Below are 72,089 nucleotides of genomic sequence, written 5' to 3' on the forward strand. Positions count from 1 at the left end.
GGTCTCCATTCCCATTGACGCAATGATTTCTTCAACTAATCAGCAGCCTATAGAAGCAGTTCCTCTGCAGGTCATTCCACAAGAAGCTTCAATTAGTACCACAAAGGAATCAGTTAGGATCAAAGCTCCTCTGATTCAGATATCTCGTCCTCCTGTTGTGGCACCTGCTAGACCTAAAGGCATCAAATTTGTAGAGCAGGTGGAATCTACTCGAACAGGACTGGAAATTCCTCATCTTTTGAGTACTGATAAAGGGAAAGGAAAGTTGATTGCAGAGTCCAGACCCTCCAATCCAATTCAGACTCATATTGATCTTGTATGGGCGAAAGTTAACAATTTTGCTGCCTCAAAAATTAAGTCCTATGATGCTTGGACAGCTTACCGCACTGAAGTTTTCGCCAAGCAATTGAGAAAGAAGTCCGAACTAAGCAAATTCATCAAGCTGGAGGCCTTTGTGCTCAGGACAGTCAAAGCTGCCTCGATTGCTCAAGCTATGGAGAGGAAAAGTTATCTGTTTGATCAGACAAGAGCGAAGAAGTTGGCTCAAATTGTTGCCAATCTAAAAGCCAACTACTTACCTACCAGTCCTACTGCCTACGCTGATCAAGCTATAATCACTCAGCTCGACACTGATCTTATAGGACTGCTATCCCAAATCAAGTTCTGGGAAATGGATCAAGAACTGGTTCTCTATCAAGAAGATTCTGATGATGATGACGAGGAAATATTGGAGGAAGCACCCTCTGAAAGAACAGAACCATCATCAGCCTTAGCTCTTGTTCCAACTGAAGAGCCAGCTCATGATAAGTCTCTTTCACCTACTGTTGAACAACAAATGTATACTGATGCTGAGCTTTCCCTCGCACACATCGATGAAGTTATTCAGGCCGTTGTGGAAGAATCACAGATCAGTGCCCCCATTTCTGACAAAGTTGATCCATCTGCTGATCAAATCCATCCAGAAGCACTTATTTCTACTGAAGAACATGTTCAGTCAGATCCATCTACTGATCAAGTTATCTCAACTGATGTGCCAGTTGATTCTTCAATTCCGTCAACTGATGTGCCAGTCAATTCCATTGATCACCCTTTAGAGGCACCAGTTTTTGCTGTGTCACCATCTGCTGAACCAAATCCTCCTTCACCACCTCGGGATCAAGGAGAAATTATTACTGCTGATACTTAAGTTCGAGACGCTGCTGAACTAATCTCAACTGATCAAGCCTTGATAATTTCTGAACACACTACAAGTGAACCCAGCACTTCTCGACAATCTCATCCTCCATCTTCCGCAGATTTTGATCTTATTTTTGAAGAGGTTCAAAATATGCAAGACAGTATGAGTCAAATGATTTCTGCCATCTCGAAGATTCAAAATACTCAATTATCGCATAATCTGAAGTTGGACGATAATCAGGAATCGTTAAAAAGTCTGAAGGATATTAAATCTGCTGTTTCCGCTCTTTCTTTCGCCGTCAACGACATTCAGAAAAATAGAGGAATTATTTCAAGTTTGATTGCCACTCAAAACTCTATTAACCGACGGGTCGACAGCATGGAGTCAATTATGTCAAGAAAAGTCGAACTGCTACAACTCTCTATGACTACTGCTATCGATAACATCTTAACTTCTGTCAAGCTCCTTTCTACTGATGTTGGGAAGATATCTCTCAAGATGGAACATTTTGACAAAAAAGGGGAAGAAATAAAGGAGACCTTAGAGCAGCAGAAGAAACAATATTAGGCGCATTATCTATTGTATTTATTTTGAAGAAATAAGAATTCAGTTGATTCAGTTAACCACCATATTATTTTATCTACTTTGCATTCAGTCAAGTATCTTTCTCTATAGTTTTGTCAAACACCATAAAGGGGGAAATTGTTGGAAACGAAATTCCGACGTTTGACAAAAGATTGACCAACTGATTCTAGCAGCTGAATTGGACCAACTGATCGATGTAACTGAACACGTCATCAGTCAACTGATCGCTTCAACTAAAGTATATTTCTTCGTCAACTGATCTTTACTAGCTGATCTCTCATCTGTACACGTCATCAGCTGACAGCGACAACCGACATATAGTACAGCCTTCTGCAACTGGTAGTGGCTCGCCGCATTTCAGAAATGAACAGTGTACTATTGTCAGGATATATCGACGTGGCAATCAACGGTTAGAATATTCAAATATTTTTGATGTTACCGTTGAAAGGGAAGCCTATAAATAGTCGAAGACAGCAGCTGAAGCACTATCGCATTCTTAGTTATCTTACTTGCTGTTACGCTGCAAAAATATCCGCTCACACTCAGAAATCAAGCTCACGCTTATCAGTTTTATCAGTAGTATTCTAGACTACCTTCTTGAGCTTTCATAGCACATTGTAATAGATTGATAGAATTTCTAAATTGTGCTAAGATCAGTTACGATCTGTAAAAGTGTTGTATGCTAAGAGTTTCAGTATTGGCAAAGTGATAAGTCCAAACTGAAGTGGGTCAGTACACTGATTTGTATTTGATCAAAGTCTTTTAGTGAAAATCCTATCTGCGTGATAGAAGGGGTGACATAGGAGTTGTTCAAGCCTCCGAACATCCAGAAACAAATTGTGTTGTTATTACCTTCAGTTATTTTCAGTTAGATACTCTATCCTTCAGTCAGTTAGTTTTTCCGCAACTGTTTATTCAGTTTAACTGATTGTTGTTGACCGAAAGAATATTTTTAGATTCAGTTTGTAATACAACTGAAATCAGTTTGTCGAAGAATTATTTTAATTGAGCAGCGTTTATTCAACCCTCCCTTCTAAACACTCTTCACCCGATTCACCGATCCTTTCAAAAAGCGAGGGTTGTTTCATACATTATGATTGTTGCCCAAGATTTGACTTTTCTTGGTATGCTTCTGTAGTGGCAAAAAATTAGTACACATAAAATTCGTGCATGATTGAAATAATTTAAGTATTTTATTAATATTGAGGTGATGCATGTTATGTTAAATTATTTTAAATGTATATATATATTTATTTTATTATGCAATATTATTATATTTAAGGAATTTCATGAGTTTTATCTTTCAGAGGAGTATGTAATGTCGAACAAAAAAAAAGGACCGGAGACGATAAAATGTTAAAAATATAAGTTATATTTTATTTTAAACCGAGAAATTAATTATTTTAAAAGATTTTTAAATTTTAGTATTTTAGGGCTAAATTTAATTTATCAAGTGAAATAAAAGCATGTTAAGCATTTTAATTAGAAAAATTCTGAAATAACGAATTTAAATATGTCCACTTGAAATAAAATATTTTAATAATTATTCTTATGACTTAATTAATTAAACTAGGTAGTATTTAATTAAGAGAAGAATTTAAAATTTGTAAGACCCTTAATTTCAAAAGTTGAAGGGCTTAATTAATTATTTAAATTTGGAGGGCTTAATTAGTAATTTTAATGGTTTTTTAATTAAACTAAAGACCTAATAAACATTCTAAGCAATCTATAAAAGAGTCCTAACTCTATCTTTATTCAAAATACATCAAACAAGACACACATAACAAACACCAAAAACACACACTAACACACACAAAAAACACACACTTGGCCGTGACTATCAATGCCTAGGGTTTGGAATTTTTTTCAATTTCCTACCATCAGCAAGCTTAGCCCATCATCACACTACAATCCTAAATAAATTTAGTCACTTTTTGAACTATTAAACGCAGTAATCTGTCTCCGTTTGGCTTCCGTTTTCCCACACGTTCGTTTTTGATATATCGTGCGTTTTAACGCAAAGACATATTTAAACCTTTCTTTTATGCGTCGATCATATTATATATTGTATTTCGATATAAAATATGCATGAAAACTCATTAGTGTAATTATCTATGCTAGAACTTGATTAAAACTCGTTTCGATACATATTACGCATGAACTTCTTCGTTTTATCGAGTTTTTAATAGTTGTCTCCGCTGGACCGATCCTATGAGATGTGTTTAGGCGTCATTAAGGGGTCCGGGAAGGGCCGATAGGCCGTTCGAACAGTAGGAGCCGAAGGAAGCTCACCACGTACATAAGGGGATATTGCGGGTTCAGGCGTGAGTTTGCTTGCAAGACGGCACCATGGCTCATGTGACACCCTGACCCGTTACAATTAAAAATACAGCGGAATTTAAAATTTTCTTTAAAATATGGAAGGAGTTTCAAAATACATTTCATAAAAATGTTTACAAAACAAATACATGATCATTCAAATGATATACAAAATACAAAAGAATCATTCTTATGATCATGTCCCAAAATGATACAAAATAATCTTCCTTCCAACGGTGCATGCATATGACCCTATCCACAGTCAACGTCCAGGGTCACCACTCTGATCTGCATCACATGAATAAACTGGAATGAGAATAAATCTCAGCAAGTGGAACTCTAACATAGCAATGATACATAGTATACTCTGTAAATCATGACTTTGAAATCATAAATACCATCAACTCTGAAACATGAATACTGTAGCAATAACTGTAGCAATAGCATATCAATAGGATAACAATACGATGGTATTTCTCTTTTCTCTGGTTGGATTGATATCAATAGTATCTATGACTGTGGGTGCAAATATCCCATCGATATAAATCGATAACTGTGAGGGATATAAGCCTATAGGAGTTGATCAACTAATTGCATGCAATGCTCTGACTATGATTCAATCAATCCAATAAAACATTTGAACTCTGAATATCATTTAAAGCCGTCGTTTCACAATCTCATAATATCTCTTGTATTCCCTTTTTAACAATAGTGAGACATACAATGCCTCCAATAGATAATCAATGAAATCAATACATAACAATGGATCAATGGAAGGGAATAACACTTTGAAACCTTTAAAACGCAATACATATATCATCATGTGAGCAAAAAGGATGAAATTCCACTTACAAACCAATAGAACACCTCCAAACTAACTCTTGGTACACCACCTACAACAATAATCCATAAACAACACCAATATCAACTCTATATCCACAAGTACAAGTCAAATAATCCATTAATCAACTCAAACAACAAGCCCAAGTCAACCCTTAACTCAAAACCTTAATAGAATCGCACCAAAAACTTACCTAAGCTTCCTTATACCACGTAGAACGTCGATCTCTAGTCGAAAATCCAAACAAAGCCAAGAATCAAAGGTAGGAAGCAATTGAAAATGGAGAAAACCCTTTCCCTAGAGAGGAAATCTCGAAAAGAAGATAAGAGATAAGGTATGGAATGGCCAACAACTCCCAAAAAGCAACTAAATATCTCGCCCATACTTACACCGCGGGTGCGGTCACACAAGCACCCCGGGTGCGCTAAGCTCACGGCAATCCAACAAAATTCCATGCACGAACACCGCGGGTGCGGTGCTACAATTACCGCGGGTGCGGTGCACACCGCGGGGGCGGTCCTTGCACTGCCGCGGGTGTGGTCATGCCACGGCCTTCCAAAACCAAAATGATGAATAGTACACCGCGGGGACACTCCTCTAAGAGCGCGGGTGCACTCTTGCTACGGCAATGAACAGTAATAAGGCCACAAAAATAGATCCGAAACGCTGAAACGAACAATCAACACCAACTAATACCTCAATAAAACAATAACCAATAATACTATGGCCCAAAACACAACTCTAAACATCTAATCATAAAACCCAAATAACAAGTAAAGCTTAAACCGTACCGTACACCGGGCTCGGCTATTACAATCTCCCCTCCTTAGAGGAATTTCGTCCGCGAAATTGACGTCACTGCACGAACAACTCAGGATACTTCTCTCTCATCTCATCCTCTGGTTCCCACGTAGCCTCCTCTATCAAATGGTTCCTCCAAAGGACTTTAACGATGCCGATCTCTTTGTTCCTTAGAACCCTAACTGTGCGATCCAAAATCTGGACCGGAATCTCTTGGTACGTCAAACTCGGCGTCAAGTCCAATGGCTCGTGGTGAAGAACATGGGAAGGATCTGCAATATACTTCCTGAGCATTGATACGTGAAACACATTATGGACTCTGTCAAGATCGGGCGGTAGGGCTAATCTGTAGGCTCGGTCACCAACTCTGTCCAAGATCTCAAAAGGGCCAATAAACCTCGGACTCAGCTTACCCTTCTTACCAAATCGCATCACACCCTTGAGAGGTGCTATCTTCAAAAATACATGATCGCCAACCTCGAACTGCAAAGGTCTGCGGCGAACATCTGCATAGCTCTTCTGTCTGGACTGAGCAGTCTTCATCCTCTCTCTGATCACTGCAACAACATCGGCAGTCTGCTGGACCAACTCGGGACCCAACATCTTCCTCTCACCAACCTCATCCCAAAACAAAGGCGATCTGCACTTCCTGCCATAAAGTGCCTCATACGGTGCCATCCCAATCGACGCCTGGTAGCTATTGTTGTACGTGAACTCCACAAGTGGCAATTTAGAATCCCAGCTACCAGAATAGTCAATAGTACAAGCTCTGAGCATATCCTCAAGAATCTGAATGACTCTCTCTGACTGACCGTCGCTCTGAGGATGATAAGCTGTACTGAAAGCTAACCGCGAACCCATAGCTCTGTGCAGACTCTTCCAAAACTCGGAGGTAAACCTGGGGTCACGATCAGACACGATCGACACAGGAACCCCATGAAGTCTAACAATCTCTGCAATGTAGTCCTCGGCGTACTGATTCATGGAGTACGTCGTCTTGACTGGGAGAAAGTGCGCTGACTTGGTCAATCGATCAACGATGACCCAAATGGAATTATAACCTCTCTGAACTCTGGGAAGACCAGTCACGAAATCCATAGTGATATGCTCCCACTTCCACTGAGGAATCGGCAAAGATAGCAATGTCCCAGCAGGTCTCTGATGCTCAATCTTCACCTGCTGACAAGTAAGGCACTGAGAAATGAACAAAGCAACATCTTTCTTCATACCTGGCCACCAATAGAGTCGACGAAGATCCTGATACATCTTCGTACTGCCTGGATGAATCGAATATGGCGCGGTATGAGCCTCTGTCAAGACGTCTCTACGAATATCGTCGCCAATAGGAACACAAATACGGCCTCTGAAAGTCACCAAACCATCACCATTCGAACCAAACTCTGAGTTCCCTCTCTCCTCTGCTCTAGCTCTCAACTCTGTCAACTGAACATCAGTCGACTGCTCTCTACGGATCCTGTCCGTCAAAGTAGATCGAATGACTAACGCTGAAAGACGAGCAATGGTACCTGGAATCACCAGATCTATCTCCTCTCGATGCAAATCCATCAACAATGGCCTCTGAATCAAAGAACTCAATGAAGTACTCGACTTGCGACTCAACGCATCTGCCACAACGTTCGCCTTCCCTGGGTGGTAACTGATAGTCACATCATAATCCTTGACAAGCTCTAACCACCTCCTCTGCCGCATGTTGAGCTCTTTCTGAGAAAACAGATACTTCAAACTCTTGTGGTCTGTGAAGATCTCACACTTTTCGCCATACAGATAATGTCTCCAAATCTTCAGGGCGAAAACCACAGCTGCTAGCTCTAAATCATGCGTCGGATAATTCTTCTCGTAATCCTTCAACTGGCGAGAAGCATAGGCAATAACCTTACCTCGCTGCATCAGAACTGCACCAAGGCCTCTCTTCGACGCATCGGTATAGACAACGAAATCCTCAGAACCACTAGGCAATGAAAGAACAGGAGCTGTCGTCAATCTATCCTTCAGCTCTTGGAATGCACTCTGGCAATCAATAGACCACTCGAACTTCACAGTCTTCCTCGTCAGATTGGACAATGGCAGGGCAATCTTGGAAAAATCTGAAATGAAACGACGATAATAACCCGCCAAACCGAGGAAACTGCGTACCTCAGAAACAGAAGTAGGAATAGGCCAATTCTGAATCGCCTCAATCTTCAATGGATCAACAGCAATGCCATCTCTCGAAACGACATGGCCTAGAAAAGAAATCTGATCCAGCCAAAACTCACACTTCTTCAGCTTGGCAAACAACCTCTTCTCTCGCAACAACTGAAGCACCACTCTGAGATGCTCTGCATGAAGCTCTCTGGTCTTGGAATAGATAAGAATATCGTCGATGAAAACAATGACGAAGCTATCCAAGAACGGCTTGAACACACGGTTCATCAGATCCATAAAGACCGAAGGGGCATTGGTCAAACCAAACGACATCACAAGAAACTCAAAATGACCATACCTGGTCCTGAAAGCCGTCTTAGGGACATCAGACTCCCTAACCTTCAACTGATAGTAGCCAGACCGAAGATCAATCTTCGAAAACACAGTGGCACCATGGAGCTGATCAAACAAATCATCTATCCGTGGCAACGGATACTTGTTCTTGACAGTCACTTTGTTGAGCTCCCTGTAGTCGATACACAGCCGCAAGGAACCATCTTTCTTCTTAACAAAAAGAACCGGAGCTCCCCAAGGCGAAGAACTCGGACGAATGAAACCCTTATCTAGAAGATCCTGCAACTGTGCCTTCAACTCCTTCATCTCAGTAGGGGCCATTCGGTACGGAGCCTTAGAGATAGGAACCGTACCTGGAGCTAAATCGATCACGAATTCAACATCTCTGTCCGGTGGCAAACCCGGAACATCATCCTCAAACACATCAGCAAACTCCCTCACAACATCGATATCATCAATATTCAACTTAACCAGTCTATCAACATCCACAATAGAAGCAAGAAACCCATCGCAACCTCTACACAGCAATCTCTCAGCCTCAAGACAAGAAATAAAAGGAAGGACCAGCGAAGTACCTGAGCTGGCGAGAACTCCTCCCTGGCCATCATCTGCAAAAGTCACCTTCTTAGCAACACAATCGATAACTGCACGGTAAGTCGAAAGCCAATCCATGCCAAGAATAACATCGAAGGCAACCATAGGGATAACAATCAAATCAGCGAAGACAACTCGCTCCTCAATACGAACAGGACACGCAAAGACAATCGATGTCGGGCACAAGACATCTCCCGAAGGCAAAACAACACTAAGCTGAATGGGAAGAATAGAAGGAACTATACCCAAAGATCTCAAAAACAAATCAGACATAAAAGAATGAGTAGCACCAGTATCAATCAAAGTAGTAGCTACTCTGCCTGAAATCAAAATAGTACTAGAGATCAATGAAGAATCATGATTAATACCTTCCTTGGTCATCGAAAAGATACGACCCTGCACTCTCCCTTGGCTAGCTCCCTTAGGACAATTTCTGGCAACGTGGCCTGCCGTGCCACAACGATAGCAAGACTGAGTGCCAAATCTGCACTCTCCACGGTGATGCTTGCCACACTTCTGACACAAAGGCTTCTCGGGATCAAATGGAACAACTGGAACTGGCGATGGTCTAGGACTCGGCTCCATCTTGCCCTTGCCCTTGAAACGATCCCTGCCCCTCTGATTAGAACCCTGGCCTCTCTGAGCAACAGCTTGATGCCTCTCCTGCCTCTCCCTGGCGATATCCTTCTCATCCTGCTCGGCCAACAACGCTTTGGACACGATCTCCTTGAAAGTCACGGCCTTGGACATGTTGATATCACGGCGAATCTCCGCTCTAAGGCCTCGAATGAAATGAGCGCCTTTGTCCTTGTCGTTCGAAGCAATATACGGAGCAAACAAGCAACCCTCCTCAAACTTCAGGATATACTGACCAACATCCAAGCTCCCCTGTCGAAGCTCCAAGAACTCCGTAACCTTCCTCGCTCGAAGTGCATCGGGGAAATACTTGTCGTAGAACAAGTCCGTGAACTCTGACCACTTCAGCGTCGCAACAGTCACACCAACCTTCGTCGCATTCCACCAAATGCGGGCAGCCTTAACCAACATGAAAATGGCACAACTAATCCTGTCTTTGTCCTCATACTGGAGATGATCGAAGATAGCTTCAAGCGCCTTGACCCACTCGACAGCAACTAGAGGATCGGTGCTACCTGCGAATTCCGGTGGATCCATCCTCTTGAAAGCAGAAAAGACGGCATCAGTGCCAACAGCCTGAGCAACCTGACCTCTCACTTGGCCTCTACCCTGTCCAGTTCCTTGCATACGAATGAGCTGCTGAATCTGCTCGCTATGCACCTTAGCCTGCTCCTTAAGCAACTTGCCGAACTCGTCGACAACTCTCGAGGAAGAACTATCCTCACCCTCTGCCGCCTTACGCTTAGGAGGCATACTCTACAATTGCTCACAAGACACCAATCAATATATATAACAATGGATAGATGCAAGAAAACATACCCGGACAGTTGAAAGTAGACGAAGTCATATGCATTGGTCCGAAGAACACCGCTCTGATACCACTAAATGTGACACCCTGACCCGTTACAATTAAAAATACAGCGGAATTTAAAATTTTCTTTAAAATATGGAAGGAGTTTCAAAATACATTTCATAAAAATGTTTACAAAACAAATACATGATCATTCAAATGATATACAAAATACAAAAGAATCATTCTTATGATCATGTCCCAAAATGATACAAAATAATCTTCCTTCCAACGGTGCATGCATATGACCCCTATCCACAGTCAACGTCCAGGGTCACCACTCTGATCTGCATCACATGAATAAACTGGAATGAGAATAAATCTCAGCAAGTGGAACTCTAACATAGCAATGATACATAGTATACTCTGTAAATCATGACTTTGAAATCATAAATACCATCAACTCTGAAACATGAATACTGTAGCAATAACTGTAGCAATAGCATATCAATAGGATAACAATACGATGGTATTTCTCTTTTCTCTGGTTGGATTGATATCAATAGTATCTATGACTGTGGGTGCAAATATCCCATCGATATAAATCGATAACTGTGAGGGATATAAGCCTATAGGCGTTGATCAACTAATTGCATGCAATGCTCTGACTATGATTCAATCAATCCAATAAAACATTTGAACTCTGAATATCATTTAAAGCCGTCGTTTCACAATCTCATAATATCTCTTGTATTCCCTTTTTAACAATAGTGAGACATACAATGCCTCCAATAGATAATCAATGAAATCAATACATAACAATGGATCAATGGAAGGGAATAACACTTTGAAACCTTTAAAACACAATACATATATCATCATGTGAGCAAAAAGGATGAAATTCCACTTACAAACCAATAGAACACCTCCAAACTAACTCTTGGTACACCACCTACAACAATAATCCATAAACAACACCAATATCAACTCTATATCCACAAGTACAAGTCAAATAATCCATTAATCAACTCAAACAACAAGCCCAAGTCAACCCTTAACTCAAAACCTTAATAGAATCGCACCAAAAACTTACCTAAGCTTCCTTATACCACGTAGAACGTCGATCTCTAGTCGAAAATCCAAACAAAGCCAAGAATCAAAGGTAGGAAGCAATTGAAAATGGAGAAAACCCTTGCCCTAGAGAGGAAATCTCGAAAAGAAGATAAGAGATAAGGTATGGAATGGCCAACAACTCCCAAAAAGCAACTAAATATCTCGCCCATACTTACACCGCGGGTGCGGTCACACAAGCACCGCGGGTGCGCTAAGCTCACGGCAATCCAACAAAATTCCATGCACGAACACCGCGGGTGCGGTGCTACGATTACCGCGGGTGCGGTGCACACCGCGGGGGCGGTCCTTGCACTGCCGCGGGTGCGGTCATGCCACGGCCTTCCAAAACCAAAATGATGAATAGTACACTGCGGGGGCACTCCTCTAAGAGCGCGGGTGCACTCTTGCTACGGCAATGAACAGTAATAAGGCCACAAAAATAGATCCGAAACGCTGAAACGAACAATCAACACCAACTAATACCTCAATAAAACAATAACCAATAATACTATGGCCCAAAACACAACTCTAAACATCTAATCATAAAACCCAAATAACAAGTAAAGCTTAAACCGTACCGTACACCGGGCTCGGCTATTACAGCTCATGGCTAAGGTCTAGGCGGGGTTTTAGGGTCCCGAGGTAGTTCTGGTAATGGTTGGTTAGTGAAACACCTACTACTCTTAAACTTTAAAATCATACAATTTTTTTTTAAAAAACATAAAATTCGAAATTCATATTTAAAATGACTTAACATCCCAACATCTAAAATTAATTTAAATCTAAAAATTTAATGTACATAAAATCCCTAACTCGTCATTTAACAAAATCCTATGTCAAGATCAATACTTACTTCAAAATAAATCAAAAAAATATCTAATTGAATCATTAACAAAATCTTTAAAACTTTGACTAATAAGCTAATGCGGAAAATAATTGAAATGACCACTACTTTTTTTTTCAAATTATAAATTTTAAATACTAAATTAAATAATTTAACATAATCATGAATCATAATAATTTAACGATTTAAAATCTCCAGTGCATAAAATAAAATCCTAAATCATCAACTAACCAAAACTTCATAAATTAACCTTTGAAAAGATCAACTAACAATAAAAATAAAGCATAATAAATATCTATAATAAAATTATTAACACGATCTTTAAATCATTTAATCTAATAAGCTAGTGCGGAAACATAAAGGCCCTCGAGTGTGTACTGCTGTACTCGATCGACTTAATCGTCACCGCCTCCAAAAAATCATCAAATCCTGTATTATACAAACCTACACTACAACAAAAATAGCTTTCCGCAGCGCGCATATGGGCTTTCCGCCGCACGCATTGCACGCTGCAAAGTTGGAAGCTGTTGAAAGTTAAAGATTAACCACAGCGTACATGTGCACGCTGTTAATACTATTATTCACGGCGTGCATATGTACACTGTTAATACAACTATCCGCAGCGTGCGATGTACGCCGTTAATAATAATAGAAAAAATAAAAACTAGCGACGGTTTGTGAAAAAACCGTCGCTAATCGGCAACAGTTCATAACCGAAGACGCCGTCGCTAATTGAGCGACAGTTTATAATCCGTCGCTATTGTTGCGACGGTCTTTAAATTTATTAAACCGTCGCTATATTTTTAGTAAAAATAAAAAAATTATTTTTATAAGTTAATACTTTTTTAAAAAAACTATGATATAACTATGATAACTAACACTTAAAAAATTAATCAAAAATTGAAACAAAACGTACCTAAATCGAAACTAAAATCGTGTAAAAGAGAAAAATTTAAGTATTTAAAAGTGGTGTGGAGGAAAATGGAACCGAAATTGGATTTTTATAGATAATTTGCGTCTATTAGCGACGGGTTTTCACTAAACCGTCGCTATTTGCGACGGTTTAAATTGAATTGTCCCACATAGCGACGGTATTTTGCCGTCGCCGATCTTAAATCCGCGACGGTTGTTTGTGTACCGTCGCAAATGATAGCAACGGTTTAGAATAAAACGTCGCGGATTTAAAAATTATAAATAGTAAATTCCTTTTAAAAATAACTTTAAGCATAAATACATCCTTTAAAAATAATTTAAAATAAGCTTTGAGCATAAATAAATCAATTTAAAAATCATTTAAAATAAGCTTTGATAATCATCATAAATCATATATCATAAAAATCATTAAAATCGTAAAGCTTTCAATCACATATCATTTTGGGTGAAGTTTGATCCTTGAAAGTGACTAGCTTTTATCCTTTAGTCGACTGCAGTCTTAGCTCCACATGGCCCATGGGGGTGTGCACTAGGCTCCACCATGGAAATACGATCGTCGGAGCACTCTCGGGGGCCTTCTCCCATAGACGAGCTCCCTCTGGATCCTTCTCCCACAAATGGGCTCCCTCTGGGGCCTTTTCTCGTAAATGGGCTCTCTCTGGGGCCTTTTCACCTCACGACATCACCACAAAATTGTAAGTTCTACGTCCTCAACATAAACGGATCCCCCACAAATCATATATTATATCTTTTGTCACAGTCAATTCACATTCCTCAAAATATTTTTCATTTTCTTTAAAAATCATAAAATAAGACAGCTTTTCAAAAATATCATTTTAAACAGTATAAATTGCACAACTTTACCATAAATCATAAAAATACATATTATCGTCAAAATCATTATTTTAAATCATATAATATCATTTAACATGCGTTATGATCCTTCGGGACGCTGCCAAGCGTTTTCGTATTTTCCTAAGTATAAAAGACCGTTTTGCCCCTGGATGTAAAAATTCTCGAATTTATCTTTTTTCTTAATTTTAATGATATGGGATTATTCTAAATAATTATTTAAGCGTACTTGAATTTTTTTCATATCTATTTGGCTTAAATCGATGACTTTTAAATTAATCTTTAAATAAGATATATTAACGCGTTTTAATCCCGAATTAAATGATACCTTAATATAAAATTCCCAAATTAAAAACTTATATTTTTTATAATTATTAAGCTTAAACCTAATTTTTCATAATTTTATAAAGCTTAAAACTAGGCGTTTCAATTAATTTGTTAATTAACGTTTCGTGCGGCGATTAAATCTCGGAAAATTCCAAAACTCATTATTTTGATCCCAAATTTTAAACATAACATTTTTAGTATTTATTCTACCCTTTTAAGTCACGAGCCACACCCGTGACCCATGGATTCAATTTTTTTATTAAATTCGAAATATTGACACCTAATCGAAACCATCGAGCCATCTCCCAATTTACTCGAGCCGCGCCCAAGCCACCTCGAGCCAAACCCTAGCCAACCCACCTAGGCACCTTCCTGAACAAGCCCAGCCCAAAGAAACAGCCCCTAGCTCAGTAAAATCCTGCTGCAAAGTAAGACCAAATCTGCAAGTGTGTGTGGGTGAGACTCCTTGCATCTCTAGGACTCCTAGCCCAACTAGGACTCTTCCAGCTGTTAAACCATCGACCCCTCTCGACCCTTACTGACCCTAGACCACGTAAGCCTCGTCCCAGATCAGCCCAAGGCCCTGGACGTGACCAACAACCTATATGAACCAACATGACAGCAACCTGCGCGTTGGTGCTTCTTCATGCCCTCTTGAACCAGCGGCAGGCCAGCCACTCCAGCCCCTGGCACAGCCCTTGCCCATCATCATTAGACCCTATAGGACCTACCTAACTCGCCCAAGCCCCAGCAGCGAGCCCCTGAACCGCGCTGCAACCCCGCACAGAAACAAGAGCTGCGCACGCCCAAGCTGCTACCCCTTAGTCTCGGCCCTTAATCCCTCCAGCAACCATGAACGCAGGCCGCACCAGACCATGATCCGAACCCTAACCCTCTGCCCTAGACCCTGCTTGACCAGCTTGGCCCGCCCTTAGCCCCGCTGCCCTCTCTCCCTAACCACAACAGCCGTGCTCAAGCTTGTGGGAGAGTCCTAGTTCACTAGGACTCTTCCCTAGCCACTCCCACGTACCTAGCCGCCCTAGGACCAAACCCAGACCTAGAACACGACCCTTAGGACCCAACCCCAGACCTGGTCGAGCCCCATTGCCCCATGCACCACAAATGAGCAACTTGAAACACACATGCACACTAACCTCAAAAACTCACGGCTCTTCAATTCTAATTTTTAACCCATGATTTCCAGCTTTGTTTTCTCAATTACTTATCATGTTTTGGCTATAAATCATTCATATTTTATCATATTTAGGCAGCGTGTCCGTCGGATTCAAAAAAGTTTTAAAAAGAAGCGCAAAATCGACGTATTTTTGAAAATAAACATTTACCGTAAAAATTATCGAATTCCTATTTTATTCAAGTATAAACAATTAAAACACACATATTATGATTTGTATGATGTTTGAAAGGGTTTAGTGTGAGGCTCGGGGCCGAAGAGGGCGGGGGTTGATCGCCGGTGCCATCAGTTGCACGGACAATGAGCGGCTCCTGACAAGCTTCTAGGTGGAGGGAACATGAATGAACCGACCCACACGGGAATGAGAGGGATTCCGAGACTGTTCAATGTAATGGACTGTACAGTTGAAGATGGCTTAAAAGATTTGATTTGTACTACTCATATCACGAAGGTGCATCCTCTTTTCGGTAGTTCATCACATAAGAACTCCAAAGTTAAGCGTGCTTGACTTGGGACAATTCTGGGATGGGTGACCTCTTAGGAAGTTTCCTAGGGTGCATGTGAGTGAGGACATAAGCACGCTGGAAAGACTCGTCTTGGTATAGTGATGACAGTCGTCGAATCTGGGGCGTTACAAGTTGGTAACAGAGCCGACCTCTCTTAGTACGGTGTGGTTCAGGGACGAACCAAGCGGAAGCTGGTGGGCATGTGAGGCCCGGGCCGAAGAGGGCGGGGGGTGATCGCCGGTGCCATCAGTTGCACGGACAATGAGCGGCTCCTGACATGCTTCTAGGTGGAGGGAACATGAATGAACCGACCCACACGAGAATGAGAGGGATTCCGAGACTGTTCAATGTAATGGAGTGTACAGTTGAAGAGGGCGTAAAAGATTTGATTTGTACTACTCATATCACGAAGGTGCATCTTCTTTTCGGTAGCTCATCACATAAGAACTCCACAGTTAAGCGTGCTTGACTTGGGGCAATTCTGGGATGGGTGACCTCCTGGGAAGTTTCCTATGGTGCGTGTGAGTGAGGACATAAGCACGCTGGAAAGACTCGTCTTGGTATAGTGAGGACAGTCGTCGAATCTGGGGCGTTACATTTAGAAAACGTGCCTTTGCTTTTATAATACTCGATTATTCGATCTTCGGCGAGCGTGCGACGTTGGACGACCGGACGACGAAGAACCCAAGCTTTTCTTTTCTTCCTAAATTTCGAAAATCTGAATTGTGTGTGCAAGGGTGATTCACGGATGTTTTGTGATGATTTTTGATATTAAAAGACCTAGGTTTACTTATTTATAAAGTTAATTACATATTAATAAGTTTTGGTCTTGGGCTTGCAAGTTTAAGGGTAATTAGACCTACTTAAAATAATTAAATTGGGCCCAATAATACTTAATTAATTAAAACATGAAAGTTTATAAATTTAGTTTCCAAAAAAATATTATTTTTGCTCTTTTAAAACTCTTTTTTTGCCCAAAACCGGTTTCCCGGGAAAAAATCGAGCTCGACTTGTAAAATAATTCAAACACTAACATTTTTAGAAAAATTAATCATTTTTAAATCATATTAGGAAGCCTTGCCATTAATTAATTAAAAATACATATTCTTGTCTTTTTCGTCCTCGGTCTCTTTTTCCCTGCCTATTATCGAATATTCGGGTAAAATCCTTATTGTCATGAAATCATGTCATATTATCATTTAATCATGCAATCACATATTTAATCATATAATAAACATCATGCTAGCATTTAAAAGAAATTAAATAAAATAATTAAGCAATTAAAATAATTTTTGCATGCATGCGGTTTACATGGACTGATTTTTCGGACGTTACAATAATGTCCCTTCGGAGGGTACTGCCGGACTCGATCCACTCAAGCGCCAGCGCCTCCTTCAATCTCACATCACCTGCAACATTCAAACCTAGTGAGTCTAATGAATCAGTACGTTCTAAATATGAGTAACAAATAATACATATATAAGCACATGCATTAAAAATAATATTTTTATTCAAAATAAGCTAACATAAATTTTTAGGCATAATTTAATCATAAATCGTCAAATCATAAAGCATTCAATCATTTATCATTTTGGGTGAATTTTGATACTTGAAAGTGAGTAGCTGTATCATTTGGTCGACTGATCAGTCTTAGCTCACTATTGCGCATAGGGACGAACACTAGGCACCGACGTAAATGAAAATACGATCGTCGGGCTTCCTCTGAGGTCTTCTCCTGTAAAGAGGCTCCCTCTGGGCCTTATTCCTAACTATATTCCCAATAATAATTTATCATATCTTTTTTGTCACAATTAATTCACATCCTTCAAGAATTTTCGTTTTTGACTTTTTCTCACTTTTATTGAAGGTCCGCATGAACCACATGCATCCAAGATTATCAAATTTCTTATGTATTTTAATTAAATTGTTTTAATTGCATCTCGTAAATATGGTAGGCATGTTTACATGCTTAAAATATGGTTTTCAACTAGAATGCATAAAAATATGTTTTAAAGGTTATTCGAGATGCGATCGAGGAACGGAGACCGATGGACATAAGAGGGAGAAGGATTTTTATTGAATAATTATTTTAAATTGTTTAGTGTATGGTGTATTTTAAATGGTATTTTCGAAAAAGGCAAATTTTGGGTGTTTTTAAATGTCGAGTCATATTTTAAACCGGTATTCGATTTTTGATCAAAATATGGACTTTTTGAGAACTCGGCTAATATTTTCACAAACTTTTCTACATAAAATATTTTAAATATAAACTATTGGGAATAATGGGCCTATTATGCCATGTTAATGGGCCTAAGCTTGAACCATTTGTTTTAATTAAAATAAAATCCAATGAAGCCTCCCCAAAACCCTACAAGACTCACGACCTCACCCTAAATTTCATTAGAACTCTCCTAGCACCAAGGCGCACACACACCCCACGTGAAAGTTGGGAAGAAAGCCACGGTTTTGAAGGAAATTTAGCATAGGGTCTCCTCCACGTCGAATTCCTCGCATCGCAAGCCATTTTTTGTGCGTAATATACGTAAAGGCACGCCTTAATCTCTTTTTCTCATCTTTCATACCATAGTATGTGTTTGATACATGATTGCATAAAAAACATGTTACACTTTATATTTTTTCGTTTTTATGGCTATACTTGCACAAAACTAGTGTTTTCATATTTTTAAATTCCTCCTAATAATGCACAAAGAGGCTGCCATGGTAGTGGATCTTGAAGGGATGTTTTTTAAACATGTTAAGGGTCCATAGATGCCAAGAAAAGGGCTGCACACGTATGGGAGAAGGCTTGAACGAAATTATTATGTTTTAGAGTCCTAGGGTTTGGCTAAGGCACGGGCGGCTTCCTACGTGCATGCGGCTGCTAGCTGCTATCAAGGTCACGTCCAGTGGTTTTAAGAGGCTGAACCAGGATCCTTGATGGGCTACACGATGGCTGGAACGAGGGTAGAAAGAAGCCGCGCATATGAGAGTTGCGCAAGGAGTCCTAGAGCTTGGGCGAAGGGTCTGAGCATGTTTGGGCTGGTAGGTTCGACCCACCAGCATGTCATGGGTTTGTCCTAGGTTCTATGATGGATGGTAGAGGTTGGACATGGTGGTTAAGGGCTGGAGGCAAAACTAGCCTAGGTTCGAATCATATTAGGACTAGGACTCTTGTGTAGAAAAATTCAGTAGCTTCTTAGGCGTGTTCAAGGGAATTAGTGGGATGGAATTTGGTTGTATAAGGTTTAGTTAGGTGTTATTAAGCTTTGGTTCAAGTTTGGTAAAATTTGGTTAAGTTTCGAATCAATACGAGTCAAAACAGTGATATACGTCTAAGTTTAAAACGAATCGAGGAAATTATCGAAAAGGTAAATTTTAAGCCCAAGGAATATTTAAGGGAGTGTTTTAAGGTAATAGGTTAAGTATGGAATGATTTGGGATGTCGTTATGAGGGCTAGGGATAAAGATAGAAAGTTATGCTTCTATGGATAAAACAATCATTTTACACCTGAAAAATGTTAGACGTCCTGGCAGTGCCATGAATGCTGTAAATAATGTTAATATGTTTATTTTAAATGTTTATGAAATTATATAATGTGTTGGAAACTAAATTTCGGATGTTTGACAAATTGAGTGTTTAATAGATTAAACTAACTGATATAGAAGACTGATAGAAACTGATCTAAAATATGCAAACTATCGGTTGCCAGTTCGAAGGTAAATGAACTACGCAGAAAAGTGATTGATAAGTTGGAACTGATCAGTTACTACAAACAGTTGTGAGATTATCAACTACATTCGATCAGCTGATCCCTCAGCTATACACGTCATCAGTTAAGGAAAAAGGCATTCAACCGACAAAATCTGACTGCAACAAGCAGTGGGATCGACGCATTTCAGAAAAGCTACAGTGTACGACTGTCATAGGAATGTTGACGTGGCAAGCAACAGATAGAAGCTTCAAATCGTATTTAATATTACAGTTGGAGGGAAGCCTATAAATAGCAGAGAAGAACAGCTGAAAAACAACTTTGAACAACTCTCAGAACACAACATAATAAACTGATTGATTTATTATTCTATTACTCTGCTGAAATTCTTGCAAACATCAAATCTCACGCTTATTGTATAAATTCATAGCTTCCAGGCTATACTTCGAGCTTTCAAGCACAAACTGTAATACTTGATCTTGAAGAGATCAGTTGTGCTAAATTTTTTCAGTTCTAATACTGTAAACAAGTTTGTAACTAAGAGTTTCAGTTTGGACTTGTTAAGTCCAACACTGAAGTGGGTCTGTACAACTATTTGTATCGATCAAAGTCTTTTAGTGTATATCATATCCTTGAGATAGAAGGGGTGACGTAGGTGTTTTTGAAATTTCCGACCATCCATAAAATCTCATGTCTTCTTATTTCAGTTTATATTCTATCTATCAGTCAGTTTGTTTCCTCACATTCTTTGTTAACTGATTGATATTCACTTACAAGATTCTCGAGTATCATTTTATCACTAAACTGACTCATAAATCGAGAAAAAGTTGTGAAAATTATAAGTGTTTATTCAACCCCTCTTCTAAACACTTTTCCACATTTAAACGATCCTATCATAATGAAACATTAATGCTAAAAGACATGATGTATGATTAATTTAAAAGAAAAATGATTTTTATATATATGCTTGAATTTTTATAAGTGTTGACAATATGAAAAGTTGAAGGAGGTGAAGTGATTGTGACTAACACGGTAATACGATTATATGATGATGTGATTTGGGATATCGTGAGGGAAAAGGTCCCAGAGGGAACCCGTTTACGGAAGAAGGCCCTAGAGAGAGCGCGACAATCATAAATGCTATGATGATATGTAAGACCAAGGCATAATTGACAGGTGAGAGTGTCGCAGATCTCTCCGTCGCCCAGTACTGTGGTTATACTTAGATGGATTCATTGACCTTCAGTTGATACAAAAGTCACAATTAACGATACAAATTCAAAAAAAAAAAGGAAAATGTATACGTATATACTGAAAGGAAATATGATATGATATGATGGAAGGAAATATGAAATGATATGATGAAAGGAAAAATGTTTAAGTGTATGCATGTTCATGAAAAGTTATTTTAAGTAAAAATATTTTCACTATTGCATGTGGATGTCTATGTATTACTTGTTATAATGGTTAATGTTTGTTAAGTCAATAAACTCGGTAGGTGTGATTGATGTAGGTGAGCATGGTGTTATGTTAATAGAGGACTTGATGGTTGAACTAGCTGGGCTGAAGATTCACACAACCCGAGGAATGTCGCTAGTTTCCGCAAATAAAACTATGTTTATGATTGTTGGAAACTAAATTTCGGTTGTTTGACAAACTAAGTGCTTGAATCAATTGGACTAACTGATCAAGAAGTTTGACAGTAACCGAACAATACTCAAACTGACAGTTGCCTATAACTGAAGATTAATGCGCAGATTAATAAAGACAATTGAATCAGCTGAACTGAACTTACGCAGACAACTGACTGATCAGTTGCTACACTCAGTTATGAACTTATCAGCTATTGCTTATCAGCTGATCCTTCAGGTGTACACGTCATCAATTAACAAAAAGGACATTCAATCGAAAACAATACAAAGCCTACTGCAACAAATAGTGGGAACACCGCTCTTCTCCACTTCTTACTTCCAATTCAAAACTCATAGGCATTTAAATCTACAAACAAGTCATGTAGCTCCAACTTGTTCAGATCTTTTGAAACTCTCATAGCCATTGTCTTGACATCTCATTCCATGGGTAAAGCTCTCATCACCTTGAGTGTCACTTCTCTATTGCCAAGTTCCTTTCCCAAAGCTGCTAGTTCATTTACTAAGCTGTTGAATCGCTCATCAAACTCGCTTAGAGTTTCTCCAGCTTACATCTTGAGATTTGCAAAATTTTTCATTGCCACAGACATCTTGTTTTCCTTTTCATGTTCATTTTCTTCACAGATTTGGATGAGTTTCTCCCAAATCTCTTTTGCTGTAGGACACATTTTGATTTTGCTGAAGGTATTCTTGTCAAGTGTTTTGTAGAGAATATCCTTCGCAATATTGTCTAGATTTTCTTTCTTCTTGTCCTCGCTTGTCCATTCACTTCTTTGCTTTTCAAGCATTTGTGGTGCACTGATAAGTGCAATTTATTGTACTTTTATTACTTGTTTTTAACTTGGAATTTTGTGATTCTTGAGCAGGTTTTATTTGATTTGTTGTTGTTTTTGTTATTGTAGTTTGGAAGCTTAGAAATGAGAATTTGGAGTAGTATAGTGATGAATTAGAAGGTGCAAAGGATTTTTCTGCCGAAGCAGCACCGCACCCGCGGTCCCTCCTAGCACCGCACCCGCGGTCTCACATGTTTGAAGACTGATTTTTGTTGCGAAGCACGACTGCACCCGCGGTCCTACTTACACCGCACCCACGGTAATGCACAGACAGAGTCCGGAAATTCTGAAACTTTGGTGTGCTGCGCATGGGAGTTGCTGACTTTGATGTTTTGCGTATAAGATTTGTCTAGGACTATAAAAGGCCTCTATTATTCATCATCTAGGTCATAGAGGAGCAAAGGAAAAGGGTGGAGGCTACAAAGAAGAGATTGAAGATCTTGGGAAAGTTCTTGCACAATTTTGGACAGAAATTTCATTACACTCCAAAACTCTTGTTCTAAGTTCTTCTTTCTTTATTTTTACTCTTATTTGATATGTTTTGTTTAAGATTCATGTATTGTTGTGTTATTTTTATTATGAACTAATTTTTATTTCTAGAGGAATGATGGAACAAAACTAGAAACCATGTGTTGGGATTTATGATTTATGCTATATAAGTTTTCTTATTGTTCATTTGTGTTTTTCCAATCTTAATGCTTTCAATTTATTGGCCATATCTTGAATGATTCTTATGTTTATAAATTATCACTTGGAAAAGGGAATTTATAAACAAGAAAGGGAAAAATACATCAATGGTATTTATATAGTTCGGGAGGACATTTATTTCTATTGAAGCCATAAAAAGAAGTTAGTGCTTATTGTGTTATTTAATTATAGATTGTTGATGGGGACGTTACAATCCTTTGTTAGATAATTAGTATCTACTTAGCACTCGGGAGAGGGAGTAGATAATTATAGAATTCTTGGCTAATGAATAAGAAGGACATTTATAATATAGCTACACAAAATAGCACATGGTGGATAGTTGCGTGAAATCGGACCTCTAGATCTTTATTTCCATTGATGTTCAACTTTGTTTGGTAATACAATTAAATTTATTTTCAATCTAGTTATTGAGGTGAACAAATCTGTTAATTGAATATTCTAAATAAAATCGAGACTATTTTAATTACAAGCATTAATATAAATTTAGAAATACATTTCTCGTGGGATCGACACTTGTACTCAAAATTACATTTTACTATAACTTGACGTCGTGCGCTTGCTAGCAATCAAGAAAACACGCAACAAGTTTTTGGCGCCGTTGCCGGGGAATGTCAAATTTGAATTTATATTAGTATTGTTACCAATTAGTCTAGATTTTAATTTAGAGCTGGTTTTATTGTACTACATTGAACATTGATTTGTTTATTGTCTTTGTTTGACAGTGCATGCGAAGATCGCAAAATCCTGACTTGCTTATCTTTGATCCTGAAATCGAAAGAACCGCAAGAAGATTAAGAAAGGCAAGAAGAGAAGAGATTCGAGCAATGGCTGAAAACAGAGATAATGAAAATCCACCCCCTGCAATTCCCATCAGAGATCATTTTAAGGCCGGTACTGAATGCTCATTATTCGGGCATAGCACGAGGAACTATTAATGCAAATAACTTTGAGCTCAAGCCTGCATTGATAAACATGGTTCAACAGAATCAGTTTGGGGGAGCCGCTACTGCAGATCCTCATTTACATCTCAGAACATTCCTTGAAATTACTGACACAAGTACAAATAAATGGTGTTTCTGATGATATAATTCGATTGTGTTTGTTTCCTTTTTCTCTTAGGGACCAAGCAAGAGGATGGCTCCAATCGCTTCCTTTGGAGAGTATTACTACATGGCAGGATTTAGCAACCTAAGTTTCTTGCAAAATATTTCCCACCTGCGAAGTCTGCACAGTTGAAAATTGAGATAAGTACTTTTAGGCAGACTGATTTTGAGCAATTATATGAAGCATGGGAAATGTATAAGGAGTTGTTGAGGAGATGTCCAAACCATGGTTTTGAAGATTGGGTACAGATTGAATTATTTTACAATGGTTTGAATGGACAAACAAGAGGCACTGTTGATGCAGCAGCTGATGGCACAATATTTGCCAAATCACCCGATCAAGCATATGACTTGCTTGAACAGATGACCAATTAACAGTTATCAGTGGCCGTCTGAAAGGTCAGGAGTAAAGAAAGCAAGCTGGAATTTATGCCATAGATCCTATTACATCACTCACCGCTCAAGTTTCAGCTTTGACAACTCAAATTGCATGCAATGAATAAGGCTAGTACATCAGAGGTTGAAAATGCATCGGTTGTTACTGAAGAACCACATATTCCTGATGAGGCTCATTATATCAACAATAGGAATTTTGGTGGCTATGGAGGATATCGAGGTAACCCTCCCCCTAACACTTATCATCCTGGTTTGAGAAATCATGAAATTTTTCATATGCCAATAATAAGAATGTGTTGAATCCTCCACCGTGTTCAATACATCAAAGGGGGAAGGTAAACCTTCACTTGAGGATTTAGTTGGGACATTTGTTGTTGAATCTAATAAAAGAATGGCTAGGACTGAATCTCGTCTTGATGGCATGGAAACTCACATGGGAAATATGGGTGCCACAATGAAATAATTGGAGACACAGATTGGTCAATTGACTAATGCATTGAGAGATCAAAATAAAGGTCAATTTCCAAGTAACACTGAAGTGAATCCAAAGGAGCAATGCAAAGCTGTAACTTTGAGAAGTGGAAGAGAACTTGAGGGTAAAAATTCCAATGAGAAGGATGAAAATGAGATAACTGTTGAAGAAGTTGAAACTGAGGGATCCAAAGCTGAAGTTGTAGTTGAACAACCTCCGGTATTCAAGCCAATTCTTCCATATCCACAGAGGTTCAAAAAGAAGAAATTGGATGATCAATTTGCCAAATTTTTGGAGATTTTCAAGAAGATTCATATCAACATTCCATTTGCCGATGCTTTAGAAGCAAATGCCAAACTATGCAAAGTTCATCAAAGATGTGATGTCAAAGAAAAGGAAGTTGCATGAGTTTGAGACAGTTAAGTTGACAGAAGAGTGTAGCGCCATACTCCAAAGAAAACTACCACAGAAACTCAAAGATCCAGGGAGTTTTACTATTCCTTGTGTTATTGGTGGTTCTAGAATAAATAAAGCTTTATGTGATTTAGGTGCCAGTATTAATTTAATGCCTTTTTCTATTTACAGGACTTTAGAGCTTGGCGAGGTGAAGCCTAGCACTATTACCCTGCAGCTGGAGGACAGATCACTTACATATCCACGGGGTATAGTGGAGGATGTTCTGGTAAAGGTAGACAAATTTATATTTCCTGCTGATTTTGTCATTCTAGATATGGAAGAAGATCAGGACACTCCGCTTATCTTTGGAAGGCCATTCTTGGCCACCTGGAAAAGCTTTGATTGATGTGCACAAGGGTGAGCTTACATTGAGAGTAGGTGGAGAAGAAGTCATGTTCAACATCTACAACACAATCAAAGAACCAAATGAGGTAAGTACTTGTAATAGCATTGATGTAATTGATTCATGTGTATCTCATGTTGGTGCAGGTAGATTGACAAAAGATTCCTTGGAGAGATGCTTGTTGGAATCCGCGTCTATACTGGATGAAGATGATTGGGACGTGCAAGAGGAGTTACTTGCTCTCGATACAGTGCCTAAAGAAAAGATTGATGTGCATCATGTAGAGCTACTTGAAGATGAAAGTATAGAGGTACCAAAAGTATCCCCTGAATTGAAGGAACTTCCAAGTCACCTTTGTTATGCATTTTTAGGTGAAAATTCAACATATCCGGTAATCATCTCTTCTTTACTTACTTGTACTGAAAAAGAGAAATTGTTGAGGGTGTTGAGGGAATTTAAATCTGCTTTGGGATGGACAATTGCTGATATAAGGGGAATTAGCCCTACTGTTTGTATGCATAAAATCTTGATGCAGGAGTCATATTCACCCTATGTTGATCATCAGAGAAGGCTTAATCCAGCAATGAAAGAGGTTGTGAGGGCTGAGGTATTAAAATTGTTAAATGCTGGTGTTATTTATGCTATATCTGATAGCTCGTGGGTTTCACCAGTACAAGTAGTGCCTAAGAAGGGAGGAATAACTGTAGTGAGAAATGAGAGCAATGAATTGATTTCAACTCGTCCAGTGACTGGTTGGCGAGTATGCATAGACTACAGGAAACTGAATGATGCTACTAGGAAAGATCATTTCCTCTTCCCTTTATTGACCAAATGCTTGATAGAGTTGGTGGTTATCATTATTATTGCTTTCTAGATGGTTATTCAGGTTACAATCAGATTGTCATAGCACCGGAGGATCAGGAGAAGACTACCTTCACTTGCCCTTACGGTACATTTGCTTTTAGGAGAATGCCATTTGGATTGTGCAATGCACCTGCTACGTTTCAGAGGTGTATGATGGCCATATTTTCTGACATGGTTGAGGAAATAATGGAGGTTTTTATGGATGATATTTCTGTGTTTGGTTCATCTTTTGATCACTGTTTGCAAAATCTGATGCTTGTTTTGCAGAGATGTCAAGCGAAGAATCTAGTTTTAAATTGGGAAAAATGTCACTTCATGGTTCCAGAAGGTATTGTGCTTGGCCATAAAATTTCGGCTAAAGGAATAGAAGTTGACAGGGCCAAAGTTGTGGCAATTGAAAATCTTCCACCACCAAAGAATGTTAAAGGGATCAGAAGCTTCTTGGGACATGCTGGGTTTTATCGTCGTTATATTAAAGATTTCTCTAAAATTACTAGACCTTTATGTAATTTGTTAGAGAAAGATTCGACATTTATTTTTGACGATGATTGTTTGCAGGCGTTTAACAGGATCAAGAAAGCACTGATTTCTGCTCCCATTATGATAGTACCTGATTGGAAGGAGCCATTTGAGCTTATGTGTGATGCTAGCGACTATGCTGTGGGAGCAGCATTGGGACAGAGGCGAGACAAGATGTTCAAGGCTATTTACTATGCAAGTCGTACACTTAATGCAGCCCAACAGAACTATACAACTACTGAGAAAGAGATGCTAGCAGTGGTGTTTGCATTTGACAAGTTCAGAACATATCTTATTGGCACTAAGGTAACTGTTTTCACTGACCTATGCAGCTCTTCGCTATTTATTTGCCAAAAAGGATGCCAAGCCCAGGTTGATACGATGGATACTCCTACTTCAAGAATTTGACTTTGAAGTCAAAGACAAGAAGGGTTGTGAGAACCAGGTGGCAGATCACTTGTCACGACTAGAGCTTGAAGAAAGAACTGAAGGTGGAGCTATCAACGAGTCGTTTCCAGATGAACAACTTTTCAAGATAAGTGTTACACATCCGTGGTTTGCAGATATAGCTAATTTCCTTGCTGCAGGAGAATTACCTTCAGATTTAACTTATCATCAAAAGAAGAAATTTCTTCATGATGCCAAGTTTATCTGTGGGACGATCCGTTCTTGTTCAAGAGATGCGCTGATCAGATAATCAGACGATGTGTAGCAGAGGAAGAAGCGGGTATGATTCTAGAGCAGTGTCATTCCTCACCCTACGGTGGACACTTTGGAGCATCTAGAACAGCAGCTAAGGTATTACAGTCAGGTTTCTATTGGCCTAATTTATTTAAAGACAGTTATACTTTAGTCAAGTCATGTGATAAATGCCAAAGAGTTGGCAATATTTCTAGACGACATGAATTACCACTAACAAATATTTTGGAGGTGGAACTTTTTGATGTCTGGGGTATTGATTTTATGGGTCCATTTCCATCCTCTTTTGGTCAATCTTACATTTTACTTGCTGTTGATTATGTGTCAAAGTGGGTGGAAGCAATCGCCACCAGTACAAATGATGCTAGAGTTGTTGTTAAGTTTGTCCACAAGAACATCTTCACAAGATTCGGAACGCCTAGAGCCATTATCAGTGATGAAGGTACGCATTTCTGTAACAAAATTTTAACTCACTATTGGCCAAGTATGATGTGAAGCACAGGGTGACACTGGCATACCACCCGCAAGCTAATGGGCAAGCAGAAATATCCAACCGAGAGATCAAGCAAATACTAGAAAAGACCGTGAAGGACAAACCGGAAGGATTGGGCGATCAAGCTAGATGATGCATTATGGGCGTACAGGACTGCATACAAGACCCCTATTGGGATGTCACCGTATAGGTTGGTCTTTGGGAAAGCTTGCCATCTACCTTTGGAACTGGAGCACAAAGCATTTTGGGCTGTCAAAAAGCTCAATTTTGATATGGGAGCATCGGGAGAGCAACGACTGTTGCAGTTGAATGAGATGGAAGAATTCAGGAATGATGCTTACGAAAATGCCAAGATATACAAGGAAAAGACCAAGAAATGGCACGACAAGCAGATTCTTCGACGAGACTTCGAACCAGGACAACAGGTGTTACTATTCAATTCTCGACTGAGATTGTTTCCTGGTAAGTTAAAATCACGATGGTCTGGACCATTCACAGCCGAAACAGTGTACCCACACGGTGCAATTGAGTTGAAGTGCAATGATGGACGGACTTTCAAGGTGAACGGCAAAGAGTTAAGCCATACTATGGAAATGAAGTAAGGCACCTTGACAACATTCATTTGGGCGGATCAACTTGATATAGACTGATGGTAGTCAAGCTGATGACGTTAAACCAAGCGCTTATTGGGAGGCAACCCAAATTTTTGTTTTCTTTTGCATTTTCATTTCGATGTTGATTTTATGTTTTTGTATCATGTTATTTTTTTTTGTAGTGTATTTTTGATATAATGTGTGCTTATATCTTCCTAAAATTTAATGAATCCCAATTTTTTTCTTTTCAGGACTGAAAATTTGAGACAAAAAAATATTTTTGACGAACATACACCGCACCCGCAGTGCTAACATACGCCGCACCCGCGGTCTTGCAGTGTCGAACAAATGCATGAAATGCCGAACATTCACCGCACCCGCGGTCTTACATACGCCGCTCCCGCGCTGCACAGCCCGAAGAATCAACGCACCCGCGGTACGCCTAACACCGCAACCGCGGTCAATTAAATTGAAAATTGCGCTGCAGCCCCGAACGTATACCGCACCCGTGGTGCTTATATACCGCACCCGCGGTCGCGCTTTTTAAAGACTGAATCGGGCAGAAACACACATAAACGAAGAACACTTATCACAATTCCCTCTTCCATTTCGAAATCTTCAGTCCAACAAACATTCTTCACACTAAATTTTTATATTCCTTCAACAAAAGTTACCACTCCAAACCGAAAAAGCTTCATTCATTCCATCAAATATCACATTCCTTTCCACCAAATTCAACATCAAACCTAGGGTTGAAAAGGGGCTCGAAAATTTCTTCAAGAATTTGAAGGAAACTTTGATTTTGTTCTTCAAGAAACAATTCAACACACCTAAGGTGAGCAAATTCATTGCAAATTTGTTGATAAATTCGAAAATTGTTGGTGATAGTTGCTTTGGAAGAAAAATTCATTTGGTGAAGCACATTCTTAATTTTGGGGATATTGTGATTGATTGTTGTGTACATTGTTGAGTTGTGGATATTGTGAGTATAAGTTTGGGGGAGTGCAAGAATCCTTGTATTTTGAGAAGTGGGTTGAAGTGAAGTTGTTGTTTGAAAGGTGTTTGATACAATGCCTCCAAGAAGAAAACAATCTAAGGGTGCATCATCCTCATCAACTGTGAATTACGATGCAAGTCGGTTTTATGATGAGAAGGCGGAGGAGCAATATGGCAAGATTTTGAATAGAAGCATTATAAAAGAAAGGGGATTTGATCTTAGTGCCCCTCATACTGAAATTGGAAAAATGCTTAGGGCTCGGCAGTGGGAAGAATTTGGCAGGCAGCCACAAGATGCTGTCATTTCATTGGTGAGAGAGTTCTATGCTAACCTCAAGGTTAGGTATGATCGGTTGACGGTGTTTGTGCGAGGAAAATGGGTAGCCTTTGATGCACATACAATTAACACGTTATATGGTATCCCTGCAATCATGCACGACGAATACGAAGAATACAGGAACGAGCATGTTGATTATAACAGTATTCTTCAAACAATTTGCATACAGGGAGCCGAATGGAGAATGAGGGACGATGTGCACTTGAGCCTAGCAAAGTCTGATCTGAAGACTGTTGCGAAACATTGGTATTCATTCATTTCTGCTAGGATCAAGCCTACGAACACACCACTACTGTCATCAAGGAGAGGGCCATCCTCACTTTTTGCATTATGACAGGGAAGACAATTGATCTAGGTCAATTGCTTCAGAATTCGATTCTCGACTATGCAAGAGGTAACTCTCTGAGTGGACTTCTCCACCCCTCTCTCATCACTGTTTTATGCCAACATGCGGGAGTTACTTGGGCTACGAATGAAGAGTTGTTGAAGCCAAAGAATGAAATTTTGGTTATTCAACCATTTGTGGGAGTCAGAAATGACCAAGCTGCAGCACGTAGAGCTGAAAGGGAATTCAATAGGAGAGCTGCAGAGAGACTGTGACCAAGCCCAGGCTCAAGAACCACCACCGCAACAAAGGCACAGGAGAGACAGATTGACTATGTTGGAAGAGGACATGCGAGTTCAACGCCAAGAGATGGATGCATTTCGGTATAGAACCGATACATTCATGGGGTACATGATGGATTTCACATCGGTGTTGGCTCAGCAATTTTCATCTGCTTCCACTTCTGGTCATCCATTTCCACCTCCTCCACAGTGGCCACCCGTTTACCACCCGCCGGAGTTCCAACCACCCCACGACGACGAAGATGAGGATGATGGCAATGATCACTGACGGTCGTTGCCCAATGTATGTGTATTCTCCTATTTATCATGCTTATTTACATCGAGGACGATGCACATGTTTAAGTTTGGGGGAGATTTAGTTTATTTTATTTGGTGTGTTTAATTTTTTTGTGTTTTATTTTATTTTATTTGGTGTGTTTATTTATTTAGGTTATTTTGTGTGTTTTTAGTCATGAAATTTTTTTATGAATTGGCCAATGATGAAAATATTTTGAAAAGAAATGTCATGCATTACATTCATGTTAATCGATCAATTTGAAAAATTTAGAGAATAATCACGAGAATTGGTAAGTTTGAGACTTATAATTTCTATAAAACTTTGTGATTTTCATTGGATATTGAAATAAATTTTTTGCAAACACATAAATGATTGAGGCAATCTTTGATTTTATTTGGGCTATTTATATTGTTCATAAACATTCATTTGAAGCCCTTTTGAGCCAATATGAACAAAGAATTGTGTTTTTGAAATTCCTTGGAAGCCAAGCACTTTTCTTTTTGAATATATATGTATTTGGTTGATGCATTGAGACACCATTTTCACGAGGATTAGATTATACTCTGTGTTGGTGAATTGAGATTTTGTCTAGAACTATCCAAACATCACTCGAGGCGAAATACGGACAAATTATGATTTAGGAATGATTTAGGTGATTTTTGGATCGATTGAGCCTTTCAAGCTATCAAATAAAATTAATTTATCATTTGTCACCTCTTTGAGCTTATATGAATTTGAATGGCACACGTAAATATGTGTAAAAGACCCCCATTCGAATATTTTTTTCAAGTATCCCACAATTACCAACCTTTTGAATATCTTACAATTATTTCCTACCTTCTCAAGGGAGTAAGAATTCAAAAGATTAAAGCAAGTGATATTCTCCTACAAAAGAAAACAAAAGAAAAATGAATGATTTTACATTGATGAAGTTGGAGAAAAAGGGGAGAAAAAGAGATGAAATGAATAAAGAAAAAAATGGAGATAAAAGAAATAGTGGAGTTTGCAAAATGAGATGAAATTCAATTTACTCCCTTATTTGAACTCTTAATCTTTTAAATCCTAACATTATAACCATTTAAAATCCTATTAACCTAGTCATAGTTGTCCAATATACTAGTGGAGAGTGATTGGGAGGATCTAGCTTATGGACAATCGATAAACACTTTCATTGAGTAAGAATCTTGATCAATTTTACACACACCTCATTGCATCAAATATTTATTGGGTATTCCTTTCTTGAATGAATATTGCGTTGAACACAATTTTTACCGAAAAAGACCTTGTGATGTGTGTTTGTAAAAATTTGAAATCAATTGAAAATGATTTGAAACATGGTTGAAGAGATTAGAAGTTAAGAGAATTAACCGATCACATGATTTTATCTGGATGAACAAGTGGTTGAATTGATGTGAATTGTGAATGCATGAAACGTTTTAAATTTATCTTGAGGCCAAGTTCTATAAAATATTTCATGATTTGTTTGGTTGTTTTTTGTTGTTTTGTTTTGCTCGGGACTAGCAAAATCTTAAGTTTGGGGGAGTTTGATAAGTGCAATTTATTGTACTTTTATTACTTGTTTTTAACTTGGAATTTTGTGATTCTTGAGCAGGTTTTATTTGATTTGTTTTTGTTTTTGTTATTGTAGTTTGGAAGCTTAGAAATGAGAATTTGGAGTAGTATAGTGATGAATTAGAAGGTGCAAAGGATTTTTCTGCCGAAGCAGCACCGCACCCGCGGTCCCTCCTAGCACCGCACCCGCGGTATCACATGTTTGAAGAATGATTTTTGTTGCGAAGCACGACTGCACCCGCGGTCCTACTTACACCGCACCCGCGGTCATGCACAGAAAGAGTCCGGAAATTCTGAAACTTTGGTGTGCTGTGCATGGGAGTTGCTGACTTTGATGTTTTGCGTATAAGATTTGTCTAGGACTATAAAAGGCCTCTATTATTCATCATCTAGGTCATAGAGGAGCAAAGGAAAAGGGTGGAGGCTACAAAGAAGAGATTGAAGATCTTGGGAAAGTTCTTGCACAATTTTGGACAGAAATTTCATTACACTACAAAACTCTTGTTCTAAGTTCTTCTTTCTTTATTTTTACTCTTATTTGATATGTTTCGTTTAAGATTCATGTATTGTTGTGTTATTTTTATTATGAACTAATTTTTATTTCTAGAGGAATGATGGAACAAAACTAGAAACCATGTGTTGGGATTTATGATTTATGCTATATAAGTTTTCTTATTGTTCATTTGTGTTTTTCCAATCTTAATGCTTTCAATTTATTGGCCATATCTTGAATGATTCTTATGTTTATAAATTATCACTTGGAAAAGGGAATTTATAAACAAGAAAGGAAAAAATACATCAATGGTATTTATATAGTTCGGGAGGACATTTATTTCTATTGAAGCCATAAAAATAAGTTAGTGCTTATTGTGTTATTTAATTATAGATTGTTGATGGGGACGCTACAATCCTTTGTTAGATAATTAGTATCTACTTAGCACTCAGGAGAGAGAGTAGATAATTATAGAATTCTTGGCTAATGAATAAGAAGGACATTTATAATATAGCTACACAAAATAGCACATGGTGGATAGTTGCGTGAAATCGGACCTCTAGATCTTTATTTCCATTGATGTTCAACTTTGTTTGGTAATACAATTAAATTTATTTTCAATCTAGTTATTGAGGTGAACAAATCTGTTAATTGAATATTCTAAATAAAATCGAGACTATTTTAATTACAAGCATTAATATAAATTTAGAAATACATTCCTCGTGGGATCGACACTTGTACTCAAAATTACATTTTACTATAACTTGACGTCGTGCGCTTGCGAGCAATCAAGAAAACACGCAACATGCACCTTCAGTAACAACTATAGCTGTATTAGGCTTTAGAATTTTCAAGGGACAATTTGTGATGACAAACCACATATCATCGTCTTGGGCTGTAAGATGGGCTTGCATCCTGATCTTTCAATCGTCGAAATCCTCCTTTGAGAACATAGGGACTTTGCTGAAATGTGTCATTTCTGTTGTATATTTCAGAACAAGAATAACCTGCTCTGATACCATTTGTTGGGGATCGATATAGAGTTTAGAGGGGGGAGGGGAATAAACTTGTTCCTTTCTTTAACGTTTTTGCAAATGTGCTAGAGTCATGTTAGAGATTATAGATTATCTTGTTCAAATATATATCCAGCAGACCACAATAACTTGTGCGGAAACGATCTGATGGTTTGAGGTGAAAACAATAAAATAGTAAGCAGTAGACAGTAGTTGTTTCTGGAAGTTCAAAGATTAAATCATCTACGTTTCCTATTTTTCTGTTTCCAGAAAGTATCACTAAAAGACTTTGGTTTTTATAGTACAACTCTTGCATAACACTCAAATTTTTGGAACGTTACAATCTATCCCCCTTAAATTGAATTTCGTCCCCGAAATTCACTTATCCTCGATAAACAAGAAGTTTAGACCCTTAATTCTAGTATCCCAATAATCCACGCTTCCACTGCCCAACTATGATAAAATAAGTGTTATGCTGTCCATATGTCTTCTCAATCCTAATTAAATTTGACTTCAACATCCTCATTGCAAATCTCAACTTAAAAGACCTATGGTGACTTAGTTTTATTTTACTATGACCTCAAATTTTGATTTTTCTCGCAATTCCTAATACTAAAAATGGAGGTCCAAACTTGTCGCACATTGCTTTTCTTATACTATACACAAAATGTTCATCGACCTATTATATTTCAATAATAAAATCTCAAAAGCATCCTTTCTTAAATTCATGGAACTCAAGGTATGCTAAGGATTTAAATTAAAGGGGATCGGTTACGGTGCCCGGATGCGCAACGGAATTTTCGAAAAATCATATTTTTCAAGCAAGAAAAACCGAGAACCCACTAGTGTACGTAGCAAATACCATAAACACAAAAATGGCATACATAGTACGTTAAGAGATTGACCTATCAATCTCAAATATTGATGATATTGTAAAAAATTTAGCTCTTGAAGGTAAGCATTCTACAAGCTTCCCTTGAGCACTCCTTGCTCAAATTCCTTCAAATTAGGTCCACCACTAACAAGGAAGATCCCCTCTAATTTTGTACTAGAAAAATTAGAGGATTTTTTCTTTGAGAAGTGTATGCTTTCTTCAACTATTGAAGAAGCAAAAATGAGAGAATTATTCAAGAAAAATTTCGGCCATGGTGAGGTGGGAGGAAAGAAAGATGGCTTTTCTTGGTGCTTAAAAAAGTTACAAGTGTATGTGAGACACATGCATTGTTTATTAAAAAAATTATCTCTCAACTCTTCACCTCCCCATGCATATTATTTGGTCTTGTAACATTTACATAGCGCACAGACTTTTATTTTAATATCTCATACACATTTGAGATCAATTAAATATTTACTTGAATTTACTCAAGCCACTAGTTGAATAATTATTTCCAAATGGATACTTCAAGACCCAATCTTCTTTAATTAATTCAACACTTGAATTAATTTAATTATTTGAATTCTACTAGGTCCACTAGTGTTTTTGTTTTTGTGGGGACCCGGACGCTAATCATTTCTTAATCGTCATTGGGACTAATTTAATCAATTAAAATAAACTTGGTCTAAATTTTTTTTTAAAATTCGGAAGGTAATGGAATCACTCTATTATACAAACCAGTATAATAATACAAATCCTGTATAACATGCATCTAGTTTCAAAGCTAGGGTTCAACTACTACAATCAAGTAATGAAACCTATCTATATCCAAGTCCGGAATCACCACTCTAATCTCGATCTTTCTTCACCTCTGTGACCCTGAACCTGTCCCACCTGTTGCCATGCACACATACAAACAAGACAACAGCCGGATAACTCCGGTGAGATATAAATATCCCAGTATAAACAATGTATCAATGCAATCATATAAAACATATATAAAAGCATAAAGAATCATTAAAACATGTATCCAATCTGACTACATGAACAAATACGACTCTGTATTTAAGTCAATGACTTGTTATCTTATCTTAACTTACTTCTAACCTAGGGATCCCGATCTAATTTAGACTTTGGTATGCTGTATCGAATGTCTACAATAGACGTCGATCTACATCTAAGCTCATCGATAAACCGTAAGTCTAGAGTCTTCGTGGTTCTGACAAAGACTCGGCGGTTCTGCCCTAGCTAGGCCGATCTGCCCTAGACTCAAACTATGACTCTGCTCTAAGTCAATAGATTAACATATCAATCTGATAATCTGCAAATATCAATGCAATAAATAAAGTATGTGATTTTGGGAAACTCAAGTCAAACCTAACTCGAGTTGTGCAATCCCGAATCAACATTTATTTATACCTTTCTTGATGTCGTTCGCTCTGATACAATCGAAGTCTTGACTCAAAGTCTGTCACTGTTCAATCTGGCAATGACAATATCAATATATTGTATCAATATTATAATCAAATCACGACACCTCTGTTTTATCAAATTCTGACAGTACAACAGTACAATCTTGCGATACTGGTAATACCATATCAGTCTATACCAATTCCATTAACTTATAATCAACCACCGTACAAATTTGACATCACATCTCAGTCAATTCAACTCTAAAATTCATAACAATTCTATATGATATCCGTTTCTTAATCTGACTTCGATTCTACGCTGTCTTACTGTTAGAGTAGATGCCCTGCAAGCCAACGGTTGGCTAGGGAATTTATTGACTCAAGTGAAATAAACAATCTTTATTTTAATATAATTTAACTTTTCATGGTCTTGTTATACTTTATCTGTATACCCATGCAAAGAGCATAGATAAAGTCCTTGATTATGCTTTAATACAAATAAATCGTAATTCGATGTTGAAACTCATTTGTAAACACTGCATACTCTAAATTCGTTCCTAGTCGATTCAGCCGCCTAAAACAAGGATAAAGGCCGCTTGAGCTCGAGACTAGCATCTGTGATGTTGTGTACTGCGTTTCTTGGTAAGGGCATAGAGATGTCCAAACATGCAGATGGGTAGTCATATGATGATTATACCGAACAACCCTCCCTCGGACTTTCCAAGTGGTTATCATTCATCGAGAGGATAAGTCCGTGGTTATGATTGTACACCATTAGTCCTTACGACCCGGGACAACACTGAAGCTCTATATGCTAGGGCTGTGCTTTGACTCGTTTACCGGCTCCAGGAGAGTCATCAGGTGGCGAGGTTGGGTACAGTTGCGACACATATAGGAGCCAGTGCATTGTAGTCGGGGATTCACCGCTCACCTACGGGTGTGGATATCCTATGTGATCTAATGAAATAATAGTGCACGGAATCTCTGGCCAGAGTACGAGATGTACGTTGGAGAAGGAGTTCTCCAAATAGTACACGCGATGCCACTATTATAGTTATCACATAGTTATCGAATTAATATGCAACCCTCGATGAACCAATGGTTGCAGATTCGATCGGGATATATGAGATGAAGGGACCGTACTGTACGTTAATCATAATCGACTGGTTCTTGCAGGCACTATCAGTGATACCTAGGGGATCATGGGGCGATGCTACTAGACGCTCTTACCATGATCCGATGGGTGCAATCAGAAATGAGTTCTGACATTCTTGATCAAGGTGTTGATGAAAAGAATGGGGCTAACTAGGGTAAGCCCGAATAAAGGATTATGTCCTGAATCACAAAGAGTTGTGAACCCACGGCTAGCTGTATCCCTGAACCATTGAGGGTCGCACAAGCACTGGATCGTTTGTTCCCGTTGAGAGAATAAATTCAAGGAGTTGAATTTATATTATGATATAGTAAATTCAAGGAGTTGAATTTATGATAATTAAATTTTGAGAAAATAAATTCAAGGAGTTGAATTTATAAGATAGTAAATTCAAGAGTTGGATTAATGAAATTTGGAGATAATAAATTCAAGGAGTTGAATTTATAAAATTTGAGAATTTAATTTATTAAACTCAAATGTTGGGTTTATTAAATATTAAATTTTGGAGGTGATAGAAATTCAAGGAGTTGAATTTATAATTTAAATAATAAATTCAAATGTTGAATTTATAATGTATTTAATTTATTAAGCTCGAGTTGATTAATTAATAAATTAATTGTGATGGGAGGTATGTTTAATGGGCTTGTAGGTGTACAAGTCCAACATACTAAATAATTAAAGTTCTTAATGGACTTTGATTTATTAATTAAACTAGTTGGACTAGCCAATTAATTAATGAAGCCCATTAATATTAATTATGTTAATTAGGTCATGAAAATTTCTTTTTAAGAAAAAGTTTGACCTAAAAAGGAATGGCCTCCACCAATCTCAAAAGGGTTCTTCGAGAGACTCTCCAAGAATTGAAAAAGAGAAAGTTTCGGCTATTCCAAAAGCTCTCGAAAATCTCTTCTAAAAAATGCAAGAAAAATTTGGCTTAAATTTTGAGTCGAATTTTTCGTGTTATATCTCAACGTAAAACTTCTTTCAAATATTATAGTGCTATTTGAAAGAGGAACAAATCTTCTAGTCGTGGACCTAATTAGAAGAATCGAAGAAAGTTCGTAGGGATTCATCAAGAGCAAATCCGTTCATACCGGATTAGTTGGAGCCAAGTGATTTAATTCACAAAGGTACAATCTTTAACATCCTATGAATGTTTTGTTATAATCATACGAGCGCCCAAAGCAAATCATATTTTGATTGTCAAAATAAAATAAAATTTTAAAACTTCCGCTGCGTTTGGGCGCGTAGAAAAACCGGATCCAACACTTACATGTCAAGAACATCATATATGACGTGTATTCAATTCTAACAACATCATATTTTCAAAACATGTCAAAACGTAATAAAACTTATGTCCTGTAGTAGCCTGCGTTGATATTAACACAGTACCGATGTCAGATTTAAAATCTCACGGACGGATTTCTCACGAATCGAATTCTAAAATCAAAGAAAAAAAGTTTCCTCTGAATTTTCGTTTTTCTTTCCAAAGATTTACGTTTGTGTATATATATATATAGATATACATATACTGTGCATGTTTAAGGTGAGGTGGCACATTTCTTTGCAATCCACGTCTCGTGCATATGCGCGACTACCTTCCGCGCATATGCGCGAGACATTCTGTCTCGGCGCGTAGCTTCACGAAGAATCGCGCATATGCGCGCCCTACTCGGCGCATATGCGCGAGGCCACTGCTCAAATTTGGCAACTCTCGGGTTGTCTCGCGCATGTGCGCGAATCCAAGTCGCGCATGTGCGCCAACCTTTCTGGACCTCTCGCGCATGTGCGCGCATATAGTCGCGCATGTGCGGCGATGCTACTGTTCTGCACCATGGGCTTCTGCCCTACTCGCGCATATGCGCGCCTACTCTTCGCGCATATGCGCTAGACCTTCGGCTTTCGCACCAACAACTTCACATACAACTTTTAATTCGTATCTCAATTAGCCCTTTCATAATCGTCTCGATTAAAAATTAATAATCGTAATTTAACACGATATAAAATCTTGGGCATTACAGTTTTTTTGCAACACAAAATATTTATATAAACAATTATAATAAAATATTTTAATTTCTTTTTATTCTTTTCAAACCATAAATCATAGATTCTAAATTTACATCTCAATAAAATTTACAAAAAAAAATATAATTCCCTAATTATCCCTTCATTAAATTTACAATTATAATGTTCTATTATATTTGTTTAGGCATTCACTAATGCTTTTTAAAAAATACTAATCAAATGATAGTTTTGTCAAAACAATTGTTTATGTTGTTATATATATATATTTTTAAAATGTATCATACTTATTATTTATGTATGCTGTTTAATTATGTGTAAGAAAGTTGGATTCACTATCATGACTTATACTATTCTCTTATTTTATGAAAAATATCGTTTAACCGCCCAAAACATCACGTGAAGTTCTACTTAAAAAAGTACAATTCAAAAATATCTTTCAAATTGAATTATACATGGCAATTCAGTTTAAATTTATTGAAAAAATCACTCAAATCACACCTTGATCCCCCACCCCCTTATTTCCTACGTTATATATTTTAATGGCAATAGTTCAAATTATTAGCAAATCAAAGTGGATACTGTAACTCAAATTGGTCAAAAACTACCAGTTAAAGTATTATTACACGTATCTTAATTATCAACTCACGATTGACAGAAAGTTTCCTAAACCGTCTAAAGTCAACCAGCTTTTTCAGAATCTAAGAGCTAAAAGTCGAAAAAGCAAATGAACATTACATGAGCATTTAATGATATGTACGATGACTGAAAGCGACCAGATCATTCTGTCAAGAGATGGTAAAGATGATCGTTGACAAGAATTTTCGACCATTTGAGATTCACAGCTATAGATATGCATATTCAAAAGTGAAAAAAGAACGATCCATTGAACTTCGCACATTTTCAATCTACATATACAAGATATTCGAGGATCATTCTCAAACTATTATATCAAGTTGTTCAATTTAACACACGCGTAAATAGATCTTCCAAGAATCATCTTGTGCTAATTTACCAACTAAAAAGAATTTTTTTCAAGATCTCGATTTGGAATCAATGCTAAAGCTAGAAGCCAGTCCAGCTAAGGTAAGGGGCATCCTAAACTGTCAAAGCTAATCGTTGGATTGTGTTATTGTTTTTTCTGAACCGAGGGTTCCTAAATAGACAGAAGTTGTGTCGTGATCACTAAGAGTTTGGTTTTAGGCAATGATAAGTCCTAATTGAGGTGTATTGTTGTTGGCGTATCGTTTCTCGCACAAAAGATGTAGCGGAAGTTTTTTTTAAAAAAACTTGTTTTAACGTTCAAAATGTTCTTGGAGGTCGTATGATTTAATTATACATTCATAAGGTTTTTAGTTTAACTTGACTTTGAATAATTAAGGCTGGCTTCAATAATCTACGTGTTTAGGCGATAATAACTTTTCTTGTAAAACTCTAAAAACTTTCTTCAACCTCATTAATCATATCGATGATCAGATACAATGTTCCTCGTATGGATTTCTACGTGTAGATTGCAGTAAAATCTACATGAAATTTGAGTCGAGATTAGATCGCCAAAATTTCAAAAATCCGGCGGCGATGTGGGGATATCAGGGTAACGACACGACGGTTATGTGAAGGAAGGAGTTTGGCCAAGCTTCTGTCGAGGAGAGAGGGAGCCCCATTTTTCTTTTCCAAAGTGGGGGATAGAGATAAAAATCTTGACTTGATTTTCTTGATGTGCTTTTGTATATATTTATGTTATGTATATCAGCAACTCTGTTAAGAAATTATTATTACTCAAAAGTTTTGGTGATCGACAAATTCAAGATAGCACTTCACTGTTTCAGGAAACAGCTACATATCTTATGTGTAATAGGTATCAGTTCCTAGCAACCAGACTGCTTCACTGTCAGGTACAACAAAAAAAGTTTAACGGCTCAAACGAAGGATATACCGAAGAAGTATGACCGCTTGAATTTCAGACCGCCGATAATTCAACAGCTTAAAGTAAAAGAAGATGAACTTCTCAACCGGCTGACTCGAATACATCATTAAAGAGGGTTATTTATTACCTACTTAATGAAAGACATTCTCTGACCAGTTCAAGACATTATATAGTTTGCACCGCTTCAATGTTAACTTGTCCCTACATCAGTCCCAAGAATGATCTGCATTTATATCACTATCCCAGAAAGGAAAGATCATTTACCTTACAAAGGTCTGAGGATAAAAGCAGTTGCCATAAACAGTAACTCTGCATCCACTCTTCAAAGAACGGGACTCAAGGCAATATCAGCAAAGAGAACATTTAATGCATATCTGAAGAACATTAAATAAATGCAGTTGCAGCTGATAGTGACACAGCTTCTCTCTATTACAAGTTAACGTTACTCAATCCTTTCGACCGTTGGAATGATCGCCTATATTAAGAGAGAAGGAAGTGTGCAAGAACACACGCGATACATTATCAAATTCACGACAGTGAAATCATCACAAGCTTGCATGCTTCCAAGATTCAGAGCGCACTCAAAAGTCTACACACTTCATCGCTCATAATCACGCACTGAACAGAAAGATATCTGAACATTCAAGGATCATCTTCGTGCTACCAAAATCAATTTGTTTACTTATATCAGTAACCTTTCGGTTATTTGTTTAAGTTGTGGTGTCTGGTGAACCAAGCGTTCTTAAAATCCAGAATTGTAAAGTGATCACTAAGAGTTCCAAAACATGCAGTGTGATAAGTCTTGATTGGAGTGGGATGTTGCAAAGAGTTTTTCTAAAGACAGTTTTTTAGTGAAATCCGTCATAAAGAGGAAGAAAGGGGTGACGTAAGAGTTTTCATCTTCGAACATCCATAAAAACCTCGTGTTTTACTTCATGCAAGCACTTACTTTTCATTATATTTTTTGAAAAAATTGCCAACAAGTTTTAAGTTATCATTAGAAATCTCGAACCTTTTTTCCGCACTTTACAGTGGTTCATATTTTTAACAAGTTTGAGAAGAATTTTCAACCGCTTCAAAACGATTGAAAACAAGTTTTAAAAAGCAAGATTTGAAAGAGTTCATTCACAACAGTGAAATCATCACAAGCTTGAATGCTTCCAAGATTCAGAGCGCACTCAAAAGTCTACACACTTCATCGCTCATAATCACGCACTGAACAGAAAGATATCTGAACATTCAAAGATCATCTTCGTGCTACCAAAATCAATTTGTTTACTTATATCAGTAACCTTTCGGTTATTTGTTTAAGTTGTGGTGTCTGGTGAACCAAGCGTTCTTAAAATCCAGAATTGTAAAGTGATCACTAAGAGTTCCAAAACAGGCAGTGTGATAAGTCTTGATTGGAGTGGGATATTGCAAAGAGTTTTTCTAAAGAAAGTTTTTTAGTGAAATCCGTCATAAAGAGGAAGAAAGGGGTGACGTAAGAGTTTTCATCTTCGAACATCCATAAAAACCTCGTGTTTTACTTCATGCAAGCACTTACTTTTCATTATATTTTTTGAAAAATTTGCCAACAAGTTTTAAGTTATCATTAGGAATCTCGATCCTTTTTTCCGCACTTTACAGTGGTTCATATTTTTAACAAGTTTGAGAAGAATTTTCAACTGCTTCAAAACGATTGAAAACAAGTTTTAAAATGCAAGATTTGAAAGAGTTCATTCACCCCCTCCAAAATCTTCCCTGATCCCAATAAACTCCTTGATAAGATATATATATATAAATGCAATATTTCAATCCTTTAAGATTCTAAACTTATCATAATTCTATATTTTCATTATTTAAAATTCTCTTATGATATTTGTTATTTTTGAAAATATCATGCATAATCACCTTTTGATAATGATATATATATATATATATATATATATATATATATATATATATATATATATATATATATATATATATATAATTAATTATTAATAATTAATTAATTATAGACTCCTCTTGAATATTTCATGAGAATTTATACATAGTAGTCATCATTATAAATTTATTATTTAATTAGTATATATTCTAAATTTATTAAATAAATACTTGTGAAATCATTACAACTTTGATCGACGATTATACAACGCCGAGTTATTATTGGTAAAAATCTAAAAATATAATGAAAAATAAAAATTTCGAAGGACAAAACTTTTTCACCAATCCATTTTTGGTAGCTGCAATTTTGTGAACTCTTTCAATAATAGAGGTAGTTCCACAATCTTCAATAATTAATAGTAAAACTAAATTCCACAACTATCAATAATGAATTCCATTTATAAAATCTTTTTAAAGTACTCTATTTGTTCTCCATCAAACTACATTCTTCAAATTCAATTCGTTAAGTTCGACTATCTTAACCATTGGTCTAGCCATTCAAGAAATTATCTTAGCATCCTAAAAAATTTTAAAGCAAGCTTGGTTTTAACAAATTTTTTTAAAAAATTTATTCACGCCTTTAAACTCTATTTAGATCCTAACAAATATAGATTGAATATTTTTTTAAAAAAATTGTTCTATTGTACCAAGAAATTTATTTAATGAAAAACCCATAAAACCACTGGAATATCCATGGCAAATATAATTTTCCATAAAGAGAACCACAATTAAATGTCATATTGTTATACACGGCTGTGGAAATATCCAGCAATCCGATGTTTGATGATTAATAGTTGAAATATTTACTATTACTTTCCTTTTTTCTAAAAACGGAAAATTGTAATCAAATTAATATATTTCTCTTAGTTATTATAAAACAAAAAAATGAAATTCAGTACTTCAAATGCAATCACGGAGAAAATGTTTTATTAAGGAAAAATTTGCTAAATTCTGAAAAACAAATCTCCTAAAGATGATGCATGATAAATGATTTTGTGTGTATATATATGTATGTATTTGAACCTTCAATACACGAGCTTGATTATCTGAAGGGATATAACAAAATACAAATGACACTTTTTCAGATGATCAGTCTCCTAATATTGCTGTGTTCCTCAATTCATACGCAAGGACTTCCCAGTAGAAAGTTGGGCATGACGATGTACCATGATAATCCAGATGCAAGAGTTGGGATGATTTACAATCCTCGACGGGATGTGTCCTCTGGACCAAATCCAATAGGAAACCATCGTACACCACCAAATCTAGTTGGAGTATATTGGAGAAATAAAGAAAAAGTAAGCATGATTCGAAAGAGACTTACAAATTAATGGGCAAATCCATAGAGTTGACTTTAGAGATACATTTTATGTTTATCAATTCAATGACAAGAATTCGTTGTAATACAATTTACTAATATTTTACATAATTAAGATATCCTTTCTCTGCTTACAGCTAGGGATGTAAACGAACTAAACCGTTTGTGAGCTATTCGAAGCTCGATTCGATAATAGCTCGTTTGAGCTCGTTTAATGAGGTTCGTTAAGCTAAACAAGCCAAACTCAAGCTTTACAGTATTCGGCTCGTTAGCTCGTGAACATGTTCGTTGGCAAGTTCATGAGTAATATTTTAGATGAAAAAATAATAATTTTGATATTTGATTTATTGATTTTGCATATTATTTATGAAATATATAGAAAAAACTATTAAATTTATTTATTATAATCAATTTACAAATTTTAATAAAAATAATATATTTTTCTTTAAATATATAATTTACTTTTAAATAATTTAATGAAAATTTAAATGTATAATTCATATTTATTAAGCTTGTTTAGGCTCGATAAAGGCTTGAATTAGCTCGTGAGCCATGCATATATTCGTTAAATAAAGCTCGAGCTCGGCTCGATTATAAACAAACCAAGCTCAAACATTCAAGAGTTCGGCTCGACTCGATTACATCCCTACTTACAACCCATGCTTCTAACTAATTAATGCTTATGTAATTATCTTCTTGGGTTTTTTGCTTATTTGATGCTAAGTTGGTTTTCTTGGTTTATTTAATTTAATTTATCGATGTTTCGTGTTTTTTCATTTAATCTTCATGTTTTTTTTTATTGTTCGGTTAATCTATAAAACATATTTGTCAATTTTCACAAAATTAGGAGATTACATTGGTATATGAGGATTTATTTTGATGTTGATTTTAAGTAACATCTCCTCCTCCGAATTATATATTAGTCTATATTTATTTTAGTTTTATTACGCTAATTTTTTTGATCCATGCTTTGAGTGGGGTCCACTTTTATTTTAATGACTATATATTTGCTTATGTAGCTCGATCTCTTTAAACAAAGAGTGAGTCTCATGTGAGACCGTCTCACGGATCTTAATCTGTGAGACGGGTCAACCCAACCCATATTCATAATAAAAGTAATACTCTTAGCATAAAAAGTGATACTTTTTCATGAATAACCCAAATAAAGGATCCGTCTCACAGATACGACCCGTGAGACCGTCTCACACAAGTTTTTGCCTTAAACAAATATTGGATATGTTAAAAATTAGCAGATTATTTCACAAAATGTAAATTTTTTATTCTATGAAGAATTTTGCGCGTTAAAATTTTTTGAGTAGTTCTTTTCCCGCAGAAACGTTTTAACTTTTATTGTTTACTAGTTTTTCACCCGTGCGATGCACATACATGTATTTTTTCTAATTAATGATTAAAATTAGTAAGTATGATAATCTATTTCACTTTCTACATAAAATGACGGTTTATAAAACTGAAATGTATACATATAGATCTTAACAATGAAACATGAATAAAAGAGTCATTTTTGTATTTCGGCTGAAAATAATATCACACTTGTATTAGACAATGAATGGGATAATGTGTTTATCAATTATATCATATACACATACAAATTTATGTACTATATACAAAACAGTAACTGGAGTGAAAATAATGTGGTTTTAATTTAAATAATGGGTCATAATCTACTTTGAAATTTGAAAAATCATCGAATTGACATGATACAATAACATATTCATTATAAATTGGTAAAATAACATATAAATTATATATTAATTATTAAACATTAATTATGTTAAAAGGATACTTACATTATAAATAATTTTCTCATTTAGCAAATTCATTTTGGGGGATTTTACAAAATTGTTCATACAAATTTGCTTGTGTATATGTAGGACCGAGTGCTTACTGCTTTACCAAAAGCTATAGCTAGTGGTAATGGTGCAACTCAAATCTTTTAAACCGCACAGCAGCACAAGCACCATGGTTCGATCGCTCTACCAAGCAAGGACAATTATTGCACCCAACAATCTCCCTCCCAATAATTGCACTCCTTGCAATCAATGGGAATCGAACCCATGGCCTTGACTCTGATACCAATTGTAGGACCGAGTGCTTACCGCTTTACCAAAAGTTATAGCCAGTGGTAATGGTGCAACTCAAATCTTTTAAACCGCACAGCAGCACAAGCACCATGGTTCGATCGCTCTACCAAGCAAGGACAATTATTGCACCCAACAGTATAGATATGCAATGCACGAGATTTTAGTTTATATAATTAAATATTAAAATTATTAAGATGGACATTTGAATAAATAATCAAAATTAAAATACTAATACACTAAATGGATATATATCATACAATTTAAAAATAAAAACAAATTACAAATTTTGAAAAACTTCCTTAAATACAACATTTGTTGTTGATTTTTTCGGGTTGCTATCACTATCACATATCAAAATTTTTAGACCCTTAGGATTCGTAACTCTGGATACAACAACGTACAACTGACCATGACTAAAAGCAGGGTTCTTCAAAAAAAAAGTCCTACATGAGACAATGATTGCCCCTGACTTTTGTTTATTGTCATTGCGTATGATATAATCAAAGGATACTGTTTTCGTTGAAATTTAAAAGGAAGTCTTGGATCAGAAGGCGTCAATGACATTCTTGGAATAAGCACTTTATGACCTGCATTACTTCCAGTTAGAATTTGTCCTTCCAAAACATGGTTTCCGAGCCTTGTCACAATCAATCTAGTACCATTGCATAATCCAAGAGAATGATCTATGTTCCGCAGCAACATAACTGGAGTTCCAACCTTCAAATTTAACTCGTGATTCGGTACTCCAGAACATCTTATTCCATTTAAGAATTCAGGGGTATGCAAATCATTCAGCAGAACAACATTTCTATTTGACTGACACGTCGTATCAGAACTTAAATACAACCTTCCTTCTAAATGGTTTAGAGATATCATGTATTCATTTATGGACTGAACGACATCAAGTTTTGGTGCCAAAATAGCTCTTTGCTGAGAAATATGCATTATTGTCAAAATTTTTGTCTAAAGACAAATACGTACTCTCAACTATTGCTACAATAGAATCATTGCAATCTTTGATAAAAAATTCATCAAAAATATCTGTGGTCGCATAACCGTCATTCTATTCTCCAATTTTTCCATCTCCTAAATTAGCGATCCAATCTGAATTTTTTTTATTTTAGCACATTCTTCATCAAAACCTAAATTCTGTAATCGCATATTTTTCGTCAATCTCAAAACTATACAATGTCTCCAAAGATATGAAGAATTGATAGTGGCGTAAACAATATCTTGCATACTGCTTTTTGGAATAACAGGCAATATTTGTCGAAAATCGCCACAAAAAACAATCGTTTTGCCTCCAAAAGGCAAATGATGGCTTGAAGGATTGACAAATCTCATTATATCTTTCATGCTTTTATCCAAAGCTTCAAAACAAAACTTATGCGTCATTGGAGCCTCATTCCAAATGATAAGTTTAGATTTTACAATAAGCTTTGCAAGATGACTCCCTTTTTTTTTTATTGCATGTTGATTCTTCATTGGGATTAAATGGAATTGAAAAACGGTAATGAGAAGTTTTTCCACCAGGCAGTAAAAGAGATGCTATACCACTGGATGACACATTCAAGACAATTTCCCCCTTCGATCTCAAGTATGCAGACAGAGTCTTCCAGACAAAGTTTTTTCCATTACCTCCATATCTATACAATGAATACTCCTCCTTATTTGAAACAACTGCTTTCATTATCGTATCATATACATGACGATGCTCGGAGTTCAAATTATTAATGAGTTTATCATTTTGTTGCGACAAAGATATTCTGTCAAACCACAACTCATCATATATTAGTCTATCTGGTGAAGACTGAAAATATTGATCACTGGGAAAAGGCATTGATTGGAATTCACATAAACTCTTTCCATAGCTTTGCAATAGTTTTTCAACATCAACCAATGCATAACTTCTAATTTCATCCTCGTTTAATTCCAATTCTACAAAAGAAAAATAGAGATAAATAAATATATATATATATATATATATTGAAAAAAAAACACAAATACAAAATTTTTATTAATTCATGCATACCTTGGTGTTGCAGCAAGTTACGTCGTTTATATAAAATATCATCAGTTAAATATGTCCAACATGACTCCCAAACAACTTCAGGTCGGCTGATACAATTCGATGATAATAGAGTAGCAATTAAAACTCTCAAAGATTGTGCTGAAGCCCAATGACTTGCATCAATAATGCCGTCGAAATATTCCTTGTCATCATTCAACAATCCTAATGCATAGCAAGCATCGCGAAATGAACGGTATTGAACACCGTTAACAAAAGTTATATCATCATAGCACGTGCCACCACGGTTTACATTGAGAAGACATCTTAAATAGTTGTTTTCCCACCATCGGGAGGAACGTAAAATATGCTTCCGATTGAAAATCTCTGTTTTCGGGGAACGAATTCTCGTTTTTCTTGCTTCCAAACAAAATTAATTGCTAATTCAACATATGTTAATTCTCCTGCCTCTGGATTTTTCTTATTAGCTTCCATCCAAACAAGAAACATGCTCTGGTTAATAGTAGGTCTATCGAGAACAATACTTATTTCATTTGAAACTGAAAAAATAATATTTTGTTCATTCGGAAGATGAAAGCTCAGACGCTCGACATGTGGATCTCTGTATTGAATATCAAATCCAAAAATTCTCCACGCAGCCTCACATAGTGAAATATATCTACAGTTGTAGTACATATTAACTTCATCAACATTTTCCCCTAAACTATCATCATCCGAGCTCTTATAGAATGAGGCAGTCACACGATCATGTCCTTTATTTATGTACTTGAACAAATATTTGATAGATCGACATCGATTGAACCAATCTACATTCATATGGGCTCCGTACCGAATTAACAAAAAACGATTATGGGGAACAACAAATCTGTTATCCAGATTAACACCATTCTTGATAACTTTTCGCCCATTATCTTTGCGTCTATAACTTGGGTATCCATCCTCGTCAATTGATGTCACTTCAATGAACTTTTTAGGAATGCTTTGTACAACGACCGTTAGACATGCATGGAGAGTTCTTTCTTGTTTCGTCGCATGGACCGTGCATCATTAGATCCCGTACTGCACCATAATAAACAGGATCATTTTTTTCATCAGGAATTTCAGCAGAATTGATATGATCTATTGCCTCTGCTGCTGGATATTTGTCTTCTTACAGAAGAAAAGCAAAATGAGGGCGTGCGGTAATCCTCGCTTTTGGAATTCCACGGTGTATATTACTAACAATATGAGAATAATAATCAATTATATTTTATAAATATATTAATTTTGGTAAAATCCAAAATAGTTGTACATTATATATAATCACAAAAAAAATTAATTTTTTTATCTGCCTTAAAATTTCTAAATATTTTATTCTTTCGAAGATTTTTAGTCAAGGCATCCAACTTCATTTTAAAGATTCTGCAAACAATATCTGGACGCTCTTCAGCCCTCAACCCATAGTGCTGATAAATCTCACAATTTAGGCCATTTTGGATTACATGTAAATATGATAAACAAATCTGGGTAACCGGCCCATTTACATATACCCATTGCATCTTGATAGTTCTGAATCATATATCTTGCCCCTCCAGTAAAATAAGAAGGCAAGATAATACGTCTTCCTTGTGTAGATGCGTTTGTTTCACCATGCAAAAGCGCATCATGAAGACCTTTATACATTTCACATCTCAATTGTTTTTGATGCATCCGAATATATGTCAACCTTGCAGATTCAACCATTGTGTATGCATCGACAATGAATTGTTGAAATAGTCTTCTCGAAAACAAAATACTCGAAAATTCAAAATCTCTATCATGCAGTTGATAAGCAAAAAATTCTCTTAGACTCACCTTTTTTCTTCCTCCAACACTTGACTTAGATTCTGAAAATGGAATATCTTCTCTACAACCATCCTCACCATATGGAAAAATTATAGGATATTGGAGAGCAAGATACGTAGGATTCAACTCGTTTATACGTTAAAGTTTCCCCGTTTGAGTTTCTACTAAAATATCTCGGTTGCCCAAAGACTCATCGAAATCTCCCACAATTAATGCAGCAACCTCAGAAGCAGATGGAAGATTACAACTCCTTCCGTCCCTACTTCTTCTACCAATCAACTTTAATTTCACATCAGATCGTCCTTCTACCATCATTTTTTCTTTGGTCATCCTAAAACACTTGACCAAAACATTGTTTTCATTTAACATTGCCTTCAAATCTGAAACTATCTCTAAATGCATATTACTTGTGTCGTTATTTTGTCTGAAAAATTATTTCGATTAAATAAAAATTAAATAGAACAAAAAATGGAAAATATGGTATATTCAATATAATAAATAGATTTAAGATATACCTAACAGCATAAATCCGATTTGGAAGTTGGTTTTCTGTGTCGTAAATATACAGTTGAGAAAACTTCGGTGATGCACTTCACATGGAAGCAGGCTTCCGATTAAATGATAATTCTGAACATGAAGTTTAAAAATTTGAGGGGAGCCACCTCGATTTAAACTTGAACTATCTTCCCTCCCATCGACGTGAAGCAAAACATATTATTGTATGATCGGATTCTCTCTAGAAAATGTTTGCTCTTATCACTCACTCCGTTCAATAAATCATGCAATACTTGAGGAGGTTTTTTTAAAGAAGGAAGTTGTATTTTTCCTTGCATACAACATAGAGAGTACTTAGGAATTATTGATTTATAACTTCGACATAACCTCTCTTCATACCAGAACATTGCACCACAAAAATCACATATGTACATTGGATCTCCTATATCCCAATAATCTTTATATAAAAGAACATTGTTAAATTAATAAATATATATATATATATATATATATATATATATATAAATTGAATGAAAAAATAAAAAAAATTATATAATAACATAACAAAATTTAATTTAGTCTAATTTAAAATTATATTAAAACATAAAATTTAATTATACCGATCGATGGCATTGAGTTTCTTTTGTCATGATTATTGCAATCGTGTTGACTATCTGATATAGAAATTGAGTTAATATGAATTGAACCAGATTCTTCAGCTGCAAAAAAAATAAATAAAAAAATCTTATTGACATAATGCACTAAACATGTTAAAATTATAATTTAATACTAAAAAATTATTATATGCAGAATGATAATGTGAATTTTAAAAATAAAAAGTATTTAATTATTATAACAACTTAACGTATATTTTCACATATTTTTAATTAAAGATAAACATTAATAAAAATATTCAAAATATTCACATTAAATATCTACATTGACGAACATACTTCAGTTTATGAACAATCCTAACATAAGAGATAGGAAAATCATCACCATTTGTTAGATTAATGATCTCTGAGAGAATTTTAGTTGAGCTGCTAGGTATTTCAAAAGAAACATTTCTGAACATTCGGTTTGATGGATTAACTGCACAAAAAAATGATAAATATTAAACACAATAATTTATATATTAGAAAAAATCGAAAAAGTACTTTATTGAATTAAAAAATTCATACCATTTGTAATATCACTTAACGGAGATATTGATGTTGGAATCAGCATCTTGACTGAACCATGTAAACTAAATTGTTGAGATACTCTAGCTCTCAAATCTATATTTTCTGTTTAAACATTTACAACATAAAATATTTTTTAAAAAGGGATTTATTAAAAAACGATCATAATGATAATTCACAAGATAAATGTATTCAAATATAACAAAAATATTAATTGGTATTTAATATAAATTTATTTAATATGGATTATTAACAATAGCCTACTATACAACAACATAATCAAATTTGGCCTTGAATTAATTTAACTAACAAAATTAGACTTTTGGGTAAGTTAAATTCCATTCATATAAGTTAATTATAAATATGTTAATTAACCGTTTTTCCTTGTTTATATGATTTCGCATGAATAAAAAATTTCTAAAAATGGTAGTATATGGTTCTTTGACGTACGATTATTTTCTATTCATATAAATTAATTAAATGAATTTTTTGTAAAAGATTAAAATTGATAAATTGAAGAGAAAATTATGATGTTATACTATCATTGAATTAAATATATTAGACCTAAAAAATAAAATAAAAATTTAAATAAGTTCATCTAAAATATAGATGGAAATTTTTTATTATAATAAACATACATCAATATATAAGTGTTCAGGTAGCCTATTTAATAAAATCTTTTTTAAAGACAATTTTGAAGACAACAAATAAACAATAAGGTAGTCCATCAAACCAATTTTCAAGACAACAAAAAAACGGTTGTATAGTAGCCCAAGAAATAAACAATCCAAAAAAATAAATATTGAAGTAGCCCAACCCAACTAAATAAAAAATAAAGTAGTCAAACCCAACTAAGTAAACCCTAAATCAATTCAATATATATGAAGATGTTTCTAGACATGCACTCACTTTTCCACACACAATTCACAGAAAATAAACGGCTAAAGGTTGACTTTTGGTATCCCATTATTTCTTTGTATATTTTCTGTAAAGGCCCGAAAATATTTGCTTAAAACTTTGCGGAAAATTCAAATTTTCTTTTTAAAAGAAATTAAATGGCCTCATTCATAAAATCAACTGATAAACCCAGATCAAAGTTTAAAGTAATAGCAGCGGAAGAAAATAAAGTTTCGCCAACAATAACAATTTGAAAATTATCCAATGACTGATAAAAAAATTGTTTGCGGAATAAAATAACAACTGCTGCAATGAGGTCCTCGGGTGCCACTACTGCCGACCCAAGCTGGCTCACTGGTCCCCGCCCTCGGCCCTGGCCTCATCAGTACCTACAACAATCAAGTCTAGTGAGCCTAAAGACTCAACATGCATATATCGCAGGTAACGATTAAAAACTGAAGTAAAATGTGCATGGGATAAAATATCATGTCATGAGACATGATGAAAATAATCTGTACTGAGCAATTGTAATACGTGCATAACTGAACTGAAAATCACAGTAAAAATATTTGCTCCTTGGAGCCCTGTACTGAAATAACTGGTAAAAATGTTCGGTTGAGATTATGTTTTACGCCTATGGCCACTGCACTAAGCTGAACTGATCGGTAGCTGGCTACCGGGGAGTCTGAAACTGAACTGAGCTGGCCGATCACTGGCGACCGGGTGGTACCAAACTGAACTGAGCGGTCACTGGAGACCGTATAAAATAATACTCCCACATAGTGAATGAACCACAAGCCATATCGCATAAATCTCAAAAATAATCATTTTCTATTTAATGCACGTAAAATAATTAACTGGCATAATGAAAATTCCTGTATATGTTACCAACTGGATTGGATCGTCCCCAAGCTCGCTGCAACCTAAATATGCCATGAAAATATGCAATGGATTTTCTTGGGCAAACTTATGCCATTAAATTTTTGAAAATGCGACAGAAACGTCTAACGACCTCGTACTTTAATCATGACTTTGAACCAACCCGAACCAACACTGAACCAACGTGACGTCATGATTAAAATACACTTACAATTATGAATTTATGCTCCTACAATTATGAGGGTCGAACCTAGGTGAAATGGAGGCCAAAACAAGAAACGCTCTTTCGAGAGTCAATTTGGCACATCGCACCGTAAATTCTCGTACGACCTCAAAAATGATCTGAATCACGAACGGTCAAAAATGTGACCTTCCTAACTCGATGAGGCACTGTCCAGTAAGGCCATAGGCTAAAAGCCAACCAAGAACTCGCACGAACCTTCGCACCGTCACAGCAACTTGCTGTAAATTTCCAACAGCTGCGCAATTACAAAACTTGTGTTGGTTTCGAGACTATCGGCCATTAGGGGCGTGAACCACCGACCAGAGACTCTTACCAACGTCCCAAGGAATGATTTGAACCATGGCTAAGGGCACAAGACCAGCCACGATTCGCCTCATTCCAGCGACCAACCGAAAGATTCACCTAAGAGCACCTTTGCGCGCGTGAGGGGTGTTTCGCTTTGTTTGTTGTCTCGTGTCGTTCCAGTGGCCATTTCATTGACCATGGCACGATCTAGACATCCAGTGGTAGGGTATGAACCGTGGCTATAGGCCAGAGGCCAACCAAGATTCACACCACACCACAAAATCGAACACACACACATGCTGTAAAAAGAAGGGGCGAAAGGGAGGGGGCTGTTCTTGCTTCGTTGGTTGTCTCGCGTCGTTCCAGTGGCCATTTCATTGACCATGGCACGATCTAGACATCCTTGGGTATGATATGAACCGTGGCTAAGCGCCCTAGGCCAACCAAGATTCACACCATCCCTTAAAAATCAAAACCACACTAGCTGTCAAATGGAAGAGCCGAAGTGGGGAGGGGGCTGTTCTTGCTTTCTATTTTAAAATCGATACACCATGGACCAAGCCACCAAAAGGGCGACTTAGTCACGTCTTAGACATGCTAGGGAAGCGATCTAACCATGGCTATAGGCCTTTGGGGCAGCCAAGATCAGATCCTTTCTCCTTGACAGCATTACAGAATTTTCGAACCACATTTCAGCACCTGTGGAAGGTTGCTGTCATTACCGAATTCCAGCAAGCATGGAGACTGAAATAATGGACTAAAGTGATCCTAATCCATCCTAGAACATGTCTAGATGTTGCCTTGGGAGCCTGGAACCGATCTATCCACCTGAAACCACAACATCAAGAAAAAACGTGAAGCTTGAAAAGAAAGGGGGCCGAAATCTGCATGTTGTTCCTTTGAAAAATCTATGATGTATTTCGGTTTTCTGGTATAAATTCATGTACAAGTGATGTTTAAAAATCATAGTAGGACTTGATTGAAGTTTGAAAGAAATAAATACATGCCTTTGTTTCGTTTGAACGAAAAACGAAAAGGATAGACGATACGGCGCGGAGGAGATGGAGTTGCTTCACTTGTTTTCTTTCTTGTTTTTCTTCCTTACTTTTACCTTAGCCTCTCACGATTATTCTCTCTGGTTTAGGCTCTGGAAATCTCGAAATAATGGAGGGGAGAATGGTTGGGAGAGGTGAAGGAAAGATTGCAAGATAAAGGAAGAAATATTCTTGCTATCTAGGAGTTTGTGGGATAAGGAAAATAACCTTGATATCAAAAGATTTTGAGGGGATATTGGGGGTGCACTTGGTCGACCAATGAGTCTAAGAACAAGAAAATAGTTTAATTAATTTATTTGGTAGTGATTTAAAAGTTGGGGAAGATATCTATCTAGAAAAGTTAAGGGAAGATAATTAAAGAATACTTTGCCCAACTAATAAAGTCTTTTAAAATAAAAAGAGGGGGCCGATTTTATTAATAAAATGAGGGGAACATTTCTTAGATATTGTATTGTAAATATTTATTGTTTTATCTACCAATTAAATATTTTAGGGAATTAAGAAATTAATTATTGAACTTTATCTACTAATTATCTCAACTTATTTAAATAATTCCCTAAACCTTCTTTTACAATAAATTTACTCATTATTTATCTTAAATAAATTTTAGAAATGTTTTCTTACTAGTAAATTTTATCTCATTACTCCAACTCCGGTCCGGCCTCACCGAATTGACTGAAAAGAATAAAAATCAAACTACTGAACTGAAATAATGAATAATTAACTTCAAATAAATGCATTTAAAATAATCATGCAATGTAGTCAATTAAATTTAAAATACTAGAATTATGCATGGCTTATACGTAGACTGATTTACGGGTTCTACATTTTCTCTGAAACAAAGTTTTATTGTTTCTTTCTTCTTAGTTTTTGTTTTGCACCGAAAAACATGGTTTTTGTGTTTTTTGTTTTTTTTGAAGAATGTTTACGTTTTGAATTTTTTCGTTTTTTTTTTTTGATATATTTCACTTCATATTCGATTTTCTCTATAGATCTTGAGAATATTTAACATTCGAATATGAAATTTTCAGTCATGGAATTTTTTTTTCCAGGATTTCGAGATAATAGATCTATTGATGGGCATGTAATTTTATATCTAATTTTTTTTCATCTTTTTCGAGTGTTTAATCTTCACACTGAAACTCATGGCGTGCACAGATGCACACTCGGATCTAAATTTTGTTTCATCTTTTTCGAGTGTTTAAACATGTCGCCGAATCTCATGGCGTGTACAGATGAATACTCGATTTTTTTATCTCAGAAAATATCTTTATGACGTCTAATATAATTAGATTTACCAATGATTTCTGAGAAAAGATTTAATGTGATTTTTGTTTTTCAGGATTTCGAGATAATAGATCTATTGATGGACATGTGATTTTAGATCTAAATTTTTTTCATCTTTTTCTAGTGTTTAATCTTCACACCGAAACTTATGGCGTGCACAGATGCACACTCAGATCTAATTTTTTTTTTCATCTTTTTCGAGTGTTTAAACATGTCGTCGAATCTCATGGCGTGTACAAATGAATACTCGATTTTTTTTATCTCAGAAAAAACCTTTATGGTGTCTAATATAATTAGATTTACCATCGACATTTCTGAGAAAAGATTTAATGTGATTTTTGTTTTTTTTAATTATTTTGATTCTTTGCGTAGGATTATATTAATTTCGAAATAAGAAATTTCGGATTTGTTAAAGAAAGCTTTAAATCCAAAAAATTGCTATATTAAAAAATTTGTTTATCTGAAATAGGAATGCATTATTCATCTTTTTTCGAAAAGGGCCTAAAGATCTGTTTCTGAGGCACAAGATCTATTTAGATATGGTGATTTTCCACCTAGATCTTCATGGTTTTTATTTCTCTACTTCAGAAAAAATGGAATACGGTGACTAATTTATTTAAATTTACTATCAGTATTTTGATAAATTATTCACTATAATTTTATGAATTTATTCTTAAATTTTGACATGCCTTCGAAATTTTTTTTTCAGAATAATTATTTTCAGATCTCACAATATTGATAAAAAAACGCATATATCTGAAAAGTTTTTTTTTAGTTAAATAACACTATTTTTTTTGTTAAAATAATCTATAGATCTTGTTCATGGGATACCATATTTTGACATTCCTTCTTAAGATTCCATGAAGTTTGGAATCATAATTTTTCATATCACGTCATAGCGATAAAGAAATTGTTTAAATCCGAAAATTGTTATAGGAAAATATTTTTTCCGAAATAGACATATGACTTAAGATGTCAAGTCCCGAGCCCGGGCCCGCGACGAAGTAGTTGCTATAGGGGCCCATTGTGCAGTCACGCAGGCGCGGGCCCGGGCTCGGGACGTGAAAAAATGGTATCAGAGCCGGTCACCGGCATGGAACACCGAGAAATAAGTGCTATGCGGGGCAAAGTGCTACGTGCATGGGAGCCACCTCTTTAACCTGTAGGAGCCACCTCTAGATTCTCGGTGCTGGTGGATCGAGAGGTCAGGCCGCGACGAGGACGTCGCGTTCTGAAGGAGGGGTGATTGTGATACCCTTGTCCCACATCTTAAAAATGAAAGATTTAAAATGATTTATAATGGCTTACAATGGACTTCTATAGCAACTTGGGTTAATCATTTTCGTAAAGCGAGGACGAATACAAAGTAGTTGCTATAGGGGCCCATTGTGCAGTCACGCAGGCGCGGGCTCGGGACGTGACATAAGATGTTTTAACATATTTCATATTTTTGTTATTTCTGCATATTAATGTTTTGATAGTAAAGTTTATTTATGTTGAAGGTGTTACTACAGTATGACAAACACATTATCAAAGGTTAAAGGCACCTTCTCCAAAAGAGTTAAATCAGGGTTGGTACCTTCAGATCATTTTTTGCTACGAACTTGGAATATAAGGTATAATACATCTTCGCCACAATTGCATAAATTTTTTTTAATTAAAAACATGATAAAAAAATATCTTTTTATTGGTCGTGATTTTTCTGTCGCTTGCCACTTAGATTTTGTCAGTCGCTTCATTGTTGGTTTGAGCCCTCGAAATTCAACTTTTGAATGAAATATCTTGAAAGTATGTGTTTGATTGTTAAAACTATGAGTGGACGAGATTTGTGATTGTATGTTGAACAAATTGGAATTCCGTGGGGAAATTCAAACACTTGATTTTGAGAATGAGTGGATTCAGAGAAAAAGGAAGATGAGTAAAATATGTTGTAAAATAAATCTTGTAGTATAGTTTTGAATTTATTATAAAAGCAGCAATCAAGCATCTCTCATTAATGTCTATATGTTGAAACTTGAAATTAGTTTTGATAATAATGAAAAACAGTTGCATTTACTTGTCATTTTTTTGTTTCAATTATCGATATTAAAAAATATAATCTTAGATAAGCATAATTTAATGTCTTATATTATACAGAATTTAAAATATGATATTTGTCTTAGAGAACTGTTTCGAGTAAAATTTATTGGCATTAATTAAAAATTAATCATTAGTGGCTATTTTGAAACTCTAATGTCAGTTGTATATTTTAATTTTTAAAATTTTTAAGCCTCTATTTTGAAAAGACAAATATTAGCTAATGGAGTACATTAAATTTCAAGAATCAAATTTTTGGAATAAGGAAAACGTTGATTGTTTGGCTCGATTTTTTAATTTTATGTTCGATTTATTTGATATCAATCTTGATTGAAATTTTTTTACATTTGTTTGTTTTAATTATCGATGTTAAAAATCATAGATAAGCATAATTTAATGCCGTATGTTATACAGAAGTTAAAATATGATATTTGTATTAGAGAATTGTTTCGAGTAAAATTAATGGCATTTATTAAAAAATAATCATTAGTGGCTATTTTGAAACTCTAGAGGAAGTTGTATATTTTAATTTTGAATTTTTAATCCTCTATTTTGAAAAGGCAAATATTAGTTAATGCAGTACATTAAATTTCAAGAATCAAAATTTCGGAATAAGAAAAAAGTTGATTGTTTGGCCTATTTTTTAAATTTATGTTCGATTTATTTGATATCAATCTTAATTGAAATTTGTTTACATTTTTATAATTATCGATATTAGAAAATATAATCATAGATAAGCATAATTTAATGCCATATATTATACAGAAGTTAAAATATGATTATTGTCTTAGAGAATTGTTTCGAGTAAAATTTAATGGAATTAATTAAAAATTAACCATTAGTGGCTATTTTAAACTCTAAAGGCGGCTATAAATTTTAATTTTTAAATTTTTTTAAGCATCTATTTTGAAAAGGCAAATATTAGCTAATGCAGTTCATTAAATTTCAAGAATCAAATTTTTGGAATAAGGAAAAAGTTGATTTTTTGGCCTGATTTTTTAAATTTATGTTCGATTTATTTGATATCAATCTTAATTGAAATTTGTTTACCATTTTATTTTTACTCACCTTGTTTTTCTAACGTGTGTTTAAGTATCTACCTAATGCCTTAATTGGTAATATATTTCTTGATTATATGTGAAAAAAGTATTTAATGTGTTTTGGAATATGGGTTGATTGTGGCACCATTTTCCAAAAAATGGGTTGGCTGTGGAACCATTTTCCAAAAAAATATTAATATATGTTTTTTGGGTGACATCAATGTTGAGGATCGAAGTTGAGTTTAGAGGGAGGAGGGTGAATAAACTCTACTCGTTTTTCGTTCTGATGGGGTACTAAAATCCTGTTAAGGATAGTAGTTGATCTTGTGCGAATACTTTCACCTGATTACAATAAAACGTGCGGAAACAATCTGATGAAGTAGTTGAAAAACAATAAAACAGTAGGCAGCAGTTGTTTATGGATGTTCGAAGATAAACTCTTCTACGTCTCCCCTACTTCTGTTTCCAGAAGGTATAACTAAAAGACTTTGGATATTACAGTACAACTCTTGTACACACCCACTTCAGAAGGACTTACACCTCAGCCTACTGAAACTCTTAGTTTCTCAACTCACAAAAATGCGAAACACAAAGTTCTGAAAAGACTCTTTTCAGATTACAGACTCTTCTGCAAAGTATAAATAATGTAAAGATCGTGAAGAGTGTAAGAATCAGTAGCACAAGATGATCTTCAAAAGATCAGATATAAGCTATGAAGCGTGTGCTACTTTTCTTTGTGTTGAACTTTTAAATGCTCAAGGAATTTTGATATTCGTCTGATAAGAGAAAAGCTTTGTTCCTTGAAGAATGATAATCAACGAAGTGTCGTGTCGAACAAGGATTTGATCCAAGTATATATAATCGACTGAGTTCAACGTTCACAATCAGAGTATGTCTTCAGATAACTGATACAATCAGCTTTATTACCGAAAGAAGTTCCTGCAGAAAAGCTATAAAACAATCAGTCTTGTTTTATACTTAATTGGGTAAAGTGCATTAAATGACTCCGTATAGTATTTAATGCTGCAATTAATACTAGTACTAGGAACTCTTTAACAAGAACAATTAAGATAGCAACGTTAGAAAACGTTCTCTATTGTATTGTTATCCCTTTCTACTGGTTTAGTTATAGTAGATCAGCAGCTACTGATAAGTTATACTATTGTTCTGGTCTGCTGGTCTGCTGGTCTTAGTTATCATCGCCACAATAAAATTCATGTCTAACAATTTCCCCCTTTGTGGTAATGTCAAAACCTAAACAGTAGAAAGTTGTTAAATAAAACAGATAATCATTTAAACAAACGGATAATGTCAATAAAGTAATAAGATAAAAAATCAATCGGTTCCAATATCCCTGTAAATGATTTCTTCATTCTGAGGTTCTTGATCTCTTCTGTTAGAAGGTTCAGCCTCATCTTCTATTTTCCTAGCTCCTGCTTGATCTCCTCTATCTTCCCCCTTTTTGGCATCAGCGGCAACCACATGGGCAAAGAGGTCATTCAGTCTGCCGGAAATATTTTGAATGCCATCGGTTAGCATCTCCAGATATGGGGTCTGAGAGTCAATCTTGGCATCCCAAAGTTCCACAGAAGTAGACAGTGATCGAAAGAGATCATCATGATCAGTGACTCGAGTGAGTATATCATTTTGAGCAAGCATGATGGTGCCGTGAGTTCTCGAGATAGCTTGTCTGAAAACGACGGTTTCAGCATACATATTGTCCATGGTCTCCTTAGTGTTATAGATGTGTTTGCCCATTCGTTCTCTGAAAGATTGAGCACCACTGAATTCCGAAATGTTTTCACAAGATATACGTTTCACTAAAGCAGAGATGTTGAGTTCGGTTTGTAGAGACTCAATCTGATGTTCCAGGTTAAATGCATCTGATTCCGGGGAGGGAGTTCGCGCAAGAATGCGTTGTTTAATCTCAGAAAGACGAGAGTTCGTCTCAGTCAAAACAGGAAGAGAGACAGTCAACGCAGTAGAAACAAGAGTAGCATCCATCAAGGCAGTAGAAGGAGCAGGGTCTGCTGTGCTTTCTGCTGGAATTGCAGAAACAGTAGGTTCATCAGCAATCATGGGAAGAGCGATTTCTTCAGTAGGAACGGCCAAGTCAAAGGCCAAAGCTTCTTCCGTTGGTGCAATAACAGCCTGTGAATCTGATGGTGCTTCAGTAGAAGGTGCAGAAGGCTATTCCAGAAGAATGTTCATTTCTGCTTGATGAGCAGCAGAAAACATCTCTAAATTTGGCAGTAAAGAAGTAGCATCTGGTTCTGCTATTTGTTGCCCTGGGTTAGGAGAAACTGAAGGGGGCAATGAAATAGCCGGTGCTGCTTCCAGAGTAGTGGAGACTGAAGGGACAATCGATTCAATGACTTCCTCAACCGAAGACAGTTCATGCACGGACAATAGTGATGATGGCGGAATGGGCCTAGTCGGAGATGCAGGAGTACTAAGAGCAGCAGCCTTTGGGGAGGCTGTAGTCCTTTCCTCAACTGTCTGATTCTGTTGAAAGATTGGGACAAGGCCAACATGATAGACATTAGGCTCTCCAAAGCCTTGTTCTTGAGCAAGAAGTTGCTCACTCATCTGCTTTAATCTGTCAGATAGAATCATAATAACATTTTGATCCTGAACAGCAGTAGGAACAGCAGGATCAAAATTTGATTGAAGAACTTTCAGAACCGATTCTAATTTCTGACATTTCAGCTGATCGAGGATAAAATTCCTTCTTCGCAAGGCCTCGATGACATTTTCTGTTTTTGCCAGCTGAAAAATCTTCTTTTCTGCATTCATCATCATGCCATAATTCCATTTTGTTTTGAAGTACGCAAAAGAGTGGAATATTCGGACAGTATGGCATTCATCAAAGAAACGCATGTCATCGTTTGCAGAGGTCTCAATCTCGGCTAGATGAAGATCAACGCCGGTGGTGACAGTGGTCTTGTGACCAAAAATAGGTGGTTCTTCAACCATTTTTCCTTTGCCTTTGACAGAAGATGAAGTAGGCACGATGGGTCGAAAAGCAGAAGACCCGCTTGCTGGTTCTCGAATAACTATTCCAGATGTTGGCTTAAAAACAGTAGCAGTAGAAGGTGCTGAAACAGACGCAGTAGCGTGTGCAGTCGAAGAAGCAGTTGATCGAGCAGAAGGAACCGCTTCTGGAAAGACCTGTCGAATAGGTACTTTCTCAATTTCAGACAGTGCTGCTGTCTTCTTAATCTTAAGAATGGTGCGTGGTTTCTTCTTTGCTGGGGTTGGCACTGCTGGTTGAACAGCAGCAGCAGACTCTTCTGATGCTGTTTTGTCTGAATCCGTCGAAATAACCACTCGTTTCTTTGAAATTTTCTTTTGAGGTTTTGAAGCCTCAGAAGCAGTTTCCCCAATTTCCTTCTTCAACGCAACAAACTCCGTCACGGTTGGCTTAGGCCTTAAAGCCAGTACATTTGCAACATCAATCATGGTGACTGAAGTAGCATCTAGATCACTGGTAGAGGCAAAACCAGCATCCTTGAGCAAAGCGCTGATCTGAACAGCAAAACCAGAACTCCTCCTGACAACCATATCCTTCATAATTCTGAAAATAAAATGACTCCAGTCCACCTTAATCCCCTTAGTGATGGCAGTCATTACTTGAACCTTCTCCTTCGTCAACTTGTCGAAGGTGCCAGCTTTGATCAAAATAGCTTTAGCCACAATATCGGCCAGAATCTGATATTCTATTTTGAGCAATTTCTTGTGAGAAGAAGGAGACACTTCTTCTCCAGATTCTGAGAAAGAGCTGAGTGCAACAGACATATCTGTCTTGGAAATATCAGAGAGTTCAGACGTACCAGAAAGTGGAAGGAGGAAGGTTGCTCCTAAGTGTGCGGCATCAATAGAGATAGATGCATCTCCTTGAGTATGAACAATCCTTCCTTCATGCAATGTTGCTTTAGCGTAAAATTCCAGAAGAGCATTTTTGTAAATAACTGCTGGTGCTTCCAGGAATTTCCTAAGTCCCGATTTTTCAATATCCTGAAACATTTTCATGAGATTCACATCCTTGATGTTGAGAACCGAAGCAAAGTTAACTTGATAAGCGTTAAGAGTGTATGCTCCAGCCATATCTGTATGTAGATAAAATTGGATAAACTTTGCAGTAGTTAGAGATGATATGAGAGAAAGCAGTAGCTGAATAACGATAGATATGAAACAGTAAAGGTGAAAAGGTGAAATTAGAAATAGATATACAGCCGTCAAATAAACATAAAGACACGTGTCAGTATGTTCTTGGTTGAGTGTTTGAAAAGTTTTGCAGAAACTGTCAGAAATGCGAATGATTTGAAAATTTTGAAAAAGGGCGGGCTGTCCAGACGGTTACTAAAAAAAATCAGAAGAGGATTTGTCATTTTATGATAACATCTGCTGGAAGTTTCAGGGTGCTGAAATATTTAAGCACTTTGACAAAAACCAGCAGACTTGAAGTTTTATCGAAAAGACAAACATTCTCTCTGTTTTCTGAAAAGGTGTCAAACTCTTAGTCTGACTAAAATACTGTTCCCCCTCGGTAAATGCAATTAATAAGTGGTCATAATTGCGACAAGTGACTCTTGGCCATCTCTCAATCTGAGCCGTTGAAAATGAACAGTCGCAATCTTGCGATTCGCAAGAGTCTTTGTTCCCTCTATAAATACCTGCATATCTTGAGCGAAGTTAAACAGATGAACTTTAAAAAAATGAAAACTCAAGTAAAAAGAGAATTAGAGTTTGATTCAGGAGTCGAAGAAAAATTGTCCAGAGAGGAGTTTGAGGGTATCATTATTTTCGTAATGATCCTTGAAATACACTCCTGGAGTTGTAGTTTCCACAGTCAAGCAGATCTGTTGCTTCGATTGAGTTTGAAATGTAGCATCGATTTCTTCCAGAAGCATGCTAATGCAATAAGAGAGTGCTGGTGGATTGATGATGCTGAAATCCTCTATGATGCCCTGTAAGGCATCTAAAAAATACATTAGTGCTGACAAGATCCATGCTTGCTAGATTCTTTCTAGGCCTTGAGCTTGCTGGATTCTCTTGTTCCTGTTGAAGTAATTTGCAAGCAAATAATAGAGAACTTCTATTACTGAAGACAAAAGCTAAATGTAACGCTACTGGTTAGATAGCATTGAAGATCTACTGTTTTTACTTTTGCATCGTGTAATGTACTGAAATGGTTTCTAATAAAGTTCAAGTTTACGTATCTGACTTTCCTTCTGCTTTTCTGCAAATATCTTACTGTTATTTCAATACGATAAATAAGCGAGTAAGAATAAAAGTTAACTAAGTTAACAGAAAATAATCAAGTTAAATCTATCAAACCGAGAGAATTACGAAAGTAAGAAAACTTATTTTCTGGTAAGGGTTTCGTGAAGATATCTGTTGTTTGTTGATCAGTAGAAACATATTCCAGACGAATGTTCTTCTTCTGCACATGATCTCTAATAAAGTGACGTCTGATGTCTATGTGCTTTGTTCTGGAATGAAGTACTGGATTTTGTGTGATTGCAATTGCACTGGTATTGTCACAGAATATAGGTGATTCGGAGGCTTGAATTCCATAGTCTCTTAACTGTTATTGAATCCACAGTATCTGAGAGTAGCAGCTTCCAGCAGCCAGATATTCTGCTTCTGCAGTATATGTGGCTATGGAAGTCTGTTTCTTGCTAAACCAGGATATCAGCCTATCACCAAGAAATTGACAAAACCCACTTGTGCTTTTTCGGTCTAGTTTGCAACCTGCATAATCAGCATCTGAATATCCAATAAGATTTAACGATGAATCAGTGGGATACCATAAGCCGAAATTTTGAGTTCCTTTCAAGTACTTCAAAATACGTTTAGCAGCAATATAATGAGATTGTTTGGGGTTAGATTGAAATCTAGCACAAATGCAAACAGCAAACATGATATCTGGTCTACTGGCAGTTAAATATAATAATGAACCAATAAGACCTCGATACTGAGTTACCTCTACTGGAATACCACTTTCATCTTTATCAAGCTTAATAGATGAGCTCATTGGAGTAGAAGCAGCAGAGCATGCTTCCATTCCAAACTTTTTCAGAAGCTCCTTGGTGTACTTGGCTTGATTTATAAAGATTCTAGTCTCTGATTGCTTAATCTGTAATCCTAGGAAGAATGTTAATTCTCCCATCATACTCATTTCAAATTTATCCTGCATCAATTTTCCAAACTTTGCACATAATTTGGGGTTAGCTGACCCAAAAATAATATCATCAACATAGATCTGTACTAAAAGAATGTGCTTATTCTTGACTAAAGTAAATAAAGTTTTATCTACTGCTCCAATGGTAAAATCATGATCAATAAGAAATTGTGATAGAGTGTCATACCAAGCTCTAGGTGCCTGTTTTAGACCATATAATGCTTTGTGTAATTTAAATACATGATGCGGAGAGAAATGATCGATAAAACCTGGAGGTTGTTCGACGTATACTTCTTCTTGTAAAAGACCATTTAGAAAAGCACTTTTCACATCCATTTGATATACTTTGAAATTCTTGAAAGCAGCAAAGGCTAAGAATATTCTGATTGCTTCGAGCCTTGCTACTGGTGCATAAGTCTCATCAAAGTCTATGCCTTCTTCTTGTCTGAAGCCTTGAGCTACCAATCTAGTTTATTTCTCACCACTGTGCCTTCTTCATTGAGTTTGTTTCTGAATACCCACCTAGTTCCAATGAAAGCTTGGTGAGATGGTCTAGGTACTAGAAACCAAACTTCATTACGTTTGAATTGATTCAGCTCTTCTTGCATGGCTTCCATCCAACTAGGATCCAGAAGAGCTTCTTCAATTTTATTTGGTTCATCCTGAGATATAAAAGCAGCATGCATGTATTAATTAAGCATTTGCCTTCTGGTTCTCAAAGGCGCTGCTGGATTACCAATAACCAATGATGGAGGATGAGATTTTCTCCAGATAAACGGATTTGAATGGACATCTTCCTGATTTGATATGTTAAGATTGTCTTCTACAGAACCAGTAGTAGGTTCTTGAAAATCTTCTGCTGGTATTGGTAGATCTAGGTTCTGTACTTCTTGTTCCACTATTGGTGTGTCTGGTTCTGGATTTTGAAGATCCTTGCTATTTGCTTCTACATCATCTTCACTGTCAATTTCCAAGTGAATCCTGTCTAACCTGTTACTTAAATCAGATATGTTAGAAATTTCAGCACTGCTGTCTTCATCGAAGACAACATGAATCGATTCTTCAACATTAAGATTTCTATTGTTGAAGATTCTAAAACCTCTGCATACAGCAGAGTAACCAAGAAATATTCCAGCATCTGATTTAGAATCAAATGCAGTCAAATGATTTTTGCCATTATTTAGTACAAAACATTTGCAACCAAACACATGAAAATAAGATACATTGGGCTTCTTCCCTTTCCATATTTCATAAGGAGTCTGGTTGTGTCTTTTGTTGACCATAGATCTGTTTTGCGTGTAACAACCAGTATTGATTGCTTCAGCCCAGAAGCGCTGAGAAATGTCTGCATCTGCTAGCATTGTTCTAGCTGCTTCTTTTAGAGTTCTATTTCTCCTCTCAGCTACTCCGTTTTGTTGAGGTGTTCTGGCAGCTGAATATTCATGATGAATCCCCTGCTCATTCAAATATAATTCAAGATACTTGTTAGTGAACTCAGTGCCCCGATCACTTCTAATTTTAATGATGGTAGTAGATTTTTCATTTTGAATCCTTTTCAGAAGCTTGATCAAGAGGCTACTGGTTTGATCTTTTCCTCCGAGAAATATTACCCAAGTGAATCTAGAGAAATCATCAATAACAACAAGAGTATATTTCATTCCCCCTAAGCTCATGATGGGGATAGGACCAAATAGATCCATATGCAGTAGTTCCAGACATCTTGAAGTTGATTTGCTATCTTTGGTCTTGAAACTGGATCTTATCTGTTTCCCAAGCTGACAAGCAGAACAAACATGATTTTTAACGAAATTAATATCAGGTAATCCATGAAGTATATTCTGCTTCTTGAGATAATTGATTGACTTGAAATTCAGATGATTCAATTTCTTGTGCCATAGCCAGTGTTTATTGCTAAGAGAAGCAACTAAGCATGTAGGAGTATTGACATGATTTGAGTTCCAAGAGACTCTGTAAGTATTGCCTTCTCTCTTTCCGGTTAAGACAGTAGTTTCAGCAGAATCTCTAACTATACACGAATGCTTCTGAAAAGCTACAGAAAAACCATTATCACATAGTTGACTAATGCTGATTAAATTATAACAAAGATTGTCAACTAGTAATACATCATTAATAGTGATGTTACCATGGATAATCTTACCCTTACCTATGGTTCTACCTTTTGAGTTGTCTCCAAAAGTTATCTTTGGTCCAGTACAACTCACTATATCAGAAAGTAGGTTTTTCTGTCCAGTCATGTGTCTAGAACATCCACTGTCCAGATACCATGTAGAGTTACTGATTTCTTCTTCCTTGTGCTGTTCCTCTCCATATGTCGAGGTTGAGTCATTGTCCGCCATTAGACATTTGACTTCTTCTGCATCACTATCACTGGAATGGCTTTCTGAGTCAGATGACTCAGAACTAGAGTCCGCCCACTTAGATTTGCTTTCTTCGGCAATCATCGCTTTTCGATCTCTTCTGGACTTTTTGTCATTCCTCTTGTGATCCTTTCTCTTTTGGTCATCCTTCTTTGGTTTAGGACAATCAGCAATGAAGTGACCTATCTTTCCACAGTTAAAGCATCCCATATCACCAGATGGTGAATCTTTCTTGAAGTTGCGATTGGGACCCTGATAGGTTCGATGGTTCTTCTTCATGAACCTGGAGAATTTCTTTACAAATAAGGACATAGCATCACTACTGATTTGTTCAGCAGTCTTCTCCATTGTATTGTCAATGATCACAGCAGGTAATGCCTGAGGTACAACTGCAGCAGTAGTAGAAGAGGTAGAGGCAGAAGCAATAAAAGCAGTAGCAGTAGCAGCAAGAGCCTTGGTGGGTAGGCTTGAAGGCTCTTCTCCACTTCTCACTTCCAATTCGAACTCGTAGGCTTTCAGATCTGCAAATAAGTCGTGCAGTTCTAATTTGCTCAAGTCTTTGGATACTCTCATAGCCATTGTTTTAACATCACATTCTCTGGGTAAAGCTCTCATCACCTTGAGGGCTATTTCTCTATTGTTATACTCTTTACCCAGAGCTGTTAGCTCATTTACCAGGCTGCTGAATCTTTCATCAAACTCATTTAGAGTTTCACCAGCTCTCATTTTCAGAATTTCAAACTTCTGCATTGCTACAAACAGTTTGTTTTCTTTCGTTTGCTCATTTCCTTCACATATCTGGATGAGCTTTTCCCAAATATCCTTTGCAGTTGAACACATTTTAATATTGCTGAAAGTGTTCTTGTCGAGAGTTTTATACAATATATCCTTCGCCACATTGTCAAGATTGGCCTTTTTCTTATCTTCACTGGTCCATTCACTTCTTGATTTTTTGACCATCTGTGGTGCACCGTCAGTAACAGCAACAGCTGTGTTAGGCTTTAAGATTTTCAGTGGACCATCTGTGATGACATACCACATGTCATCATCTTGTGCTGCAAGATGAGCTTGCATCCTTATCTTCCAGTCGTCAAAATCTTCTTTAGAGAACATAGGGATCTTGCTGAAGGGTGCCATTTGTTGTAGTTTTTCACAACCAAGAATAACCCGCTCTGATACCAATTGTTGAGGATCGAAGTTGAGTTTAGAGGGAGGGGTGAATAAACTCTACTCGTTTTTCGTTGTGATGAGGTACTAAAATCCTGTTAAGGATAGTAGTTGATCTTGTGCGAATACTTTCACCTGATTACAATAAAACGTGCAGAAACAATCTGATGAAGTAGTTGAAAAACAATAAAACAGTAGGCAGCAGTTGTCTATGGAAGTTCGAAGATAAACTCTTCTACGTCTCCGCTTCTTCTGTTTCCAGAAGGTATAACTAAAAGACTTTGGATATTACAGTACAACTCTTGTACACACCCACTTCAGAAGGACTTACACCTCAGCCTACTGAAACTCTTATTTTCTCAACTCACAAAAATGCGAAACACAAAGTTCTGAAAAGACTTTTTTCAGATTACAGACTCTTCTGACAAAGTATAAATAATGTAAAGATCGTGAAGAGTGTAAGAATCAGTAGCACAAGATGATCTTCAAAAGATCAGATATAAGCTATGAAGCGTGTGCTACTTTTCTTTGTGTTGAACTTTTAAATGCTCAAGGAATTTTGATATTCGTCTGATAAGAGAAAAGCTTTGTTACTTGAAGAATGATAATCAACGAAGTGTCGTGTCGAACAAGGATTTGATCCAAGTATATATAATCGACTGAGTTCAACGTTCACAATCAGACTATGTCTTCAGATAACTGATACAATCAGCTTTATTTCCGAAAAAAGTTCTTGCAGAAAAGCTATAAAACAATCAGTCTTGTTTTATACTTAATTGGGTAAAGTGCATTAAATGACTCCGTATAGTATTTAATGCTGCAATTAATACTAGTACTAGGAACTCTTTAACGGTAACAATTAAGATAGCAACGTTAGAAAACGTTCTCTACTGGTTTTGTATTGTTATCCCTTTCTACTGGTTTAGTTATAGTAGATCAGCAACTACTGATAAGTTATACTATTGTTCTGGTCTGCTGGTCTACTGGTCTTAGTTATCATCGCCACAATAAAATTCATGTCTAACAATCAATCTTAATTTAAACGCATGCACAATTTTATGTTTGCTGTTCATGTTGCATTTTTCAATATATACTCAAGTATCTTCAAATTTTAGTAGTTAGCATTTTTAATATAACAAAAAATATGATTATGAATTGTATTGCCTTTTGATAGATTGTAGTCACAATTTTTTATCAAATTCATAAAAAATAATTTTTAAGGTTAATTATTTAACTGCATTAATTATTATATTTGTAAATTTTGTGAAGAAAATTAAAATATTGAATATGAAAATGATAAATTTCGAAACACATTCATTCAAACAATGAAACCTAATTACACTAATAAAGTTGACAGTAACAATATAATGAAAATTTAACAAAGACAAATGTTTGAAACCAAGAAAAAATGTCTCATGCAAACTTAATTGTTAAATAATACTTAGAACAATATAACTCATAGTATTATAGAAAACATATTTCAGTCTTTCTCTTGCTTGATGAAAGTTTTAAACTTTTTATCTGGTGCAGTTGATGAGAACTCATCAATAAGGGTTCTCTTCAATGTAGAATCGAGGGGGTGTGAATGAACTCTTTAAAAATTTCTCGTGTAAAATGTTGGTTTCGACCGTTTTTAGGCGGTTGAGACAATTCTTCTCAAACGGTTGGAAATGTGAACCACTATTTAGTTGGGAAGACGGTTCACAATTTCCAATAGAAACTTGAACACGTTAACATGCTTATTTAACAATTAGAAACAAAGAGAATGCTTGCGATAAGTAAAGTGACACAATGGTTTTTATGGATGCTCGGAGAATGAATACTCCTACATCACCCCTTCTTCTTTCTTAGGAAGGTTTCCACTAAAAGACTTTGGCTCTACAAACTTTTTACAACAGCCCACTCCAATAAGGACTTATCACACTTCCTGTTTTGGAACTCTTAGTGATCACTTTACACTTCTAGATTTTAAGAACACTTAGTTCACCAGAAACTGAGACTAAATCAAATAATCGAAATGTTACTGATGTGAACAATCAGTTTGTTTTGAGTAGCACGAAATGGATCCTGAGAAGATCGAATTTAATGATGTTTTTAGTGTACTGAGAGAGCGATGAAGTATGTAAGCTTGTGATAGCGCTTTGGATCTTTTTGTATACTAGCAAC

General features: G+C 36.3%; 1 protein-coding gene across 1 annotated transcript; it reads left to right on the forward strand.

Annotated features, from left to right (window-relative positions):
- Positions 1-28,430: 28,430 nt before the first annotated feature.
- On the forward strand, positions 28,431-28,856 carry LOC140842942 (uncharacterized). Its single transcript, XM_073211148.1, has one exon. It carries the CDS (start codon positions 28,431-28,433, stop codon positions 28,854-28,856), a length of 426 nt encoding a protein of 141 aa, XP_073067249.1.
- Positions 28,857-72,089: the final 43,233 nt, after the last annotated feature.

This window comes from Primulina eburnea, chromosome 10, assembly GCF_022965805.1.
Source record: "Primulina eburnea isolate SZY01 chromosome 10, ASM2296580v1, whole genome shotgun sequence".
NCBI lineage: Eukaryota > Viridiplantae > Streptophyta > Magnoliopsida > Lamiales > Gesneriaceae > Primulina > Primulina eburnea.

What these genes read in the sequence shown, in the direction of transcription:
- LOC140842942 (XM_073211148.1), top strand. Translation starts at nt 28,431, where the DNA reads ATGTCACCGTATAGGTTGGTCTTTGGGAAAGCTTGCCATCTACCTTTG.